Source organism: Pelodiscus sinensis, chromosome 19 (assembly GCF_052426305.1).
Source record: "Pelodiscus sinensis isolate ZL-2025 chromosome 19, ASM5242630v1, whole genome shotgun sequence".
Taxonomy (NCBI): domain Eukaryota; kingdom Metazoa; phylum Chordata; order Testudines; family Trionychidae; genus Pelodiscus; species Pelodiscus sinensis.
The window spans coordinates 4,523,156-4,584,419 of NC_143070.1; the positions used below are offsets into that span (position 1 = coordinate 4,523,156).

General features: G+C 54.4%; 2 protein-coding genes and 1 long non-coding RNA gene across 3 annotated transcripts; 2 read left to right on the forward strand and 1 right to left on the reverse strand.

Annotated features, from left to right (window-relative positions):
• Window positions 1-268: 268 nt before the first annotated feature.
• On the forward strand, window positions 269-6,756 carry LOC102445526 (uncharacterized). The gene is made up of 4 exons (XM_089771465.1): window positions 269-3,977; window positions 4,444-4,593; window positions 5,330-5,415; window positions 6,140-6,756. The coding sequence occupies exons 1-4, from the start codon at window positions 269-271 to the stop codon at window positions 6,224-6,226; spliced, it is 4,032 nt and encodes a 1,343-aa protein (XP_089627591.1). The 3' UTR covers window positions 6,227-6,756.
• A 5,927-nt stretch (window positions 6,757-12,683) lies between these two features.
• On the forward strand, window positions 12,684-24,498 carry LOC106732246 (uncharacterized). Its single transcript, XM_075913475.2, has 5 exons — window positions 12,684-12,840; window positions 17,188-17,436; window positions 19,011-19,262; window positions 22,048-22,157; window positions 23,145-24,498. The coding sequence occupies exons 1-5, from the start codon at window positions 12,801-12,803 to the stop codon at window positions 23,151-23,153; spliced, it is 660 nt and encodes a 219-aa protein (XP_075769590.2). The 5' UTR covers window positions 12,684-12,800; the 3' UTR covers window positions 23,154-24,498.
• Window positions 24,499-32,933: 8,435 nt separating this feature from the next.
• LOC142823128 (uncharacterized) lies at window positions 32,934-39,912 on the reverse strand. The gene is made up of 3 exons (XR_012898450.2): window positions 39,701-39,912; window positions 39,088-39,174; window positions 32,934-34,981 (listed from the first exon to the last, which is right to left on the reverse strand). It is a non-coding gene; the product is annotated as an uncharacterized LOC142823128 (long non-coding RNA).
• Between the last annotated feature and the right edge of the window lie 21,352 nt (window positions 39,913-61,264).

Consider the following 61,264-nt stretch of genomic DNA (forward strand, 5'->3'; position numbering starts at 1 on the left):
CAGGTCTGAAATCACCTCGACCTTCACCTCCACAGGCACCTCCACTCCGCGCTCCACAGACACCACGACCGCCAGCTCCACTGACACCTCGACCCCCAACATGATCTCTAGCTCCTCTGTCACCTCGACTCTCAGCTCCTTTGCCACCTCCACTCCCAACTCTGTCGGCCCCCTAACGTTCACCTCTACTGCCACTCCAACCCCCAATTCTGCTGCGATCATCACTGGCACCTCCCCTCAGAAAACAACCTCAAACTCTGCTGCTACCATGACCCCTAACTCCTCTGATGCCTCGACCCCCAGCTCCACTGACACCTCAACCGCGAGCTCTGAAATCACCTCGACTCCCATCTCCGCGGACACCTCAATCCACACATCTACAGAGACCTCGACCTCCAGCTCCACAGCCACCTTGCGCCCCACCTCTGCATCCACCTCGACCCCCAGCTCCACAGCCATCTCGACCCCTAGCTCCATAACCACCTCCACCTCCAGCTTCACAGACACCTCGGCCTCCAGCTCCACATCCACCCCGAACCTCAGTTCCACTGACACCTCGACCTTCAGCTCCACATCCACCCCGAACCTCAGTTCCACTGAAACCTCAACCCCAAGCTCTACTGACACCTCAATACCCAGCTCCACATTCTCCCCAAACCTCAGTTCCACAGCTACTCCGACCCCAAGCTCCACAGCCATCTCGACCCCCAGCTCCACTGACACCTCGACCCTCAGCTCCACATCGACCCCAAACCTAAGTTCCACTGACACCGCAACACCCAGCTCCAAAGCCACCTCGACCCGAAGCTCCACTGACATCCCGACCCCCAGCTCCACAGCCACCCCAACCGGCAGCTTCACATCTACCCCAATCTCCAGTTCCACAGCCACCTCGATCCCCAGCTCCATAGACACCTTGAGCACTATATCTACAACCTCCTCAACCCCCAGCTTTACAGCCACCTCAACTCCGAACTTTACAACCACCTCCACAGCAACCTCGACATCCATCTCTGCAGGGACCTCGACCTCCAGCTCCACCGCCACTTCGACCTCCAGGTCTGAAATCACCTCGACCTTCACCTCCACAGGCACCTCCACTCCGCGCTCCACAGACACCACGACCGCCAGCTCCACAGCCACATCTGTCGCTAGCTCCACAGCCACCTCAACCGCCAGCTCTGAAATCACCTCGACTCCCATCTCTGCAGACACCTCAATCCACAGCTCTACAGAGACCTCGACCTCCAGCTCCACAGCCACCTCGCGCCCCACCTCTGCATCCACCTCGACCCCCAGCTCCACAGCCATCTCGACCCCCAGCTCCACTGACACCTCGACCCTCAGCTCCACATCGACCCCAAACCTCAGTTCCACTGACACCTCAACACCCAGCTCCAAAGCCACCTCGAACCCCAGGTCAACTGACACCCCGACCCTCAGCTCCACTGACACCCCGACCCCCAGCTCCACAGGTACCAAAACCCGGAGCTCCACCGCCACCTTGACCCCCAGCTCCACCGCCACTTCGACCTCCAGGTCTGAAATCACCTCGACCTTCACCTCCACAGGCACCTCCACTCCGCGCTCCACAGACACCACGACCGCCAGCTCCACTGACACCTCGACCCCCAACATGATCTCCAGCCCCTCTGTCACCTCGACTCTCAGCTCCTTTGCCACCTCCACTCCCAACTCTGTCGGCCCCCTAACGTTCACCTCTACTGCCACTCCAACCCCCAATTCTGCTGCGATCATCACCGGCACCTCCCCTCAGAAAACAACCTCAAACTCTGCTGCTACCATGACCCCTAACTCCTCTGATGCCTCGACCCCCAGCTCCACTGACACCTCAACCGCGAGCTCTGAAATCACCTCGACTCCCATCTCCGCGGACACCTCAATCCACACATCTACAGAGACCTCGACCTCCAGCTCCACAGCCACCTTGCGCCCCACCTCTGCATCCACCTCGACCCCCAGCTCCACAGCCATCTCGACCCCTAGCTCCATAACCACCTCCACCTCCAGCTTCACAGACACCTCGGCCTCCAGCTCCACATCCACCCCGAACCTCAGTTCCACTGACACCTCGACCTTCAGCTCCACATCCACCCCGAACCTCAGTTCCACTGACACCTCGACCTTCAGCTCCACATCCACCCCGAACCTCAGTTCCACTGAAACCTCAACCCCAAGCTCCACTGACACCTCAATACCCAGCTCCACATTCTCCCCAAACCTCAGTTCCACAGCCACTCCGACCCCAAGCTCCACAGCCATCTCGACCCCCAGCTCCACTGACACCTCGACCCTCAGCTCCACATCGACCCCAAACCTGAGTTCCACTGACACCGCAACACCCAGCTCCAAAGCCACCTCGACCCGAAGCTCCACTGACATCCCGACCCCCAGCTCCACAGCCACCCCAACCGGCAGCTTCACATCTACCCCAATCTCCAGTTCCACAGCCACCTCGATCCCCAGCTCCATAGACACCTTGAGCACTATATCTACAACCTCCTCAACCCCCAGCTTTACAGCCACCTCAACTCCGAACTTTACAACCACCTCCACAGCAACCTCGACATCCATCTCTGCAGGGACCTCGACCTCCAGCTCCACCGCCACTTCGACCTCCAGGTCTGAAATCACCTCGACCTTCACCTCCACAGGCACCTCCACTCCGCGCTCCACAGACACCACGACCCCCAACATGATCTCCAGCTCCTCTGTCACCTCGACTCTCAGCTCCTTTGCCACCTCCACTCCCAACTCTGTCGGCACCCTAACGTTCACCTCTACTGCCACTCCAACCCCCAATTCTGCTGCGATCATCACCGGCACCTCCCCTCAGAAAACAACCTCAAACTCTGCTGCTACCATGACCCCTAACTCCTCTGATGCCTCGACCCCCAGCTCCACTGACACCTCAACCGCGAGCTCTGAAATCACCTCGACTCCCATCTCTGCAGACACCTCAATCCACAGCTCTACAGAGACCTCGACCTCCAGCTCCACAGCCACCTTGCGCCCCACCTCTGCATCCACCTCGACCCCCAGCTCCACTGACACCTCAACCACGAGCTCTGAAATCACCTCGACTCCCATCTCCGCGGACACCTCAATCCACACATCTACAGAGACCTCGACCTCCAGCTCCACAGCCACCTCGACCCCTAACTCCATAACCACCTCCACCTCCAGCTTCACTGACACCTCGACCCCCAGCTCCACAGCCACATCTGTCCCTAGCTCCACAGCCACCTCAACCGCCAGCTCTGAAATCACCTCGACTCCCATCTCCGCAGACACCTCAATCCACAGCTCTACAGAGACCTCGACCTCCAGCTCCACAGCCACCTCGCGCCCCACCTCGGCATCCACCTCGACCTCCATCTCCACTGAAACCTCGACCCCTAGCTCCGCAGACACCTCCACCTCCAGTTCCAAAGCCACCTCGGCCTCCAGCTCCACGACCACCCCAGCACTCAGCTCCACATCCACCTCGACCCTCAGTTCCACTGAAACCTCGACCCCAAGCTCCACAGCCATCTCGACCCCTAGCTCCGCAGACACCTCCACCTCCAGTTCCAAAGCCACCTCGGCCTCCAGCTCTGCTGAAACCTTGACTCCCAGCTCCACATCCAGCTTGACCCCCAGCTCTGCAGCGACCTCAAACTCCAGCTCCTTAGCCACCTCGATCGCCAGTTCTACTGAAACCGCAACCTCCGACCCCACAGCCACCTCCGTCACCAGCTCCGCCACCGCCTTGGTGCCCAACTCCACTGAAACCTCAGCCTCCAGCTCCGCTTCCAGGACGACTGGCTCTGCTACGATCTCTCCACCGTCTACCCCAACATCCACTCACTCCGGGGCTGCTTCTTCTTCTGGCTCCCCTGCCGTCACCCCCAGCCCCGGCGGCGTCAGCTCTGTCAGCTCCTCTAGCACCCCCGCCTCCTCTGCTACCACCCTGGGTACGTTTATGTTGCATTTGTGCCTCCGGGTGGCACCCAGAGGCCCCCCTACGCCCGCTGCTGGTGGCACCAACCCCCCACCAAAGCCACCCATAGCACTGCACGCCCGGCCTTCCCCAGCTAACATGCCCCAGGTTTGTAGGTTAGGGGGGCATTGGAGGCCTCCACGGGGACACTGGTGGAGGAGCACAAATGGTGCACAGGAGAGGGCTTGTGGTGAGAGGAAACTTCCCCGGCAGCTGTGCCTAGATAGGCACCGAGCCGCTTTCATGTAAAGTTCTCCTCCATAATCAGACCTTGCTGGGAACAGGCGACAGGGGAAGGGTCACTGGATGTTCCCTGTTCTGTTCCCTCCCTCTGGGGCACCTGGCATTGGACACTGCGGGCCGACAGGACCCTGAGCTAGATGGATCTTTGGTCTGACCCCGCATGTTCTTACCATCTGAGGTCTTCTTTTATCCACTAGTTTCCATCGCGACTCGAGGAGAGACGACGTCTGGCCAGCCTGCGTCTGGACCGGCCACCTCTCCCAGTCCACCTGGATCCACGACGCCTTCGGGGGCCGGTGGGACCGCCTCATCGCGTGGGTCTTCTCCTGTCACCTCCCACACCACCGGTGAGCTGATCGGCTTGCTAAGTAGCAGGACCAGTTAAAGCAGCGGTTCCCAAACATTCTGGCATCACGCCCCCTTTTTTATTTTTGAGACACCCTCACGCTCCTGTGGAACGCCATGCTCCTGCAAAGCTCCTAACTTCCATGGGAGCTGGCGCGTGTCCCTCCCAGCCCCTGACTCTCAAGTCTGAGCAACCTGGCCTCTCAAAGGGCTCTAAAATCTGCCCACCAGCCCCACCGGCTTGAAATATTCTGGGCCTCCCCCAGGACGCATGTGTAACCCACACACCTCGTGTGGGTCACTGTCCCATGCAGTGGCACTTAGACCACGTACAACAAGTGGTACGAATAAGGGAGCTGGACAGCCTAAGCAGCGAGCCAGCTGGCTTTATAACTCACACGGTAGCGGCTCCTCCTCCGAAGTTCCCAGGTTCAAATCCGCCCAGTGGCTGTTACACATAGTCCGAATGTGAGGCCCTTGCCGCAAGGGATCCTGGTCCTAGGGTGTCTGGGAAGTCGCTGTGGCTTATGCAGGCTGGAAAAGGGGGTCTAATGCTGGGATGAGGCGAAGGCCAGTAGTCCCGTAGACAGGGGCCCTGTAGCCTCATATGCGGGCTCCCTCTGCGCCTCCACTGGGGCTGGCTGTGCTCCCACTGCAGGGCAGGACTGTAAAAGTGGTCCCCTGATGCTTTCACCCTGGCTTAACCCTTCCTCCTCTCCCTGATCTTGTCCTCTGCAGCGGCTCTGGAGGGCAGTACCTTCCCCTACTGGGCCATCATCCTCATCTGTCTGGGAGCACTGAGCTTGCTGTCCTTCTCCTGCCTGGTAAGAATCCTGGGGCATAGAGGGGTGGCAGCTGGCTCCTCTCCCCTTAGGTGCTAAAAGGCTGCAGTAGTAGGTTGTTATCCCTCTGTGCAGGCTGCTGCTAGACGGCAATAGGGCACCAGCTTTGGTGGTGTGTGTAAGACATACTACCCTGGGTAGGGGGTCTGACAGCTGCCTAGCTGCATACGCAGTTGCCACCAGACTGCTAGTTTCTCGTCCCAACTCTGGCAGAGGCAGGGGATCTGGGGGTGGGGGGGAGAGAGCAGGACTTCTAGGGTCTATCGGTGGGGGGGAGGGGAGGACGGGGCTCCTGAGTTCTCTGGCCTGTTTCTGGAGGGCTGTGATATTTAGTGGTTAGAGCAGCAAAGGTGGGAAGTCAGGACTCCTGGATCCTTTCCCCAGTTCTGGGAGGAGGAATGGAGTCTAGTGGTTAAAGCAACAGGTACGGGAAGGACTGCTAGGTCTCCTCCCAGAGTGTGTGTGTGGGGGGGGGGGGAGAAATCTAGTGGTTAAAGCAGGGAGAGTTGGCAGCCAGGGCTCTTAGGTTCCCCTGCTGGGAAAGGGAAGTGAGGTCCAGTGGTTAAATCAAGGGGGCTGGGCGTCAGGGCTCCAGGCTTCTCTCCCCATCTCAGAAAGGGGAGTGGGGTTTAGTGGTTAGAGCCACCACACAGCGTGTCTGTATCTCTTTGCCCTGCCGTTCACCCTCTGGCGCTGTCTCCTGCAGCTGGTGTTTTTCCTAAAGTCGCGGCTGGCTAGCGCCACCTCCTACTCGGTCCAGAAGGCTCAGCAGTTCCTCCAGAGCCGGAGCTAACGGGATCGCAGTTGGGAGAAGAACAGACAATCCGGACCTTCCGCCCTCGGCCACCCATAGTGGGGCTGCTGCGACCCAGCAGGTCTGGGCTCACCCAGAGCCCCAACAGTCAGTATTGAGCCGAGAGAGCCAGTATTAACCCTTAGCTGCCAGATGAACACGCACTGCATTCTGGGACGCAGCAGTGGGATGGCGCTTTGGGAACGCAGACTGTCAGAATCCACACCGAGCACCAGGGACAATAGAAAGGTGGATCCCAGCTGGGGCAGGGTCTGTCTCTTGCTGTGTCTGGGCAGCGCCCGGCACAACAGGGCCCTGATCCCAGCTGGGGCAGGGTCTGTCTCTTGCTGTGTCTGTGCAGCGCCCGGCACAACGGAGCCCTGATCTCAGCTGGGGCAGGGTCTGTCTCTTGCTGTGTCTGTGCAGCGCCCGGCACAACGGGGCCCTGATCCCAGCTGGGCAGGGTCTGTCTCTCGCTGTGTCTGTGCAGCGCCCGGCACAACGGGGCCCTGATCCCAGCTGGGGCAGGGTCTGTCTCTCGCTGTGTCTGTACAGCGCCCGGCACAACGGGGCCCTGATCTCAGCTGGGGCAGGGACTGTCTCTAGCTGTGTCCGTGCAGCGCCCGGCACAACAGGGCCCTGATCCCAGCTGGGGCAGAGCCTGTCTCTTGCTGTGTCTGTGCAGCGCCCGGCACAATGGGGCCCTAATTATAGTAATTAGTAGCTGATCTGCTGCCATTCTGATCCTACCAGAATCACTGAGAGTTGAATCAGTACGTGAGGTTTTGTCCCTGGTGGACAAATGTACAATGGCCCGGTGCCACCACGGTAAATGTTGTACCTAAAATTTTATTGCAAAATTGTCTATTTTATTCGTGTTTCAAGTTTGCACATTTGCACTGCGGGGGGTTACTTCTCCCTGCCTTTGTCTATACCTCATGTATTTATCTATGTGTTATTATTCGAATATATCTGTATATTATATATGTGTAAAGATAAAATATTTCATCCCTGCCAGGGATATTAAATTATATTATCTCTTTTCAGAATGTCTCATTATTACTGGCTCACATCGTCCCACCTGATATTCTCACCCCCAATTCCATGCTCGGACCAGTGGGCCCCCACCTCAGCTGGTATCCCCACCCCCGCATGCTGACTATGGTACAGACCAATGTTCCCCCAAGTAGGCTGGTATCCCCACCCCCGCATGCTGACTATGGTTCAGACCAATGTTCCCCCAAGTAGGCTGGTATTCCCCCCCCCATGCTGACTATGGTTCAGACCAATGTTCCCCCATCTATGCTGGTATCTCCACCCCCCCCATGCTGACTATGGTTCAGACCAATAGGCCTCCACCTAGGCTGGTATCTCCACCCCCCATGCTGACTATGGTTCAGACCAATGTTCCCCCATCTAGGCTGGTTTCCCTCCCCCCATGCTGACTATGGTTCAGACCAATGGGCCCCCATCTAGGCTGGTATCCCCCCCCCCATGCTGACTATGGTTCAGACCAAAGTTCCCCCATCTAGGCTGGTATCCCCCCCCATGCTGACTATGGTTCAGACCAATGTTCCCCCATCTAGGCTGGTATCTCCACCCCCCATGCTGACTATGGTTCAGACCAATGTACCCCCATCTAGGCTGGTTTCCCTCCCCCCCCATGCTGACTATGGTTCAGACCAATGTTCCCCCATCTAGGCTGGTATCCCCCCCCCCCCCCCCATGCTGACTATGGTTCAGACCAATGGGCCCCCATCTAGGCTGGTATCCCCACCCCCATGCTGACTATGGTTCAGACCAATGTTCCCCCATCTAGGCTGGTATCCCCCCCCCATGCTGACTATGGTTCAGACCAATGGGCCCCCATCTAGGCTGGTATCCCCACCCCCATGCTGACTATGGTTCAGACCAATGTTCCCCCATCTAGGCTGGTTTCCCTCCCCCCATGCTGACTATGGTTCAGACCAATGTTCCCCCATCTAGGCTGGTTTCCCTCCCCCCATGCTGACTATGGTTCAGACCAATGTTCCCCCATCTAGGCTGGTTTCCCTCCCCCCCCATGCTGACTATAGTTCAGACCAATGTTCCCCCATCTAGGCTGGTTTCCCTCCCCCCATGCTGACTATGGTTCAGACCAATGTTCCCCCATCTAGGCTGGTTTCCCTCCCCCCATGCTGACTATGGTTCAGACCAATGTACCCCCATCTAGGCTGGTTTCCCTCCCCCCATGCTGACTATGGTTCAGACCAATGTTCTCCCATCTAGGCTGGTTTCCCTCCCCCCATGCTGACTATGGTTCAGACCAATGTTCCCCCATCTAGGCTGGTTTCCCTCCCCCCATGCTGACTATAGTTCAGACCAATGGGCCCCCATCTTGCCTGGTTTCCCTCCCCCCATGCTGACTATGGTTCAGACCAATGTTCCCCCATCTAGGCTGGTATCCCCCCCCATGCTGACTATAGTTCAGACCAATGGGCCCCCATCTTGCCTGGTATCCCCACCCCCATGCTGCCACGCCAGACCAGAACAATGGGCCCATCTAGTCGGGGGTGACCTGATGTCCTGATTTTATAGGGACTGTCTTGGGGCTTTTTCTTACGTAGCTGCCTCTCATCCCCACTCTCCGTCCCAATTTTTCACACTTTCTAACCGGGCATCTCCCCTCCCCACACCCAACCTGTGCTACCCCAATGCCTCTGCTCGGCGCTGGGGAGACCACATCCAGAGCGTTGTGTCCAGTTTGGGGTGCCCCCCACTACAGAAAGGACGTGGACAAATTGGAGAGAGTCCAGCAGAGTAGGGCCCAGGACATATGGACTTACAAGGAGCTGGACTTATACTCCAGAAGAGAAGAGCGAGGGGGGATTTTACGGCTTCCTTCAACTCCCTGAAGGGGAGGGTCCCAAAGGGGATGGAGATAGGCTGTTCTCAGTGGTGGCAGATGGCAGAACGAGGAGCAATGGGCTCAAGTTGCAGCGGGGGAGGTCTAGGTTGGATATGAGGAAAAACTATTTCACGACGAGGGTGGTGAACCACTGGAATGGGTTCCCTATGTGGAATCTCCCATCGGTTTTCCCTGTAAGCTGAATGATTCGGTGGCCTCCCAAGAGAGATTCAAATGCTGCCCAGCTGATTAGCAGAGTGCCCATGTGTGTCTATGGGTGGTGCACAGCCACACATGTTTTGGTGCATGCACCAAAATTTATTCCACACACAAATGGAAAAAAATTAGAGGGAACATTGAGCTCCGTCCTTAAAGGTGTTTAAAGCGGGACATGAGAAAGCCCTGGCTGGGATGATTGAGTTGGGGTTGGATCTGCTTTGAGCAGGGGGTTGGACTCAGTGACCTGAGGTCTCTTCCAGCCTTCATCTTCCATGGCCATGTCTCCCGTCGCCACACCGGAGATCGATCTTCTGGCATTTGATTTAGCAGGTCTAGCAAAGACCTGCTCAATCGAACATGGAGGGTGCCTCCAGGCGGCCCCTCAATTCGCAAGGAGTAAGAGAAGCCGACGGGAGCGTTCGTGCCTGTTGGCCTCCCGCCACAAAGGTATGTCAATTCCAGCTACATTATTTAGGTCGCTGGAGTTGGGTGCCGTAAGCCGGCCTCCCGGGTCTCATATAGACCTGGCCCTATGAGCCAATGATCAACGCTGGATTCCACATGCTGCAACACCACCGGTGGCCAGCAGGTGTCAGCCTTGCCTCGGTGCCCAGAGCCTTGCTCTGGTCTTAAGCCCCAGGAAGGGGAGGATGAGAGTTTGGGGGGGTCCAGGGGAGCACAATTTCGGGGGGGCCCCTCTCACCAGGTGTCTCCTCTCTCACCTGTGTTGCACTCGGCACATGCGCTCCTCCACCGTGCAGCATGCGGTGCCGGGGAATCTAAAGTGCTGTATCCCTCCGCCCCTGAGCGCGGGGCCCGGGACAGCCTCCCCGCTCACCCTGCCCTATATCCGCCGCTGGCCCCAGGAGTGGGATAACGGGGCAGGCAGGCTTGCAGGGCCGTTCCTGCAGATCGCTGGCTGACCCAGGAGAAGGACCCAGGCCCCCGCTCAGCCCTCCAGCCCTGGGGTTGGGGGGGACGGCCGGAGGATTGGCTGCATTTAAAATAACCCTGGTCTCCTGGCCCTTTAAATCTCCACCGGCGCCCTCGGTGGGGCTGAAAAGGCTGGTTGGGGGAGGCAAGCCCAAGCTCCGCCCCTTCTGCCTGAGCTCCGCCCCTTCCACGTGAGGCCCCGCCCCTCCCCCAGGCACGGAATCGACCCCACCCGGCAATTCTGTCAGCACAACAGCCTGTTCCCCCGACTTTTATCACGCTTGAATCAGCTCCACCTACCCCACCCCTCCGGATGTTTTATTTTAAGGCTAATCTCGGTGGGAGGGGCCTTTGCTAGGGCGGCTGGGTTCCGCTTCCCGAGGGGGGGAGTCGTGTTTTCTGCCTTCACATCACCAGGGTGGGGGCCAGAGGGCTGCCCCCTCTCCGCTCCCGTGACTCCAGGAGTTAGGACTTCTGGCCGGGCCGGGGGCGTGGGTGAGCGGGGAGAAGCCAGGAGCAAGTTTTCTTCGCTGGGGCCGAGCCTGGACCATGGAGGCCTAAGACAGAAACGGACGAGATGATTGGGGCAGCAGGGACCAGGCACGATACCGGGCTAGATGGGCCCATGGATCTCATCCAAGTTTAACAGCTGATGCATCGGGGAGCACTCACGCTGGGTGGGACTGGCTGTTGATCCCAGGGGAAATACGCAATTAGGGCCAATTGCCAAGACACCTCCGGGACTGGCTCATCCGGTGCATAAAGATTTGGGGACCCAGCCCTTCCCCGGTGCTACTGCAAGGCCCCTTCGCCCAGCTGGAAAGACGGGACGGTAGCCTGAGTCACCAGCCTGGCACACTCCCTGATCAATACTTCACGCCGGCTCTGAGCCAAACCAGTGCGTGGGAACAGGCCACCGAAAGATCCCGTGGCTGCTGCTCCTTCAGTAGCCTCCCCAGGAATTTAAATTGGGGGGGGGTTCGAATTTCTGGGGGGGTGTCAGGGCCAATGAGGGGTGAGACCGTGACGGTGAACGTGGGCTGTAGAGCACCATCATTCACAAAACTGGGGGGGGGGCGGGTTGGGGAAATTCAGGGGGTATACACCCCCATGGGGGGGGGGTGCAGGGAAATCCCTGTGCCTCTTAATCCTACCCCACTGGGGTAAAACAATTTAAGTTTCTTACAGGTACTGTCCTATCACACACATACATACGGGAGGCCTCAGGACAGGGGTGTGTGTGTGTGGGGGGGGGGGGGGGGGTGATAGGACAGCACGTGTAAGAAATGTAAGTGTGGGGTGGGGGGTGGGGGGACTCAGGACAGGGGATCTGGGGGGTGTGGTGCAGGAGTCACGGTTGGGGTGTGTGAGGAGGGGCTCAGGAGTCAGGACAGAGAGCTGAGGTGTGGGGGGATCAGAGGAGGGGGCTGGGAGTGAGGGGGGCTGAGAGCAGGGAGGCTGTGGGGGGGCAGGAGTCGGGGGGCTGGGAGTGAGGGGCTGAGAGCAGGGAGGATGTGGGGGGGCAGGAGTCGGGGCGGGGGGCTGGGAGCAAGGGGATCAGAGCAGGGAGGCTGTGGGGGGGTGGAGGGATCAGGACAGGGGGCTGAGAGTGGGGAGGGTGTGGGGGAGGAGGGATCAGGGCAGGGGGCTGAGAGTGGGGAGGGTGTGGGGGAGGAGGGATTAGGGCAGGGGGCTGAGGGTAGGGAGGGTTCAGGGCAGAGGGCTGGGAGTGAGGAGCTCAGAGGAGGGAGGCTGTGGGGGGGCAGGAGTCGGGGCAGGGGGCTGGGAGCAAGGGGATCAGAGCAGGGAGGCTGTGCGGGGGTGGAGGGATCAGGACAGGGGGCTGAGAGTGGGGAGGATGTAGGGGAGTGGGAAAAATGCCGGGTGGTTCCTTCGTACCGGAGCGGCACACCCAGGGCTTACGGCCTTACCTGCACCCCTGTGTACCTGCTACTCCTACTCGGTGCCCCTTGATCCCGTCCCACTGCTATTCCACACCCCCCACCACCACCCTCGCATGGGTGCCCCTCAATCCCTGGCCATTCCAGCCCATGTCACCCTATCGCCCTCTAGTGGCTGCCCCGGGAGAGTGGATAAAAGACATTCTATAGCCGTGCAGCTAGATTTCCAGGCCAACAGAGCCCCCCCACACACACACACCCCGGTGCAGCGTTGCTGCTGTACTGGTTCCCCACACACACACACCGCCACACCCCAGAGTCAGCTGCATTTCAGCCCCAGCTGAAGCAATCGCAGGATGTTATCCTCCCGGAGTTAATCCAGGTATGAGGAAACGGAGATGACACATTCTGATAGGAGAGGGTTTGGGCCCTTTCCTCCTCCTTCCAGTGCATGTGGAATATCGGGAAAAACACGCCTACGAGAAGACACCCGGAGAGGGAATGTAGGCAGGGCATCCCAGGGATACACCATCAGCCCAGCGCCCTTACAAATACAGCCGGGATCCCCGCCTGCCGGGACAGAATCCCGGGATACAGAGCATCTTGAGGAAGTCAATTTCGACCTCTTGGAACAATGTTTCTCGGCGTCTTCCTTTTGGTGCTGCACTTAGCAGGTAGGTGTCTTAGACACCAGGCTGGGGCCAGGCGGGGCAAGGTGGCCTATTTGGGGGGAGGGAGGGAGGAATTGTGAATTGCATCCTGCTTTGGATATCCTGCTGTCAGGAATGTTCTGAAGGTGGGGACCCGCAGGCACGGAGAGGCAGCAAAAAGCGCCCTGACTTGCATTCCCTGTAAGCCGTGTGCTTGTGCAGCCACTCAGGAAAGATACCGATGCCGCCCAGCTGATGAGCAGAGCGCTCACAGCGAGGTTTGTGTTTCCACGGGTGGTGCACATCTGCTTCTGCCTTGGCGCACATAGAAAAAAAATTATTCCGCGGGTGGATGAAAAAGCTTAGAGGGGACATTGGTCCTGATGGCTCACAGCCCTTTGCTAGGAACTGATCCTAGAAGTCCTCATTCCTAGTCCCCCTGTGTCCCTGCTTCTGCGCTCACTTGCCAGAATTACGCTTCCTTTCCCAGAGAGGGGAATAAGACACAGGAGTCCACCGCAGCATTCCCTCATATAGCCCCTGTGCCCCACTTCCTTCCCAGAGCAGATCCCAGCCTTGCCCATACTCTGACACCCTAGACTCCACTCCTCTCCCACCACTTGGGACAGAACCCAGGTGTCCTGGCTCCGATCCCGCCGTGCTCTAACTCCTACACCCCACTGCCCTCTCAGAGCTAGAAACAGAGGCCAAGCCTCCTAGACTCAATGCCCTTCCTCTCCTCTAGCTCACCCCCCAGCCTGGAGACTAGACTCCAGGGCTGTGTCTACACTGGCCAGTTATTCTGGAAAATCAGCCGCTTTTCCGGAATAACTTGCCAGCTGTCTACACTGGCCGCTTGAATTTCCGGAAAAGCACTGACGATCTCCTGTAAAATCATCAGTGCTTTTCCGGAAATACTATGCTGCTCCCGTTCGGGCAAAAGTCTTTTTCCGGAAAACTGTTCCGGAAAAGGGCCAGTGTAGACAGCAGAGATTTCTTTTCCGCAAAAAAGCCCCGATCGCGAAAATGGCGATCGGGGCTTTTTTGCGGAAAAGCGCGTCTAGATTGGCCACGGACACTTTTCCACAAAAAGTGCTTTTGCGGAAAAGCATCCTGCCAATCTAGACGCGCTTTTTCCAAAAATGCTTTTAATGGAAAACTTTTCTGTTAAAAGCATTTCCGGAAAATCGTGCCAGTGTAGACGTAGCCCAGGAGTCCGGGGGATCTAAACGCTCTTGAAGCAATGGAATGAAATTGACCAAAAAAAAAGGGGGTACGTTTCCCAGCTGGATCAGACTTTTCCCTGGGGGGCGTGAGGTTCGTTAGCATGTGAGTTTTTCCCTAGCAGTGGGAACCCTCGAGAACAGGCTGAACAGGCCAGGGCCTGGGTGAAACGATGACCTAACCGAGAACCAGTCACTGGTTTCTCTGTGTCACCGCTGGGCGTGAGGGGAGGGAGGGGCAGGAATATTCTGACCAGGCCCTGCATCCAGAATCTCACCTTCGAATGGCTGATCTTGGAGGCCTCTTGCCTCTGGAGGAAGTCTGAGGTATGACAAATTAGGGAAGGATGGGCGTGACCAATTACAGCCTTGATCGAAGCGACGCTGGGTGAATTCCTGCCTCTCTCGTCTCATGAGCCTGGAGAGATCCTTAGAAATGAGCAAGAGGAAAAGGAGCTGAATTTACACAAATGCTAAGTAAGCTACAGCCGTTTAGAGCTTCAGATCACAAGGGGCCTCTAAATGAAAACCAAAATGATTAGTTTTTAGTTGTATCTTCACCTATGTACCAGTCTAGATGCAAAGATAAAGCTTTCTTATTTCTATTTTCATTTTCCTTTCTGTTCGAATAACACACATTTTGGGGGCAATGTGATGGGGCCTATTAAACCTGACATAGGGTTTTAGCATGTCTTAATCCAGCCCCAAACCATACGGCGACCTATTTGAGAGCATCAGAATTACTATGAGCCAAGAATGTCTCTCATCTGAGAGGGATTTTGTCACACGTGGACTTTGATGGAAAAAAGAGTCACCTGAGAATTTTTTTCCTCCACTGTTTGGGAAAATTCCCCGAGAAACAAAACAGAGGAAAGTGTTTCAATTCCAGATGAATTTTTTTAGTTTGCTTCCCGCTTTCGGGGTGACAGACAAGATGAAGATGATGAAAGTAAACCAAACCAAAACAAAAACAAAAACAAAAAAATGAGGATTTCCATTCTCAATTCCAAAACCGAAAGTCAAACCCAAAACCGAAGTGGCCAGTTGCAATATGAAAGGGGCAGGGAGGAAGATGTTTTACATTGATACAAAAGATTCAGTTTTGATTTTTCAAAACTTTTAATTTTTCAATGATAGAAAATGCTCCCAAAACAGACTTAAAAATATTTGCATTCTAAAAAGTCACGGCAGAGTCTCGTGGAAGTATTAATTTCGATACCTCACAATCCTAACCTCCTCTACAGACTGAGCTCTCCAGAGGGACTTCATCTCCCATGATGCACCACAGCCATGATGGGACACTTTGGGGGCTGATGGGAGTTGTAGTCCCCACCGGGGAACCCACCATATAGAGGAAAATGGAGGCATAGAACAGCTGAACTACAGCTCCTATGAGGCATCACGGTGTCATTTCAGAATGAAAATATTTCAGGTTATTCGAGCAAAAAAAGTCAAAATCATCCTTCTAACAGCTCCTGTTTTCCCAGCCAGCTCGAGACCCCCAGCCCCAGCTCTGTGGGTCAGTAGTCCCTTCCCAATGGGATGTCTCTCCCTTTTCAGCTGGCTGCATTGTGCCAGTCAAACAGACTACAGCACTGTCAATAGCCACAGGTAGCCCCATTGCAACCATCTTGGCTACCAGCAGCACCACCCAGCCGGCACCACCAACACCCCTGCACCGATAGCGTGTAATCCAGTGTTTCTTAAACTTTTTAAGACTGAGGAACACCAAACAATAATTTTTTTATGGTGAACACCAAGGATTTCTTTTTTTGAGAAAAAAAAAAGCCTCCAGGGAAAAGTTGTTGAAAAAAAAAAAAAAGGAGGCTTGTCTCTTTAAGGACAGCTGTTTTGAATTGTGTTCTTTCCGTGGCACACCTCCAACTGCCTTGCAGTTCCGAAGAAACACTTGAAGAAACACTGGTGTAATGTCACCGTGCCGCCACCAGCCATGCAGCCACCTCTGCACTGACCAACACCAGCTTCTTCTCGGGAGCAGAAAATGCCACCACCATTTTGACATTTGGGAACAGGCACCACTGCACTTGGTAGTGAGAAGAAACCCCTCTTGTTTGTCACCAGCCCTGGCTGCAATCGGAAACCATAAGGTTCCCCTGACAGATCACTTGGTGAGACCCCCCATGGGGTCCCCTCAGTTCTAGTCCTGTCCTCAGAGGATGCAAAGCTCATTAAGGGTGCCTATAATTGGCTCCCCTTAGCACACTATCAGAGAGTCTCACAACCTCTAATTAATTTCCCTGTGAGGCGGAGCTGGGCTATTCTCCCTGTTTTACAGTCAGGGAAACAGAGGCAGAGATGCAGTGACGTGCCCAAGGTCACAGAGAGAGGCTGTGGCGGAGCAAGGCATGGCCCTGGGGTTGCACACAGCTTAAGCCGGTGTTCTAACCACTGGACCGAGAGCCAAGACAACAGACATTGATCTGTTAAATGAAGACTTTGAGCATTACCAACATTTTTTCACCTCCCCATGAGCACTAAGGAAAAACGACAACGATTATTTTGTCAGCTGCTTCCTCTTTCAGGGTATTCAGGGAATCAGGAAAGATCTGCCTTAGAAAAGCCCCATCGGGCTTGTGGTGAATGAAGATGGGGGCATCTCAGTGTGGCTCCCAGCCTCCCGGGACGGTGCTCATAGACACAGGCAGGCCAGTATCTGCTCCCTGGAACAGTTGCTTTTCTGCTTCTTAGTAACACTAAGCAGTACTAGGAGAGTCACCCGATGAAATAAATAGGCAGCAGGTTTAAAACAAACACAAGGAACTTTTTCTTCACGCAGCGCACTGTCAACCTGCGGAACTCCTTGCCAGAGGATGTTGTGAAAACCAGGACTCTAACAGGGTTCAAAAAAGAACTAGATACATGTATGGAGGTTAGGTCCATCAATACTCATTAGCCAGGCTGGGTAGGAATGGTGTCCCTAATGTCTGTTTGCCAGAAGCTGGGAATGGCTGACAGGGGAGGGATCACTTAATGATTCCTTGTTCTGTTAATTCCCTCTGGGGCACCTGGCATTAGCCACTGTCGGCAGACAGGACACTGGGCTAGATGGACCTTTGGTCTGACCCAGTCTGGCTGTTCTTACGTTCTTAAGAAACACCTATCCAATGGGACATGCCTCTCTTTTTAGCCACCAGCTTTGCAGCACCGGCTGTTGATGTCTTAGGACAACCCATCGAAGAGCTCATAGATGTTAACAGCTGGCTGGACGACGGTTCTGGGTCCCCAACTGTCACCACAGACACTCCTATACAGGATACACCTGCCGTCACTGGATCCCCACCAGAGGTCACCTCTGCTCTGTCCAACACCAGCCCGTTATCAGGAACAGATGGTGCCACCACCGAAGCCGCAATGGAAACAGGCACTACTGCACCAGGTAGTGAGAAGAAATGTGTCACCCAACCTGCATCCAATCAGAGACCCTAAGATTCCCCCGACAGATCGTTTGGTGAGGTCCCCGTGGGGTCCTCCAGTTCTAACCCCATTCTTACAGGGTGCAAAGCTGTTACAGCCCCAGCCAGGAAAATCTTAGACCCAAAACTGCATTAAGTGTCAGTGGAAACCCTTAGGGAGTTTCACAACCTCTAACCTCCAAGGCGGAGCTAGGCTATTCTACCTGTTTTACAGTTGGGGAAACAGAGGCAGAGACGCAGTGACTTGCCCAAGGTCAAACAGGCAGGCTGTGGCGGAGCAGGGCATGGCCCTGGGGTTGGGCACAGCCTAAGGTGGTGTTCTAACCACTGGACCAAGAGCCAAGACGACTATCGGTTAAATGAGGGTATTGAGCGTTGCCCACGTTTTTTCACAGCCCCCTGAGAGCGAAGGGAAAACGACAAAAGTTTGAAAGTCCCCACAGCTGTGAGCTTTCTACCGGCACCTTCCCCTGCTGCCCCACCCCAGAGCTGGCTGCATTTCAGCTCCAGCTGAAGCAATCGCTGTGTTTACCAGTTTGGGGATCCTCGCCTGCGTCAATCCAACTTCCTATGTGGAAATTGGCCACGTGGGGATGACACATTCTAACGCTCTCTTATTTTGGCAGCTTCCTCCTCTTTTGGGATATTTGGGGAGTTGGGGAAGACACAGCTTAAAGAAAACCCATAGGGACGGTGGGAAATGGAGATGGGGAATCTCAGGGACACAAACTCAGGGAAACTCAGCCCGCCTACACTGCATTCCTCTTGCGCCAAAGCCTATGCAAATGAAGTGCAGATTAACATATTGCCGTGCTTCGTTTGCATCATTAATTAGGGGCCGTTTTTGCACAAAAAGGAGCCGTCTACACAGCTCCTCTTTGCGCAAAACCTTCTTGCGCAAAAATGGCCCCCAATTCATTATGCAAATGAAGCGTGACAATATGCTAATCCATGCTTTGTTTGCATTGGCTTTTCCGCAAGAGGGATACAGTGTAGACGTGGCATACCAGTCTCAACAGTGGGTCTCCCGGTCTCCCGGGACAGAGCTCACAGGCTCCTGGCGGGCCGATCTCTGCTGTTTGGAACAGAACCTTTTCTGCTTCCCAATAACACTAAGAAGAATAAGGAGCCACCCAACGAAAGGAATAGGTAGCACAATTAAAACAAACACAAGGACATTTTTCTTCACACAGCGCACTGTCAACCTGCGGAACTCCTTGCCAGAGGATGTGGCGAAAACCAGGACTTTAACAGCGGTTTAAAAAAGAACTAGATACATTCATGGGGGTTAGGTCCATCAATGGCTATTAGCCAGGCTGGGCAGGGATGGTGCCCCCAGCCTCTGTTTGTCAGAGTTTGGGAATGGGCGACAGGGGAAGGATCGCTTGATGATTCTCTGTTCTGTTGGCTCCCTCTGGGACGCCTGGCCTTGGTCCCTGCTGGCAGACAGGACACTGGGCGAGATGCATTGTTGGTCTGACCCAGTCTGGCTGTTCTTACGTAACCCTTTCTCAATGGGACATCTCTCTCTTTTTAGCTATCAACGCCAACACCACCACACCGCTGCCCGTCGTACCTGATGGCTCCACCACAACTGCTCAGGTTGTGGAAAGTACCACCATACAGGCTGAGGTCAACGGCACCACCCCTATGCCATCTAATGTCACTGAGTCCACAACACCGGTCAACAGCCAAGAGAACACCACTGCCCTGACCAACACCACCCTCATCCCAACAACGGACAGCAACACCACCGAATCGACAACGGAAACAGTCACCACTACACCAGGTATTGGGAAGAAAACCCCTCTTGTTTGTCCTAGAACCATAGAACCCTAGAACACTAGAACGGGAAGGGGCCTCGAGAGGTCATCAAGGCCTGCTCCCTGCCCCCACGGTGGCACCAAGCCCCATCTAGATTACCCCTGACAGGTGTCTGTCCAACCTGCTCGTAAATATCTCCAGGGATGGAGATTCCACCACTTCCCTAGGCCGCTCATTCCAGTGCTTAGCCACCCTGCTAGGTAGGAAGTTTTTCCTAATGTCACCAGCCAGGATGCATATGGAGACGGTAAAGTTTCCCTGACAGATCGTTCTGTGGCTCTCTCAGGAGACCCGCCAGTTCTGTGTCCTATCCTCAGGAAGCTGTAATGCTGTTCTAGCCCCGACTAGGAAAATTCTTAGGCCAAAAACCTTATGATTTTAGCCCTACCAAATCCAGGGTCCGTGTTGGCCCATTTCACAGGTATAGGATTTCAGAAAGAGTCAATGTCATGATTTCAGCTATTTAAGCCTGAAGTTTCATGAAGTTGTTATTGTAGGGTTCTGTCCCCAAAGAGGTGCTGACCTATTCACGCCCCTTCCCATCGGTCTACCTGCCCATTGGCATACTATCTCTGTGCCTCACAAACTTTTAATGCAGTGGTTCCCCACCTTTTGGGGCTGCCGGGTGCCCAGGGGTAGGGATGCTCACGCACTGCGCATCCGGGGGCGGGGCTGCACACACGCCCCACGCCCGGGGGCAGCACTGCACATGCGCCACGCATGCGCCGCACACCTGGGGCCCAGGGCGCAAGAATGGCTTGGGCCAGCCCTGGTCACACGGCAGGCACACATAAATGCCCTGACGGGCGCCATGGTGCCCACAGGCACCGCGTTGGGAACCACAGTTTTAATGTCTTTCCCTGGGAGGTGGAGCTGCTCAATTATCCCTATTTTGCAGAAGGGGAAACTGAGGCACAGACCAAGTGACTTGCTCAAGGCCACAGAGGAAGGCTGTGTCAGAGCAAGGGATTGCACTAGGATTTCACACCACTGGATGCAGCATTCACGAGATAGACATTGATCTGTTAAATAAGAGCATGGAGGTTTACCGACGGATTTTGAGAGTCTAGTTAGTGTGAGGTTAGAGGATAAAGGTTTGAAAGTCCTATTCATTGCAGGATTTCTAAAAACAGCCTTAACTCTGACCCTAAAACCCTACAATACTTCTTGCCTTGCTAAAATGCTAGGTTCCTCTCGGGGGGGTTACCAAAGATATATCATATTTCAATCAACCCCAAACTTTCCGGCTGTGTCTAGACTGGCCACTTATTCCGGAAAATCAGTCGCTTTTCAGGAATAACTTGCCAGCTGTCTACACTGGCCGCTTGAATTTCCGGAAAAGCACTGACGATCTCATGTAAAATCATCAGTGCTTTTCCGGAAAAAACTATGCTGCTCCCATTTGGGCAAAAGTCCTTTTCTGGAAAACTGTTCCGGAAAAGGGCCAGTGTAGACGGCAAAGATTTCTTTTCCGAAAAAAAGTCCCGATCGCAAAAATGACGATCGGGGCTTTTTTGCGGAAAAGCGCGTCTAGATTGGCCACGGACGCTTTTCCACAAAAAGTGCTTTTCCAGAAAAGCGTCCTGCCAATCTAGACGTGCTTTTTCCAAAAATGTTTTTAACGGAAAACTTTTCCGTTATAAGCATTTCCGGAAAATCATGCCAGCGATTTTAAGAGGAATAAGGGATTTTTCGGAAAAGGCTTTATTTTCCGAAAGATCCCCGTCTAGACTGGCGCTTTCTTCCGGCAAAGCCCCGAGCCGGAAAAAAGCGGCAGCCATGTTTATACAAATGAAGCGGGGAAAATTTAAATCCCCGCTGTATTTGCAATTCCGACTTGTCTCATCTGCATCCCTTTTCCGGAAAAGGGGTCCAGTGTAGACACAGCCCAGATGTGGCCCGTTGACTGAATGTGACCCACGGACCATTAGTTTGCGGCCCCCAATGCAGTTTGGATTTTCGTGGGGCTCAACACACGGCCCACGGGTGGGAGCCAAAACAAAAAACAGAGTCACTAGAATGGTTTTCTGTTGAGATGCGTTTTAGGAGTGAAATTCTTGGACTGTCATTGCTCAGTAAAAATTCTGTCCTGTGGGTGGAAATGGGGTCACTGTTGCATTTTATTAATAGCTGCAGAACCGACTGAAACGGGGCCTGCGTGCTGTGTAGTCTTGCCTTAATCTTTGTAGTCATGCCTGCCCGTGTGGAAGAAGCTATTTGCATATCATTGCATATAGATTTGCATGTATCTGCAACCCACCCTCGGCATGTGCTGTGAGTATCATTGTGACCCCCAGGGCTTCCGAAGTTTAGTAGCCCGGAGCTAGCCCATCCCTGACGGATGCTTTTCTAACCTGCTCTGAAATACTTCCAATGAGGGTGTCTCCATGGCTATGTCTAGACTGCAAGCCTCTTTCGAAAGAGAGCGTCTAGACTGCACGCGGAACTTTCGAAAAAGCGGCTTGCTTTTTCGAAAGAAAGCACCCAGTGAGTCTGGATGCTCTCTTTCGAAGAAGCCCTATTTACATTCAAGAACGCCTGCTTTCGAAAGAGGCGCTTTCGAAAGAAGGCGTTCTTCCTCGTGCAATGAGGTTGACCGCCGTCGAAAGAAAAGCCGCGTTCTTTCGATTGAATTTCGAAAGACCGCGGCTGCAGTCTAGACGCAGGTGACGTTTTTTCGAAAAAAGGCTACTTTTCCCAAAAAAACCCCTGAGTCTGGACACAGCCTATAAGGGTCCTTTTCTCTGTAGGGCCGGTTCCAGCACCGCCAGCGCTGCCGATCTGGGCGATTCTTGTGATCATTCTGTCGGTGGCTGCCATCATCGTTGCGGGCGTCATCGGATGCGTCGTCTGCTGCAGGGTAAAGCCTATGGGGAAGGGGAAGAGGCGTTGGCTGAGTTGGGGGCACCCCTCCTGGCTCCCCAGCTACCCCCGGGCGCTCAGCTGATGATCACTGGTCTTCCAGTGAAACCCCAAGTGTCACCATGCCATCCGCTGAGGAGCTGGGATGACCTGGCCGCCTCCGAAAGGGAGGGAGGGGAAGAACGGAGGAGCGCTCGTTAAAGGGGCGCAGTGCCATTCAGCTACCCCCAAAGCCCCTTACTCCATAAAGTTGACCTCTCAGGCAAGTCCACTACCTCCTAGAGAGGTAGCTCTGGTTTATATTGCCTCCGTAGGCTCCGCCCCTTCCCAGAAGCCTTTGTGAAGATTGGTTCATTGCTTGGGTTTGGGGTTCTTTTTTCCCCTCCCCCGTTGTCTCCTCCCCACCGTCCAATTGCCCTGAGATGGCAGGCGCTCCGCCCGCCGATTGCCCTGGAGCAAAACGGAATCTTTTCCGCGTGTGGCTATTTTGCCACTGGTGTGCGGAATAATGTGCTGTGCGCCGAGGTATGAGGGAATGTGCACCCCCAGCTGAAATATAAAACCTAGCCGCGGCAGGGGGGTGCGCTGCAAATCCGCAAAGCGGCGTTACGCTCTCCCACGCGGCCGCACCGCTGTCCCAGGCACCCCCGGTCTGGCGTTTCCAGGAATGAACGCTGTCATTAAAGTCTCAGCCCTATGATGAAACCCCCAGGGACATGTCCCGCCAAAATAGGCGGGACTCAGCTGAGCAGGCCGTTGAGGGCCCATGGCTGGATTGGCGGCTGAGCCAGATCCAGGGCTGGAGATGCTAGCCTGCTGGAGGGAGGGTGGGGATTCGATCCGGCATCAGATGGGAGTCGAGAAGATGCCACGATGCACCTACAGATTTGATCAGATGCAGTGGGGGGGGGGGGACGATGCCAAGCCAGAGGGGTGGGAGGTGCCCACCTAAACGAATGGTGACAATTCATTCTCCCCCTTCCAGAACTACTAAGCCCAGCTGACCGCAGTCCCAACCTGTGTCCAGCAACCCGGCCCACCTCCATTCAAGACAGCCTCGCAAGAAGGAACGCCATGAAGTAACAGGCCCCCCAAGGACGTCTCCTAAGGGGTTGGGTCACTCCTCACGCTGCATCCAGGGAGGACCAGACGTGTCCTCCCGGGAAACAGACCTGTGATTTTTCCTGGAAGCCAAATGAAATGCACAGCCGCAGGCTCTAAGCCAGCTCATCCCAGGAGTCCTGGCTTCCAGCCTCCCCCCGCCACACACACTAACCCTTGGACTTCACTTCCTCTCCCCCAGACAAGGAAGGAACCCAGGAGTCCTGACTTCCAGCCTCCCCCCTCCACACACACTAACCCCTAGACTCCACTTCCCCTCCCCCTGCACTCTAACCCTTAGACCTCACTTCCCTTCCCCCAAACAAGGAAGGAACCCAGGAGTGCTGACACTAGACAGGCCCCCACACCTCACCTGCTCCCTGTTCCTGGCCCAGAGCCAGGCCTCCTAGTTCTGAGCCCATGCACCCCAGCACTAACCCCAGAGCCAGGGCCAGCTCTCAGTCTAGCTCCCCTACTAATGCACTAAATTCCAGTCCCCTTCCCTAATGGGATAGAACCCAGAAATGTTGACTCCCACGCCCTCTAACCACTAGTCCTCCCTCCCTCCCTGAGCCAGGGGGAGAATCCAGGATCCCAACAGGAAGGAGAGCCAGAGAAATGGGGTGATCAGCTCTTCCCAGAATCCCCCTCTGGGCTCCATCACACGGAGACGCTCCCTTGGCTTTACCCCGTCCCAGAAGCCTTTGAGAGGACTGGTTCATTAGAACCAGCTGCTTGGGTTTGGGGTTCTTTTCCCCCTCTCCCATCGTCTCCTTCCCACAGTCCAATTGCCCGGAAGATCCTGCCACACGCAAGCCGGAGGAGGAAGCTCAGGCGGCCGACTGCCCTGGAGCAAAATTTCCTTCTTAGCTTTTCCATCCTTGTGTGCATTTGTTTCCGGCCAAGTGCAGAATCAATGTTTACGCGCGCGCTGAGGCACGGGCGGACGTGCACCACCAGCCGAAACAAACCATCTAGCTGTAGGCGCTCTGCTAATCAGCTGGACCTACCTGCCGTAAGAGCAGGCGTGGGCGAAATGCACTTTGTGGGGAGCAGGATTGGGTGAGGGGAAGGAAAACACCCAATCTCTCGTCAGTTTCCCAAGAGGAGCGAAGACCTCTCCTGGGGTAATAAAAGGGGCCTGAAATTAATATTTAATCCATTATTTAATTAACAATTGTCTGAATTCCTGCAATTGTCTGAATTCCACTTATGAATATATATGATCTACAAGCCGACCTTTTTTGTTTGTTTTGGTATCCTGGGGGGGGGGGGGGGGGGTGGATCTGTCTCTCTCCTGAAGGACTGACGGGAAGGAGCTAAGGTTTTGCGTGTGGCAGTGGTGATAGTGGGTCTTGCAGGACAGGAGCCAGAAGACCCACGCAGGGGGGAGGGGGGCTGTAGGATTTATGGGGCCCTACCCGGTACGATTACACTGGTACCCCTAGGCCGGAGGGCAGACCCGGGGAAGGGGGGAGAAGATGATGACGTTTTAGAGCTGTGATTCCATAGTCTTCACCAGCGCACTGAAGAAATATTTTCAAAACCAATTTTAAACTAAGGTCCCGTCGACGAACACAGAACATTCCGAAAGTGACAGGATAGACCTGGGCTTGGCAAAGGCCTGTTAAATGTTTTCATGGCCCCTTGAGTGGCTTTTTCACTGGGGTGGAACACACCCATGCTGTACAGGGATCTTTCGCCCCGTGCTAATGTAAGCGGGGGAATGATCCCGCTCTTGTGGGGAACTTTCCTGGCTTCTATACACCCCGGTGAAATGAACCAGCGAAAGGATCTGAGTCCCCGCTCCCGCTTCCTTTACCCCACGGCTTCCCTGATCCTGAGGGCTCCCCCTCCACTCTCCTGAGTAGCAGAGCCCTCGAAACCCCAACAAGGCTGGGCCCAGGTTTCCTGGGGCTTAATCCCCGACCTTGTAGTCACTAGGGGCAGGAGTTAGGGTGTCCCCACTCCGAGGTGCTCTCTTCACACTGCAGGCCTTCTTGGCCCAGTGATCACTTCATAAGGTTCAAAGCAAATACAATTTATTAAACAACAACTGATTAAAGAGAAAAGAATAAGACAAAATGAGACTGGTTAAATGAGAACACACAGCCCTGCTCTGCAGCACAGGGACATCAACACAGCAGCCTGCAGAGTATAAGGACAGTTCACAGTCTCTTCCTTACAGGCCCCTTAGAGGCCCTGGATATGCTGCAGGGGGGCTGCAGGCTGGACACGCTTGCTCTGGCAGTGACCACACAGCCTCAAGCTCGAAGTGGCCAGACCCCTCTCCCAGTCCAGAGCCTCTCCCCACACTTTGCAGTTCCCAGCTGCTCACCACATCCAGCTGCAGGCTGTGCTGCTTGGCCAGTTCCAGCTCCTTGTGTTGCTTCTCTGTTCCTTTTGGCTCTCTGAGCACTGCCAGTCTGCTGCTCAACACAGGGTATGTGCTCTTGAGCTGTGTGTGTCAGGCTCAGCTGCTGCAAAAACTGCCCCTCAGCACACAGCTTGCTTTGCTAGTCTCTCAGCTCCCTGTTTTTGCAGGACTTCTTCATACAGCTTGCACTGCTCTTTTCAGCTCTCTGTCTTTGCAGGACCTCTTCTGCACACAACTTGTTTGTTCAGAGACAGAGAGAGAGCCAGAACAATCCCAGCTCACAGGGAGGACGGGGCCTGGCCTCTCCCCTTCCTCACTGGCCTGTCCAACCTGTCAATCAGGCCGAGCTGGAGTGTTGGCTGCTTTCCATTGTCTCTGGGGTCAGTCAGTCTCATGAACTCTTCCCCTTCAGATACTGGGAGCTGGCAAACCAAAAACTCCCACAGAGTTTTAGTAAGGGGTAACAGTCCCCTTACACTAACATGCAGCTGATTCTGGGGTGGAACACAACAGCAGTATAACAGACACACAGCCAAGCTGTACAGGAATCTTTCGCCTAGTGCTGACTCTGGGGTGGAACACAACAGCAGTATAACAGACACACAACAATGCTGTACAGAGATCTTTCACCTGTTGCTAATATGCGGCTGACTCTGGGGTGGAACACAACAGCAGTATAACAGACACACAGCAATGCTGTACAGGGATCTTTCACCTGTTGCTAATATGCGGCTGACTCTGGGATGGAACACAACAGCAGTATAACAGACACACAGTCAAGCTGTAAAGGAATCTTTCGCCTAGTGCTGACTCTGGGGTGGAACACAACAGCAGTATAACAGACACACAGTCAAGCTGTAAAGGAATCTTTCGCCTAGTGCTGACTCTGGGGTGGAACACAACAGCAGTATAACAGACACACAGTCAAGCTGTAAAGGAATCTTTCGCCTAGTGCTGACTCTGGGGTGGAACACAACAGCAGTATAACAGACACACAGTCAAGCTATACAGGAATCTTTCGCCTAGTGCTGACTCTGGGGTGGAACACAACAGCAGTATAACAGACACACAACAATGCTGCACAGGGATCTTTCACCTGTTGCTAATATGCGGCTGACTCTGGGGTGGAACACAACAGCAGTATAACAGACACACAGCAATGCTGTACAGGGATCTTTCACCTGTTGCTAATATGCGGCTGACTCTGGAGTGGAACACAACAGCAGTATAACAGACACACAACAATGCTGCACAGGGATCTTTCACCTGTTGCTAATATGCGGCTGACTCTGGGGTGGAACACAACAGCAGTATAACAGACACACAACAATGCTGCACAGGGATCTTTCACCTGTTGCTAATATGCGGCTGACTCTGGGGTGGAACACAACAGCAGTATAACAGACACACAACAATGCTGCACAGGGATCTTTCACCTGTTGCTAATATGCGGCTGACTCTGGGGTGGAACACAACAGCAGTATAACAGACACACAGCAATGCTGTACAGAGATCTTTCACCTGTTGCTAATATGCGGCTGACTCTGGGGTGGAACACAACAGCAGTATAACAGACACACAGTCAAGCTGTAAAGGAATCTTTCGCCTAGTGCTGACTCTGGGGTGGAACACAACAGCAGTATAACAGACACACAGTCAAGCTATACAGGAATCTTTCGCCTAGTGCTGACTCTGGGGTGGAACACAACAGCAGTATAACAGACACACAGCCAAACTGTACAGGAATCTTTTGCCTAGTGCAAACATGCAGCTGACTCTGGAGTGGAATGCAACAGCAGTATAACAGCCACACAGAAACGCTAGACAGGGATCTTTCGCCCTGTGCTAACATGCAGCTGACTCTGGGGTGGAACGCAACAGCAGTATAACAGACACAGAGCAACGTTGTACAGGAATCTTTCACATCGTGGTATTATGCGGCTGATTCTGGGGTAGAACATAACAGCGCTATGTCTACACTGCAGGCTTCTTGCACAAGGGTGTGTCCACACTGCCACGTGCTTTTGCGCGAGAGTATCCATGGCAACGTGGACGCTCTCTTGCGCAAAAAAGCTCTGATGGCCATTTTAGCCATAGGGGTTTCTTACGCAAGAAACCTTTGTTGCCTGTCCACACTGCCTTCTTGTGCAAGAGCTCTTGTGCAAGAGGGCTTATTCCTTGGGGGGAGAGAAATAACTCTTGTGCAAGAAGCCCACTATTCCGATGCTTTACTGTAAACTTACTTGTGCAAGAATGCACATGCGATGTAGACGCTCCGCACGCTTTTGTGCAAGAACGTCCACTCTTGCACAAGAAGCCCGCAGTGTAGACATAGCCCGGCAGTATAACAGACACTCAGCAATACTGCACAGGGATCTTTCAGATGCTCACATGCATCTGACTCTGGGGTGGAACACAGCAGCCGTATCACAGCTGCAAAGCTGTGTTGCACCCAGCTCTTCCCCAGCACTTGAATCATTGCCAACGCTGGGGTGGAGCACCAGTTGAACATTGCATAGGAACGCGACTAATGAGATAATGAAGTGATAAGACGTTCATTTAAGTGGCGGAACAACTTGTTTAATAATCAATGACCCAGATAAACAACACATTACAATTCTAGACAGGAAATGCAGAACAACACCTTGCCCCTGCCTAGGGTTTAACCAGGACACAAAAGGTTCACGCCCCAGCTCGAATGAAAAATGCCGGGCGAATGTTTAAGAGTCAGAATTGATCAAGAATTCGGCACAGACTTCAAGGGGGAGCACTCCCTATAGAGATCCCCATTTCGATCTTTGGCACTAAGCCAGCTCAGTGACATCTGACCCCAATGCAGCACAAACTGGCCTAGAGCAGTTTTTCTCAACCTCTTTTTCATTAAGTACCCCCTTTAAAAAAAAATATTAGAAGTACCCCCAGTACCTACAGTTTTCAGACACACAACTTTTTTTCTACCGTTGCAACACATTTGTTTAAACAACTTAATCGTAGCTGGGCGGGCGATGACATTTTTGGGTGTAAAAAGTACAAAAATAATAAAGCACTGTAAAAATTAATACAAAATTCAGTTTTCTCCAAGTTTCAGTGTTGTTGACGTACCCCCCGGACTTCTCTTGAGTATCCCTAAGGATACTCGTACCACTGGTTGAGAAACACTGGCTTAGAGGCATCTGCTCCTGGCTCGGTCAGGGATGTTTCCATAAGCAGACTTTTATGTAAAAGCCTGAAGCTGTCACCTCTAAATCCATGAGGGCGGGGGAGGGGGCTGGATTATATTCAATTTCACCCCCGGAGGTCTAAACGTTGTAATAAATTCATCAGTGTTACACTCCGCCACAAAGTTCCTTTTGCCATGCAGAATAATTTTTGTTACGTGCACCAAATGATGTGCACCACCTGCAGAAATCAGCAGGGTGGCATCTGAATTTCTCCCAGAGGAAACACTGCCCCACCGGCATATGGAAAGAACGCTACCCTAATAGCACGAAGGGGAAACGGGTGCTTATAAGAGCAGCCAGACTAGCTCCTGTCTCTGGACAGTGGCCAGTGCCCGGTGCCCCAGAGGGAGGGAACAGAACAGGGAATCCTCTTGTGATCCCTCCCTTGTTGCCCATTCCCAGTCTCTGGCAAATAGAGGTTAGGGACACCCTCCCTGCCCAGACCTCACCTGCCTGAATTTCTACACAGGCTGAATGGCAGATTAGAACCCCAGAGTCCTGGCTATCAGCCCCCCAGCTTCTAACCACTAGACACCACTTTCCTTCTAGAGCTGGGGACAGAACCCAAGAGCCCTGACTCCCAGCTCCCTCTCCCCACGACGGTGTGTCTACACTACCGTGTTGTTTCGCAATAGCTTATTTCGAAATAACGTGTCTAGACACAAAATGCATTTCGAAATAGCGTTTTGCAATTTCAGAATAGCGCGTCCACACTGATAGGCCGCTGAATCGCATTTAAGACCATCCGGAACCGGTTCTGGCAGGGCATCAGGTCAGGAGTTACCTTGTGTGGCTGCTGCCTGAGGCTATCTGAGACCTTTGCTTAAAAGGACACCCCCCGCCCCGGACAGCCGGCTCTAAGGTTTCTCTGCTTGCTTGCCTACCTCGCTGAGGGACAGCAAAGCATTTTTTTCTCTGCGTGCTCTGGTTGCCTTCACTCGGGACACCATAGCACTCTGCAGCATGGAACCGGAGCCACCCTTGGGCACTCTGGTACTTCTCCTGGACGTGTTGCTGCGAGCCTGGCAGCACGTTCTGCAGGCAGTAACAGTCTCCCTGGTGTGCCCCGCTGGGGGCTTGTGCCTCATTCCTCCCTCACGTCCTTCTACTTACCCCTCCTTAACCCCCTTTGCTGCTGTACAATAAAAGACACACGTGTTCATTACTACAAAGCCTCTTTAGGAACAAAACTGGAGTGTGGGGAAACGAAACTGAGGTGAGACTGGGGAAAGAAGGTGGGAGAGGGGAGGAGGGAGGGTGGGAAAGGGGAGGGGGAAACCTGGGAGGAGGGAGCTGCCAGGGGGAGGAAAGGGGAGGAAGGGGACGAGAAGCTCAGAGCTCAGGGTTGGGGGTCTCACCGGCCCTACTGTGTCCCAACACCACAGGTGCGGGGGCCTCGGTGTCCCTGGGGGTGTGGGGAGGAAGAAGCGGGATGGGGAGGAGTGGGAGGAGGAGCAGTAGCTGGGGATGCAGCAGGGGTGGAGCAGCAGGAGACAGCAAGCTCTGCCCCAAGGTTGATGACCACCTAGGGGGCACAGACCGTCCTGACCCCCAGGATGTGGTCCACGGCATCAAAATAGGGGCAGGGGTCTGGGTCTGCCCCTAGTTGGTATTAAGCTTAATACCAATGTGGACACAAGAACAAATGGATATAAGCTGGCTAGTAGGAAGTTTAGACTTGAGATTAGACGAAGGTTTCTAACCATTAGAGCAGTGAGGTTCCCTAAGGGAAGTAGTGGGGGCAAAAGATGTATCTGGCTTCAAGATTAAACTAGATGGCTACGTCTACACTGGCCCCTTTTCCGGAAGGGGCAGGTTAATTTCAGCTATCGTAGTAGGGAAATCCGCGGGGGATTTAAATATCCCCGCGGCATTTAAATAAAAATGTCCGCCGCTTTTTTCCGGCTTTTAAAAAAGCCGGAAAAGAGCGTCTACACTGGCCCCGATCCTCCGGAAAACTTCAAACTTCAAACTTCAAAGTAGGAATAAGATCCTCCGGAAAAGGGCTTTTTTTCCGGAGGATCGGGGCCAGTGTAGACGCTCTTTTCCGGCTTTTTTAAAAGCCGGAAAAAAGCGGCGGACATTTTTATTTAAATGCCGCGGGGGATATTTAAATCCCCCGCGGATTTCCCTACTACGATAGCTGAAATTAACATGCCCCTTCCGGAAAAGGGGCCAGTGTAGACGTAGCCGATGGGTTTATGAAGGGGATGGTTTGATGAGATAACAGGATCTTGGTAACTAATTGACCATTCATTATCAGTGGGAAATAGGTCAATGGAGGGATGATAGGAGTTACTATAGAGAATTTCTGGGTGTCTGGCTGGTGAGTCTTGCCCACATGCTCAGGGTTTAGCTGATCGCCATATTTGGGGTCAGGAAGGAATTTTCCTCCGGGGTAGATTGGCAGAGGCCCTGGAGGTTTTTCGCCTTCCTCTGTAGCATGGGGCACAGATCACAGCTGGAGGATTCTCTGCATCTTGGGGCCTTCAAAGTATTTGAAGGCTTCAATATCTGAGCTATAGGTGAGAGGGTTATTCCAGGAGGGGTGGGTGAGATTCTGTGGCCTGCACTGTGCAGGGGGTCAGACTAGATGATCATAATGGTCCCTTCTGACCTTTGAGTCGATGAGTCTATGAGTTGGGAGCTTCCCCCATGTGGTCCAGGCATACACTTGCCGCAGCTTCTTTATTTTCATGCAAACCTGCTCCTGGGTTTGCATGTGGCCTTTGGTGGCCAGGCTGGCAGCCGTCTGCCTGTAGACGGTTGCATCTGTTTAGTGCGGAGATCATGGACGTTGGAGGCATGATTTAGATCCCTGATCTCCACATTGGACTAGGCAGATGCCTGCCTTTTCCGGCCCCTGGCAGGCTTCTGGGAGCTGGCAGACTCGTCCTGGGGGCAATGGAGGGCTGGCTGGCACTGGCTGCCTGGCTCATGCTGGGGTCACTGGATCGGGGCAGCGACTGCTGGCTCTGGGCTGGCAGGCTTGGAGCCGGCACAAGCACTGTGGTCAGTCTACCCCTTTAAGGGCTCCAGGGAGGGTGGGAGGGAGAGGAGTTTTCTTGGTTGTGCCCAGAGTGGCCACCAGGGCACGCTGGGAAGGGCTGGAAGCCCCCTATTTCGAAATAAGCGTTTACACAGCGCTTATTTCGAAATAGCAATCCTCGTGGAATGGGGTTTACCGATTTCGAAATGAAGCCCCCCGCTATTTCGATTTAATTTCGAAATAGCAGCTTGGCTGTGTAGACGCTGGTAAAGTTATTTCGAAATAATGGCTGCTATTTCGAAATAACTTTGCTACGTAGACATACCCTAAGGCTACGTCTACACTGGCCACTTCTTGCGCAAAAACTCTTCCACAAGAGCACGTCTACACTGGCATGTGCTTTTGCACAAGAGCATCCGTGCCAGTGTGGACGCTCTCTTGCACAAGAAAGCTCTGATGGCCATTTTAACCATCGGGCTTTCTTGCGCAAGAAATTCATGTTGCCCGTCTACACTGGCCTCTTCTGGAAGAGCTCTTGTGCAAGAGGGCTTCTTCCTGAGTGGGAGCATCAGAGTTCTTGCACGAGAAGCCCTGATTTTATACATTAAAACGTCAGTTTACTTGTGCAAGAACACGCGGCCAGTGTAGACCGGCAGCAAGTTTTTGCACAAGAGCGGCTGCTTTGGCGCAAGATCCCGCCAGTGTAGACACAGCCGTGGTGTTTTCCCAGTTTAATGCTGATGTCAGTTACCTCATGTTATTAAAGATTTGCTGCTATACCGAGGCTCTGTGCTTGCGAGAGGGGAAGAATTGCCTCTTTGAGGCACCCAGGGGTGTGTGTAAGATTTCCCAGGTCACTGGGTGGGGGCTCGAGCCGGTGTTGCATTACGTTGTTGAGAGGGGACCCCTAGGTACTGAACCCGGCCCTTGCTGCTATTAATTCAGCCTAGCAGAAGGGTTACTTACACACACACACACACACACACACACACACACACCACACACACACACACACACACAATGCCTTCTCAAAGATAGTTAGGACTCAGTAACGCTGGATCCCAGCCTGCTCTAACCACTAGGCACCACTTGCCTCCCAGCCAACATGCCGGCCCCACCATGCTCCTCTTTCCGGTGCCGGAATTACACGGACCAGGTAGCGCAATTCTCAGGCAAACACTTTAATGAGAGTTTATTTCAAACACCACAAGGGAAACTGGGCCCCCCCGGTCATGAGACAGCTTTGCTCTCTGGCGGCGGGCGGCTCACCCCAGTGAGCACGACTGTGATGCCCCACGGTCACATGGGCCCCATATCTGGAGGGGTGAGGCAAGGGTGTGGAAGATACAGGGGAGAGGAAGGAACAAACACCAGTCCCGGTGAGGTGAGGGCAGATGCACTGACGGGGGAGATTAGACAGACAGACAGACAGACAGACAGACAGAGGGGGTGGATGGGGATAAGTAAAGAAGACAGACAAAGGGGGTAGATGGGGATGGATAGACAGAGGGGGTGGATGGGGATAAATAGACAGACATACAGAGGGGGTGGATGGGGACAGACAGACAGACAGAGGGGGTGGATGGGGACAGACAGACAAACAGAGGGGGTGGATGGGGATAAATAGACAGACATACAGAGGGGGTGGATGGGGACAGACAGACAGACCGAGGGGGTGGATGGGGATAAATAGACATATACAGAGGGAGTGGATGGGGACGGACAGACAGACATACAGAGGGGGTGGATGGGGACAGACAGACAGACCAAGGGGGTGGATGGGGATAAATAGACAGACATACAGAGGGGGTGGGGATGGGGACAGACAGACATACAGAGGGGGTGGATAGGGACAGACAGACAGACCGAGGGGGTGGATGGGGATAAATAGACAGACATACAAAGGGGGTGGGGATGGGGACAGACAGACATACAGAGGGGGTGGATAGGGACAGACAGACAGACCGAGGGGGTGGATGGGGATAAATAGACAGACATACAGAGGGGGTGGATGGGGACAGACAGACAGACCGAGGGGGTGGATGGGGATAAATAGACAGACATACAGAGGGGGTGGATGGGGACAGACAGACAGACAGAGGGAGTGGATGGGGACAGACAGACAGACAGAGGGGGTGGATGGGGATAAATAGACAGACATACAGAGGGGGTGGATGGGGACAGACAGACAGACAGAGGGAGTGGATGGGGACAGACAGACAGACAGAGGGGGTGGATGGGGACAGACAGATATACAGAGGGTGTGGATGGGGACAGACAGACAGACAGGCAGAGGGGGTGGATGGGGACAGACAGACAGACAGAGGGGGTGGATGGGGACAGACAGACAGACAGGCAGAGGGGGTGGATGTGGGATAGCTAGATAGGAAAGACAGTATCTATGGAGACAGAGGGACAGACAGACAAGTCCATGGGGGGCAAGGGAGACGGACGAACACTTCACCAGAGCACTGGAGGTCACCTCAGTTCTGGCCCATCGCCTCCAAAACTCGAGCTTCACCCAGGCCCCTCCCTGGGGCACCCAGCCTCTTCGGACCCCCCGGGGGCCCTGCTGGGCTTGCAGAGACCGGGCGCAGAGGGACGGGGCTGCCGTGTGGGGCGAGGCCTGGCAGGAGGGCGGCTGTGGGCTGGGAAGGGACGAGGCCCCCCGGAAGCGCGCGAGGGGTCTGGGCAGAAGGGGACGCTAATCAGCCTTTGGGGGTTGCTGGGGGGGCTTCTCTGAATCGTCCCACTCAGGCAGCGGGGGCCAGGGGGCGAGGGGCAGGCCAGGCCCAGGCGGGTACGGGTCATCGGGCAGCGGCGGCTTGGGCGGCTTCGGCTGCATGGGCAGCGGCCAAGGATCCTCAGGTCGCGGAGGCTGCGACGGGCCGGCCGGAGACCCGGGCTGAGGTGGCACCGCCGGCCCTGCCGGCCAGGGCTTCCCCGGCACGAGCGGCCCCCGCGGCAGAGGGTGGGGAGGCTGGGGGGGTCCTTCCGGCCAAGGCTGGGGCGGCACCGGGGTCAGCGGGTCGTCGGGCCTCGGTATCCGGGGGACCCCGGGCGCAGGCTTCTCCGGAGGGTCAGGGCGCGGGCGGGGGCTGGACATGCTGCGGCCTCACTGTGGGGCACGGTGCCTGGAGAGGTAAGAAGGGGAGAACGTTACCAGCGGGGACCTCGCCTGCCCTTCTGGGTGGAGACAGCACCACGGCCAGGAACCCCATAACAGCCAATCCACCTCCCCTGGCACCAGCTATCCACCGTCCTAGCCAGCCACCCTGCCCTACCCCCCTCTCCCCAGCTAACCTCCCCTAGCTCCATGTATCTACTCACCCTGCCCTACCCCCATCTCCCCATCTCACCTCCCCTAGCTCCATGTATCTACTCACCCTGCCCTACCCCCATCTCCCCATCTCACCTCCCCTAGCTCCATGTATCTACTCACCCTGCCCTACCCCCATCTCCCCATCTCACCTCCCCTAGCTCCATGTATCTACCCACCCTGCCCTACCCCCATCTCCCCATCTCACCTCCCCTAGCTCCATGTATCTACTCACCCTGCCCTACCCCCATCTCCCCAGCTAACCTCCCCTAGCTCCATGTATCTACCCACCCTGCCCTACCCCCATCTCCCCAGCTAGCCTCCCCTAGCTCCATGTATCTACCCACCCTGCCCTACCCCCATCTCCCCAGCTAACCTCCCCTAGCTCCATGTATCTACCCACCCTGCCCTACCCCCATCTCCCCAGCTAACCTCCCCTAGCTCCATGTATCTACCCACCCTGCCCTACCCCCATCTCCCCATCTCACCTCCCCTAGCTCCATGTATCTACTCACCCTGCCCTACCCCCATCTCCCCGTCTAACCTCCCCTAGCTCCATGTATCTACCCACCCTGCCCTACCCCCATCTCCCCAGCTAACCTCCCCTAGCTCCATGTATCTACTCACCCTGCCCTACCCCCATCTCCCCAGCTAACCTCCCCTAGCTCCATGTATCTACCCACCCTGCCCTACCCCCATCTCCCCAGCTAACCTCCCCTAGCTCCATGTATCTACCCACCCTGCCCTACCCCCATCTCCCCAGCTAACCTCCCCTAGCTCCATGTATCTACTCACCCTGCCCTACCCCCGTCTCCCCATCTCACCTCCCCTAGCTCCATGTATCTACTCACCCTGCCCTACCCCCATCTCCCCAGCTAACCTCCCCTAGCTCCATGTATCTACCCACCCTGCCCTACCCCCATCTCCCCAGCTAACCTCCCCTAGCTCCATGTATCTACTCACCCTGCCCTACCCCCATCTCCCCAGCTAGCCTCCCCTAGCTCCATGTATCTACTCACCCTGCCCTACCCCCGTCTCCCCATCTCACCTCCCCTAGCTCCATGTATCTACTCACCCTGCCCTACCCCCATCTCCCCAGCTAACCTCCCCTAGCTCCATGTATCTACCCACCCTGCCCTACCCCCATCTCCCCATCTAACCTCCCCAAGCTCCATGTATCTACCCACCCTGCCCTACCCCCATCTCCCCAGCTAACCTCCCCTAGCTCCATGTATCTACCCACCCTGCCCTACCCCCATCTCCCCATCTAACCTCCCCTAGCTCCATGTATCTACTCACCCTGCCCTACCCCCATCTCCCCAGCTAACCTCCCCTAGCTCCATGTATCTACCCACCCTGCCCTACCCCCATCTCCCCATCTCACCTCCCCTAGCTCCATGTATCTACCCACCCTGCCCTACCCCCATCTCCCCAGCTAACCTCCCCTAGCTCCATGTATCTACTCACCCTGCCCTACCCCCGTCTCCCCATCTCACCTCCCCTAGCTCCATGTATCTACTCACCCTGCCCTACCCCCATCTCCCCAGCTAACCTCCCCTAGCTCCATGTATCTACCCACCCTGCCCTACCCCCATCTCCCCAGCTAACCTCCCCTAGCTCCATGTATCTACTCACCCTGCCCTACCCCCATCTCCCCAGCTAGCCTCCCCTAGCTCCATGTATCTACTCACCCTGCCCTACCCCCGTCTCCCCATCTCACCTCCCCTAGCTCCATGTATCTACTCACCCTGCCCTACCCCCATCTCCCCAGCTAACCTCCCCTAGCTCCATGTATCTACCCACCCTGCCCTACCCCCATCTCCCCATCTAACCTCCCCTAGCTCCATGTATCTACTCACCCTGCCCTACCCCCATCTCCCCAGCTAACCTCCCCTAGCTCCATGTATCTACCCACCCTGCCCTACCCCCATCTCCCCAGCTAACCTCCCCTAGCTCCATGTATCTACCCACCCTGCCCTACCCCCATCTCCCCAGCTCACCTCCCCTAGCTCCATGTATCTACTCACCCTGCCCTACCCCCATCTCCCCAGCTAACCTCCCCTAGCTCCATGTATCTACCCACCCTGCCCTACCCCCATCTCCCCAGCTAACCTCCCCTAGCTCCATGTATCTACCCACCCTGCCCTACCCCCATCTCCCCACCTAACCTCTCCTAGCTCCATGTATCTACCCACCCTGCCCTACCCCCATCTCCCCAGCTAACCTCCCCTAGCTCCATGTATCTACTCACCCTGCCCTACCCCCATCTCCCCAGCTAGCCTCCCCTAGCTCCATGTATCTACTCACCCTGCCCTACCCCCGTCTCCCCATCTAACCTCCCCTAGCTCCATGTATCTACCCACCCTGCCCTACCCCCATCTCCCCAGCTAACCTCCCCTAGCTCCATGTATCTACTCACCCTGCCCTACCCCCATCTCCCCAGCTAGCCTCCCCTAGCTCCATGTATCTACTCACCCTGCCCTACCCCCGTCTCCCCATCTCACCTCCCCTAGCTCCATGTATCTACTCACCCTGCCCTACCCCCGTCTCCCCAGCTAACCTCCCCTAGCTCCATGTATCTACCCACCCTGCCCTACCCCCATCTCCCCACCTAACCTCCCCTAGCTCCATGTGTCTACTCACCCTGCCCTACCCCCATCTCCCCACCTAACCTCTCCTAGCTCCATGTATCTACTCACCCTGCCCTACCCCCATCTCCCCAGCTAACCTCCCCTAGCTCCATGTATCTACCCACCCTGCCCTACCCCCATCTCCCCAGCTAACCTCCCCTAGCTCCATGTATCTACTCACCCTGCCCTACCCCCATCTCCCCAGCTAACCTCCCCTAGCTCCATGTATCTACTCACCCTGCCCTACCCCCATCTGCCCACCTAACCTCTCCTAGCTCCATGTATCTACTCACCCTGCCCTACCCCCATCTCCCCATCTAACCTCCCCTAGCTCCATGTATCTACCCACCCTGCCCTACCCCCATCTCCCCAGCTAACCTCCCCTAGCTCCATGTATCTACCCACCCTGCCCTACCCCCATCTCCCCAGCTAACCTCCCCTAGCTCCATGTATCTACTCACCCTGCCCTACCCCCATCTCCCCGTCTAACCTCCCCTAGCTCCATGTATCTACCCGCCCTGCCCTACCCCCATCTCCCCGTCTAACCTCCCCTAGCTCCATGTATCTACCCGCCCTGCCCTACCCCCATCTCCCCGTCTAACCTCCCCTAGCTCCATGTATCTACCCGCCCTGCCCTACCCCCATCTCCTCATCTAACCTGCCCTAGCTTCATGTATCTGAGCCACCCTGCCCTACACCCATCTTTCTTTGTAACCTCCCCTAGCTCCATCTGCCCATCCACACTGCCTTACACCTAGGTAGCCATCCTCCCTTTCTTAGACCCATCTGGCTAGCCCCCCACCCCACCCCTCATTCCATACATCCATCACCAATCTATCCACCCTCTTCCCTTCAATCCTGCTGTCCTTCCGTCCAGCCACACCCAGATCTATTTGATGTGTCTGTCTAGCCTCCCTTCTCTCTCTCTATTTCCGGTCGACGTGACGGGAGCAGGGACAGACAGCTGTCTGTGCATCAATCTCCGTCCATCTCAGCTCGGATCAAGCTGTCCTTCAATCTCTGTTCACTTTTTTGATCACCCTACACTCTGCTGAATCCGTGCCCAGCTGTGTTCATCTCGCCTCCTCTCTACCCAACTGGGCGTCCATCTGCCGGCCGTTCCAGCCGTCCATCCATGTGGGCTCCACCTCTCGCTAACACTGCTCCTATTCCTCGTCCCTTCCGGCTACCTCTGCCGGGCCAGCTCCGACTGTACGTCTCCCCTCCGCGCTCCCCACCCACCTCGTCCTTTGTCCACGGGGCAGATAAAGCCCCTAATTGCTTGGCGCACCTGCTGATTAGCTGTCGTGGCCAGGTGCACCGCTCAGCGGCAGCTTTGTGCAGGGAGATGCCGGCAAATCCGTTCCTCCGGGTGACGCTGCAAAGGAGAGCGGGGGTGATGGCAGCTTGCGGGGGGCAGAAACAGCCCCCCACAAGCTACAAACTAGCTGGGACAGCTACCAGGAGCGCTGGTCGGGCAAGGCCGTGAAGAACCCCGAAGCCCATGTCGGCACAGGGGGCCTTAGCCATGCGGCTAGATCAAAGCCAAGAGGCAAATCTACTCCTAGGAGCCCTGGCTGTGAGCCCCACCCCGTGGTTCTACCCACTAGACCCCACTCCCTGCCCAGAGAGCCCAGGAATCCTGACTCTACTCACTAGACCCCACTCCCTGCCCAGAGAGCCCAGGAATCCTGACTCTACTCACTAGTCCCCACTACCTGCTCAGAGCTGGGACTAGAACCCAGGAGTCTTGACTCCCTGCCCCTGCTCTACCCAGTGGTCCTGGCTCCTTTCCCAGAGCTGTGGACAGACCCCAGGAGTCGAGGCTCCCAACCCCACACCCCTCCCAGAGGCCCCCCTCCCCCCTACCACCCCATTCCCCACTAGGGGTCAGGTCGATGTACCTGACAGAAGGACCCAACGGGGCAGGCGCTGTGCTGTCTCCAAGGCACGCAGGGGCCTGGCAGGCAGCAGAAGCTGGCTGGGAGCCGCCAACGTTTATAGCAGCCCGCGGAGCAGAAGAACCGGACCGGCGGGTGCTCCCCAAACGGCTGCCCTGGCACGATGGTGCCTCTTGCTAGGGAAGTCAGGAGGAAAAGCTCCCCCCCTCCCTCCGCTTACAACATCTCTGAGTCAGGGAAGCGAGCCGGGCGCAGGGCAGGGGAGGTCATCGAACCTTCCCCATGTATCTAGGAGGGGGAAGGAGGCACCGGGAGGGCAGTAGGACCTAGTGGTTGGGGCGGGCGTTTGCATTCCTGGCTTCCATCCCCAGGTCTGGGAGGGGGATCAAAGGATAGAGCAGGCAGCCAGGCCTCCTGGGTCCTATCCCCAGCTCTGGGAAGGCTGTGGGGTCTAGTGGTTAGAGCCCCCAGGGGGAAAGATCAGGACTCAGGCCTATTCTTAGCTCCGGGAAGGGGAGGGTGTGCAGTGGATTTCAGCAGAGCACACGGAGTCAGCACTTCTGGGTTTGATTGCGCAGCACGAGGGCTGGTCGCAGGACAGAAACCAGGAACTCGACTCTCCTGGTTCGTGACATGCCCCTGACTCAGCAAGGGGACGGGAGCCTGTGAATTGGGCAGAGGGCTTTTGAGGACACCTCCCTGGTGCCAGGAAGTCTGGCAACCCACTTCCCCCCACCCCTGCTTTAACCCACCAGACCCAGCTCCCCTCCCAGAGCTATGGAGAGATCCCAGGGTCTCTGACACCCCATCTCTCTAACCACTAGGCCCCGCTCTCCTCCCAGAGCTAGGGAGAGATCCCAGGGTTTCTGACACCCCATCTCTCTAACCACTAGGCCCCGCTCTCCTCCCAGAGCTAGGGAGAGATCCCAGGATCCCTGACACACCATTCCTCTAACCACTACATGCCCCTCCGCTCCCTGGGCCTAGAATCCAAGGACCCTGACACCCCATCATTCTAACCACTAGGCCACGCTGCCCTCCCAGAGCTGGGCCTAGAATCCAGGGTGCCTAACATCCTATCCCCATCACTCTAACCACTAGACCCCGCTGCCCTCCCAGAAACCATCCCTTCAGCCTTCCCTTTCCATAATGGAGACGCTTTTATTCTGTCACCGCGTTGTGCTCCATGGGGGTGGAGCAAGGGGAAAAAGACTGGGAACAAGGGAAGGGGGAGCAGATACAGTGGCGGGGGGATGGGACCGTGTGGGATTTCTGGGTTCCGCATTTCTTTGAGGGAGAACTTCTCAAACGCAAGCTGTCTCACCCCAGGAAGCCCCCTTCCTCCAGAGCTGACCTCCCCGCAGCTGTCTCAAGCAGCGGGTCAAGCCAATACTTGCCAGACTTATAGCCCCAGTGATGTCCAGTTCCACCCACAATCGGTTTATCCAGAATCTCCCCCGGAGTGGGGACAGTCAATGCAAAAGCCACAGTCACAATTGCTGTTCCCTGTGAGCTGAGCACATGGGCAGCCACCCAGGAGAGATTTGAATGCCGCCTAGCTGATTAGCAGAGCACTGTCAGCCAGCAACATATGTTTTGTCTGGTGGTGCACACCTGCACATGCATTGGTGCATGTAACAAAATTTATTCCACACACGGATAGAAAAATAGCGGGACCATTGGTCGCAAAGTCTCCTCCTATAGCTAGAGGGCAACACAGCCCTCCCTACCCTCTCTCAGCATCACAGGGGCATGGAAGGAACAGGGGCTGCAAAGTGCAGCGCTTCCCTGGGCCGCGAGGAATTAGGTGAGGGAGAACATGCCGTATCCCTCACTCCCTTTAAGACAGCTCATTCTATCAAATCATAGAATCATAGCACTGGAAGAGAGCTCACGAGGTCCTCACGTCCAGGCCCCTGCCCAAGGCAGGAGCAAAGACTCTAATGACTCCTTTATCTGTGTATGGAGCCCAATATCATGTGCATGTCTTTGGGTCTCCCATCTGTACATTTCTACCTGCCAAGCAGGCCTCTGGCACCTCGTACCTGTTCGAATCTGAGTATATTTCTTAAGGCACCAGCGACTGGAATCAGGCTGAAAAAACCTGAGCGTCTCCGCCGTTACTTTTGAAAGACGTAAGTCGTTAGCCCTCCTGGTTCCAGGGAAACGCCTGCAAACAGAAGGGAAGGCCAGCTTGTAGGCAAAACCCCCCACAATGTTTATTATTAATTTCAGGATTTTTTTCAGTCCATCTCACAATTTTTGTGTGTGTGTGGGGGGGGGGGCAGGTTCATGATTTTTAAATGCTTGAATATGGCAACAGTGTCAGCAAATTTGGCTAAGGTGTCAAGCCTAACGGGGTTGGGGGGGGGTGTCTCTGTCTGGCTGTCATGGAACAGCTATCCCACCGCTGCCACCAGTGTAATTATTACAGCTGCTCAGGGAAGCAGAACACCACATCTCTGAAGCATGAGTAGGCTCGTCTGCCACTGGGCTTTGGCCCTAGAGGTTCTAGTCCCCATGGGCAGCAGGGCCAACAAGAGCAAGACGGGAGGGCCCTGGTCTAGGCCCTGGAATGGGTGGGGCCTGGGTCAGAAGGGGCAGGGCTGGAGCTAGGAAGCCCTCAACACCAGCCTGAGCAAGCGGGTAAGAGGAAAGAGGGTAAGAGGCCATGGCTTTCCCATGATCCTGGCCCCCTGTCCTATCCCTGATGCTTTGCTTCTGGGCTAGAAGCTGGGTGTGGGCTGCTTTGGGGAACCCGTGGATCCTCCATCTGCCCCTGGTGGGGAACACGGGGGATGGGGACAGGAGCTGGGGGCTGCTCTCAGGCCTGGCTTCAGGCAAGTGGATGTGTCCGAGCTCCCCGACCCAGCTCCAGCTTCTAGCTTGGTTTGGGATGGGGGTTCAGCACCTCAGGAGAAAGGGGAGGGGCAGAGGTGGTCGGCACACAAAAGGGCGGGGCCACAAAGTGGGAGTGGCCACATAGGGGCGGAGTCACCTAGGGGGCGGGGCCTCGTGCCCCTCCCTCCCACCATGCTTTCAAGAAGAATCCATCTCTCCTGGCCCAGAACAAAAGGATATTTTGACTTGGGGGGGGGGGGGGGGAGGAAGCTGGTAACTAGCTTCCCGGAGCCAGCCGAGGGCTGAGCAGGGGGAATTCTCTGGTCTGTCTCCAGGGGAGGCCAGGACCTCACCGCCCCTTCTGGCCTTAAACACCATGAATCTAGGAACCAGGGAGAGCGGTTCCTGCCCACGCAATTCATGGCTCCTATTAGAGGCCGGCAGCAGCATGCCCGGTTCAGCGCACGGCCCGTGTCCCCCGGCCTGGTCTCTGCCACTCCCCCACCGGCCCTGCTGCCCTGCAGACCTGGCCCCGCCGAGGACGTCCACCGGCCAAGCCCCTTTCCGACGCCCGCAGCTGCTCAGCAGATAGTTCGACGCTCAGCGGCCGAGTTGCTCCTTCTTCGCCATGTGCCCAAGTCGGGGCGGGGCGAGGCAGTGACTTCCTGGGGCCAGCAGGGGGCAGACCACTCTGGGGCTCCCCCTTGGCTCTGGGATCTCTGGGTGTTGTTCCCAGAGCAGCCCAGACTAGACAGGGTCTGTGGGGAGTAGGCCAACCCAGCGAATCCGTTTCTCCATCCTCTCCCCCGCCCCCCACCCACTCACCCTTATGGCTGCTAAAACATTGGGGGAAGGAGAGGTAGCATGGACTGCCAGGATACGTCTAGACTACAGACTTTTGTTGACAGAGACTTTGTCGACAGATACTGCCGACAAAGCTTCTGTCGACGAAGAGCGTCTAGACGACGTCCAGTTCTAAGCCGCTTTGTCGACATGACAGTGTAGATGCAATAACGCCTTCTCTCGACAGAACTCTGACACAAACGGCGTTATTCCTCGCAAAATGAGGTTTACCGCCGTCGACAGAACTCAGCGGTAGCGTAGACGTAGGTATAGTTTTGTCGACAAAAGTCGACTTTTGTCGACAAAACCCTGTCGTCTAGACACACCCTCGCTGTGGATCGCTCTCGGAAAACATCCACTTTGTGTGCAGCGGCAGCCAAACAGCAAATAGACGGTTAGGAGTCAGTAAAAAGGGAATCGAGAATAAGATAGAGACTATCTTATTGCCTCTATATAAAACCATGGGACGCCCACATCTTGAATACTGCATACAAATGTGGTTGCCTCATCTCCAAAAAGATCTCTTGGCATTGGAAAAGGTTCAGGAAAGGGCAACAAAAATGATGAGGGGTTTGGAACGGGTCCCCTATGAAGAGAGAGTAAAAAGACTTGGACTTTTCAGCTTAAAAAAGAGGAGGCCACGAGGGGAGGGGGATAGGATAGAGGTCTATAAAATCATGACAGGTGTGGAAGAAGTGAACGAGAAAAAGTTTTATTTACTTGTTCTCACAACATAAGAACTAGGGGTCACCAAATGGAATTAATAAGGTAGGAATAGTCTAAAACAAAGAAAAGAAGTTTTTCTTCATGCAGCGCACCGTTAACCAGTGGAACTCCTTGCCAGAGGATGTTGTAAATACCAGGATTTTAACAGGGTTCAAAAAAGAACCAGATACATGCACAGAGGTTAGGTCTGTCAATACTTATTAGCCAGGATGAGTACGGGTGGTGTCCCTAGCCTCTGTTTGTCAGAAACTGGAAATGGGGGACAGGGGAGGAATGGCTTGATGATTTTCTGGGGCGCCTGGCATTGGCCTCTGTTGGCAGACAGGACACTGGGCTAGATGAATTTGGTCTGACCTAGTCTGGCCGTTCTCATGCCGGCCCCACTGTTCTGACACTCTTCACCTGCCCTCCTTCTTCTGCAGCATCCTGGGCCGCATTGGTCGTATCTCCAGCTGAATCAGGACCTGGGTAGGGTGTTAGCCTCTTCTGGGGGAGGGTGAAATTATTCCCCACCCCCTCAGGACAGGGTCTAGTTTGAAGAGCCTTCCGCCACCTCCTTGGACACCATAGTCTGGTTGCCCACTTAACGCTCAAACTCCTTTTTCCACCTGTGATCCCTGGCCCCTAGCTCCCCCGACGGGTATCCCCAGGGGGTTGGCTTTCCATCACTTCTTCTTGCCCACGACTGTCGTTTGTTGTTCATTGACTGCCTGATATCACAGCCCATGAACAGCTAACCATCTCCCACTCCGTGCGTGCTTTACCTACGACGTTGTGCCTTCAATTCCCTTTCAGGAAAACAAACACCGACAATTTTTTCACCTCCGCGTTGCCCTGCCGGTGTGATGTTTCCCCGCCCGCCGACTGTGGCACACCCTCCGTGGAGATACCATCCTGCGCTCTACAAACCGCCCGAGTGGGCTCTCAAAGTTTCACACAGCAGATCTGAGTGGCACCCTCCTATGCACAGAAAAAAAACAATATTTTTTTTAACTTAACACTGTTATAAATGCTGGCAGCCCAGCAGGGTTTGGAGGGTAGACCCTGACAGCTCATGACCGTGCCCCCCATGTAATAACCTTGCAACCCCCAGTGGGGTCATGACCCCTGCCCCTCTCCTGCCCCAGATCTATTTCTAGTTGAGACTTATTTTCACAGGATATGGGCAAAAAGCATCTGGGGTGGTGGAAGGTACCTGAAAGTGGGGGGGGGGGGGCTCATCGGTACCTGAATCATGGTCCCCACCCTCCACTTCTCTTCTTCTTCCTGAGGCAGGCCTGCTGACAAGATCAGAGGGGGCAAAAGGAGCAGATGCCCCAGGGGAAGAAGCCAGACACCTGGGCCCTTTAAATCACTTCCAGAGCCCTGCGCAATATGGTCTGTGTGGTGCTGAAGGGCGGGTGGGCTGGCTGGCTGAGGGGGGGTTCACCCCAGCCACGCCCCTTCTGCCTGAGGCCACGCCCCTTCTGCCTGAGACCACGCCCATTCCGCCTGAGGCCACGCCCCTTCCGCCTGAGGCCACGCCCCTTCTGGTCCTCTGACTAGCTACTTAGACCTCGGTGATTCAGGAGCCAAATTTGGGATCAACATTACCAAAAAGAGACACAGTCATGTGAATTTCCCCTCAGCGAAGAGGGAAAACACCAGAACATGTGGAAGTGGCAGAGGTGCTTAATGACTTCTTTGTTCCGGTTTTCGCCAAGAAGGTTGGTGGTGCTTGGATGCCTAACACAGGGTACGTCTAGACTGCAAGGCTATTTCAGAATACCAGAGGTATCCCGAAATATCTACCCCGCATTCAAGGAATGTGTTCGCTATTTCAAAATAATTTTCAAAATAACAGACGCGCTATTTCGGCATCCCTGTAAACTTTGTTCCACAAGGAATAAGGGAGGTCTCGAAATAGCACTTTATTTCAAAGTTTAGCGCTGTGGTCACCAACCAGTAGATCGCGATCTATCGGTAGACCTCAGGGGCTCCAAGAGTAGCTCTTGAGCCCTCTCTGAACTGCGCATCTGCGCAATGCATTTACATTAGATTTCCACATGTAATGTAGGCGGGGCTTCAAGGAAGGGGCGGGGCAGTAGATCTTCGCCTGTTCTGAGACTTAAAAAGTGATCTTGGGTGTAAAAAGGTTGGAGACCACTGGTTTAGCGCCATGTAAACGTGCCAAATCTTGAAATAGCCTATTTCAAAATAAGATACGCAATTAGCGTAGCGCAAATTGCGTATCTTATTTTGATTTTAAAGTACAGTCTAGAAGTACCCATAGTGAATGCCAGGGGAAATGAGAAGCTAAAATAGGAAAAGAAAATGTTAAAAACCTCTTAGATGTCTTCCAGTCACCAGGGCCTGATGAAATATATCCTAGAATACTCACGGCTTCAACTGGAGTATTGTGTCCTGTTCTGAGCATCACGTTTCAAAAAAGATGTAGAGAAACTGGAGACGGTCCAAAGAAGAGCAATAAAAATTATGAACAGTCTAGAACACATGAGCTATGAGACTGAAAGATTTGGGCTTGTGTAGTTTGGAAAGGAGAAGACTGAGAGGGGACATGAGAGCAGCTTTCAAGTACCTAAAAGGGGGGTTACAAGGAGGAGGGAGTAAAATTATTCTCTTTAACCTCTGATGATAGGACAAGAAGCAATGGGTTTATGGTACGTCTACACAGCAACATTTCAAAATAACTAGTGTTACCTAGGGAAGTTTTGGAATCTTCATCACTGGAGATTTTGAAGAGCAGGTTGGACAGACATCTATTGGGGTACATCTATTGGGGTATTCTCGACGGTGGTTGGTCCTGCTGTGAGCGCAGGGGACTGGACTTTATGACCTCACAAGGTTCCTTCCAGTTCTATGAATTCATCGTTTCAATTCCTATATACAGATGACATTTGAGACAAGACAAACAGCACTCACAGGCTACGTCTAGAATGGCATGATTTTCCGCAAATGCTTTTAACGGAAAAGTTTTTCCATTAAAAGCATTAGCGGAAAAGAGCGTCTAGATTGGCATGGACGCTTTTCCGCAAAAAGTGCTTTTGCGGAAAAGCGTCCGTGCCAATCGAGACGTGGTTTTGCGCAAGAAAGCCCCAATCGCCATCGGGGCTTTTTTGCACAAAACAATACCGCGTTGTCTACACTGGCCCTCTTGCACAAAAGCATTTGTGCAAGAGGGCTTTTGCCCGAACAGGAGCAGCATAGCATTTCCACAAGAACACTGACAATCTTACATGAGATCGTCAGTGTTCTTGCGGAAATTCAAGCGGCCAGTGTAGACAGCTGGCAAGATTTTCCAGAAAAGCGGCAGATTTTCCGGAAAAACTGGCCAGTCTAGACACAACCAGTCATTGAGAAAATATCAATGAGACAATAGAACTGCCCGGTATTTTCTAACTTTTGCAGAAAAACTTGCCAGTCTAGATGCAGCCACAATGTTTAGAAATGGACGGCAGGTTTCGACATCCGATGTCAGAGTTCGACTTTGCGTTTCTTGATCTGTAATGGAGCGGATTCCGGTTCCAACGTCTGTTTTCACTCAAGATGCAGTTTTCAAGAACCAGTTGTGCTGAACGTTCAAGGAAATGGGTAAATCTATATCGTTCTTGCAGCAAAATGACTGACCGAGTGTTATTACTGTATCAACCACAGGAGTAGCAACTGAAATCTTATCGTTTCAGAGGGGTAGCCGAGTTAGTTTATAACAGGAAAAAAATTAAAAAGCAACAAATAGTCTGGTAGCACTTTAAAGACTAACAAACCATGGAGATGGGATCATGAGCTTTCGTGGGCAAAGCCAACTTCTTCAGAGTCCTTTAAGCCACACGCCTTCAGAATTGCGCGTTATCCAAACGTCATGTGGGTCTTTGCCCGTGCGACCGACAGTGAAATAGGTGGGACTTTTCTGAAGCAAACGCTGTGAGGCTAGACTCTGCTGGAGTCAGCAATTCGCAGGCATTCTTTCAGAGATTGTTTAATTGGTTAATAACATGGTGTACGGGAGCATGGATAGCTTTGCCTCGACAATAACATCTGCCTCAAGTACAGTGCAGACCCCTGAATGCAAAACCCCAGGCCTGGTTCAAGCCCAGTGCACTGAAAGCATGTGGGCAAGGCTTGGGTTAATAGGGGAGCTGTGAGAGTCAGGAACTGTTTTGCATAACAAGGCAGATTTAGCCTGGTACAGCAACACCATGGCACAAACACAAAGGACAAGCAGCCTGGTATTGGTACTTTTGTACCGATAAGCAAAAAGTACCAAGTACAGCCACAAAACTGTTCATTGCGCATATAGTTTTTGCAATATTCTGCGTGGCAAAATGTACTCCAAATATGAGCATAAAAGGTGCCTTTATACAATACGACTGTGTCTACACTGGCAAGTTATTCCGGAAAATCAGCCGCTTTTCCGGAAAAACGTGCCAGCTGTCTACACTGGCCGCCTGAATTTCCGGAAAAGCACTGATGATCTCATGTAAAATCATCAGTGCTTTTCCGGAAAACTATGCTGCTCCTGTTCGAGCAAAAGTCTTTTTTGGGAAAACTGTTCCGGAGAAGGGCCAGTGTAGACAGCACAGTAGTGTTTTCCGCAAAAAAGCCCCGATCGCGAAAATGACGATCGGGGCTTTTTTGCGGAAAAGCGCGTCTAGATTGGCCACGGACGCTTTTCCGGAAAAAGTGCTTTTCCGGAAAAGCATCCTGCCAATCTAGACGTGCTTTTCCGAAAATGCTTTTGATGGAAAACTTTTCCGTTAAAAGCATTTCCGGAAAATCATGCCAATGTAGACGTAGCCTGTGTAATTACCAATACGTAACCGATTGGTAGAGATGATTAGAACGACCAAGTCATGTATAAATATAGGTATCGAACACACAATCGGTGGAAGGGATGTGGTAAGAGGTTGGTGCCTGTTCCTACCAGCAAATGCATTGTGGACGCCTCTATGCGTAGGGAAAGAAAGGGTTCATCTAGACTACAGGGAACAGTAGAAAGAAGATATACAAATCTTTTTCCAATCACACTTTCAAATGCAGAGCTTTCAAAAGTGAAAGTAATTAAGACGTGGCTTTTTCGGCGAACCACCCCCCCCCCCCCCCCCCGGTTGAAAAGCCGCATAAACCTCCTTTTTTGAGGAAAAGCGGCTTTTCCACGAAGGGGGGCAGCTTGCCGAAAATGCCACATCTTAATTACTTTCACTTTTGAAAGCTCCACTTTCGAAAGTTCAATCGTAAGAAAATATGAAAATTCCTGCTGAATTTGCATATCCTCTTTCAACCATTCCTCATAGTCTAGATATGCCCAAAGAGGCCACGAACTTCCATCTGACAAATGTAAGTTGCTAATGGTGGAACTGTGTGTGATTTATCGCAATAAGTACATGTCTGTTCATATCTGTGAAGTTAAATATCTTGTGTACTGTCGTAGGTGTAGGTGTTATATTGTCTGTGCTAGCTATGCCATTCATTGGAATGGATTTATGTAACTCTCCATTTCTTTTCTTTACTTTTCTATGTGTAATAAAAGTTAGGGTATGTCTACACTACCCCGCTAGTTCGAACTAGTGGGGTAATGTAGGCATACCACACTTGCAAATGAAGCCCGGGATTTGAATTTCCCGGGCTTCATTTGCATAAGCGGGGAGCCGCCATTTTTAAAACCCCGCTGGTTCGAACCCCGTGCAGCGCGGCTACACGGGGCTCGAACTAGGTAGTTCCACGAGGTGTACTGGTAGTTCGGAATAGGAATCCTAGTCCGAACTACCTGGTTCGAGCCCCGTGTAGCCGCGCGGCACGGGGTTCGAATCAGCGGGGTTTTAAAAATGGCGGCTCCCCGCTTATGCAAATGAAGCCCGGGAAATTCAAATCCCGGGCTTCATTTGCAAGTGCGGTATGCCTACATTACCCCGCTAGTTCGAACTAGCGGGGTAGTGTAGACATACCCTTAGAGATCTAGTTTATTTTTGGTGTTTGCTGGCTCCTCTTGTATCTAATATCCCAAACACATGACACATGGTAAAATTATCCTGATGGGATAATAACTGAGATTGGTTAATATTTGCATCACACAGTGGTTTCATATCTTGTGCTGCAAATAGAAGTGCTAGAACGGGGGTGGGGGTGGGGGGCAAAAAACGGCTGAAAGGACGACAGAAGGAGGGGGCAGAGAGAAGCCAGCAGGGGTGGAGTCTGGGGAGGAAGACACAGGGCGGGGCTTCAGGAAAGGGCGGGGCCTCAGTGAAATAGGGGTGGAGCCTCGGGGAAAGGGATGGTGCAGTGGTGGGATCATATCTTTGGCACCACTGTCCTCCCACCACACACACACACACACACACACACTTCTAGGGAGCTTTTACTACCCTGGCTGCAAAGATCCACAAGAGAGGCACTACAAAAAATCTCCCCTCGCAGCTTCCAATAGCTGTGACGGCTTCTCCTGACTCATGTGCCAACCTCAGATGCATCCACGGCTGCCTGCCCACGTGTCTCCGGCATATCCACGGTCTAGGACTCTGTCCCACGGCTTCTCCTAAGGGCCCACACACAAAAGACAATTCCATGCATGTCTGCCGCACCATTCAACCTCCAACGGCTCCGCCTATCGCTGGCTCTCCTGGCACAAGCCCAAACGAGTTGTCATAGCTCGCTTGCTGCTCTCTTTCCTCTAAGTCTTTTCTTTCCCCAGGCATTCTCTCTCAGCGTCTCGTGACAAGCGTGACTCTTTCAGGTGATGGGTCGGTAATGACTTGCCCCTCTTGCACATCCCCTCTAAGCCCCATGACGGAGTGTCCTTCCTCCAGTCCCTGGGCGTTCCTCCAGTGCGGAGGATTAAGTGACGGGCGTTCTCATCATCCAAACCACTCCCTGGTGGCCTCATGCTTGAAATGTCTCACCTGGGACACCAGCCGGCCCCACTGCACCCTCACATCCCATCTGTCAGAGAATCGCAGCACCCTAGAACTCTAGAACGGGAACAGGCCTCGAGAGGTCATCGAATCCAGTCCCCTGCCCCCATGGCAGGACCCAGCACTGTCTCGATCATCCCTGACAGGTGTCTGTCCAACCTGCTCTTAACTATCTCCAATGATGGAGATTCCACAACCCCCCTAGGCAATTTAATCCTGCATTTCATCACCCTGACAGGAAGTTTTTCTTAATGTCCAACTTAAACCTCCCTTGGTGCAGTTTAAGCCCCTTGCTTCTTGTCCTGTCCTCAGAGGCCAAGGAGAACAATTTTTCTCCCTCCCCCTTGTGACACCCTTTGAGATACCTGAAAACTGCTCTCCTGGCCTCTCTCAGTCTTCTCTTTTCCAGACTAAACCAGCCCAGTTCTTTCAGTCTTCTTTTGTAAGTGCCACTTAGTCTCCATCACGGCAGGGTTCTTTCTCGGGCTTGCGCCTCTCAACCTGAGGAGGGCTGGGACCTGTGGGGTGGGCTGCAATAGGCGGGGGTAGTGAAGGCATCCCCAGAGTTTCCACCTGGCTTCCCCGTGCCCAGGGACCAGCTCCGCTGCTGATTCCACCACCCACAGGGTTCCAGCATCCAGGGCTCTTCCAACTTGGGTACCACCACCCACCATCCCTCACAGTCCAGGCTACCGACCACTTGGGGTCCTGCCACCGGCCCACAGGCAACTCTCCCAGACGGGATGGACTGGTCCGGGAGAGTCGGCAGCCCTAGGTGTGACCCCAGCAAGGGGCGCACACAGGTGTAGGGGCACAGCTCAGTACCCCCACCCTTAAAAAAGTTCCAGCCCTACAGGGCAGAGGTGCATCCTTTCCCCCAAACCCACGGGGTTCAGGAGGGACAGCAGGTGCATAGGGACCGTGCCCTCCCCTACGCAGCAATTAAGAGCTCATGGGATTGGCTAAACCCCTCCTGCACCACAGAGCGACTTTGCTAATTCAGGGTTCTGATGCAAGGAGCTGTTGGTCTGGTTTTCCCAACTAAAGCAGGTGTGCGTATTTCTCCTCCCCGCAAATCCCTGGGTGCTTGGCCGTCGGCTCACCAGGACTTGTGTAAGTGCTGAGCTTTGCGATGTGGCAAGGGAAGGCACGTTCTCCCAGCTGATTCAAGTCAGTCCTTGATGTGTCTCCCTGTGTTAGAAATGCAGCCGTGTTAGTCTGGGGGAGCTGAAACAAAAAACAGGACGATGTAGCCCTTTAAAGACTAACAAGATGGTTTCTTAGGTGATGCACTTTCGTGGCCAGACCCACTTCCTCAGATCAAATAGTGGAAGAAAATAGTCACAACCATAGATACCAAAGGATACAATTTAAAAAAAATGAACACATATGAAAAGGACAAATCACATTTCAGAACAGAAGGAGGACGGGGGGGGGGGGGGAGGAGGTAAATGTCTGTGAGCTAATGATATTAGAGGTGATAATTGGGGAAGCTATCTTTGTAATGAGTAAGATAATTAATGTCTTTGTCTCAACCTGCATCCTGCTTCAAAGACCTTCAAAGACCACACTTGAAAGAGAATCCTCTGAACTGTCATTCATGCTTAAATTCGACACTTTACGCCTAAGTTTAAACAAAGACATTAATTATCTTACCCATTACAAAGATAGCTACCCCAATTATCACCTCTAATACCATTAGCTCACAGACATTTACTTTCTCACCCCATCCCCCTTCTGTTCTGAAATTTGATTTGTCCTTTTCATATGTGTTCATTTTTTTTTAATTGTATCCTTTGGTATATATGGTTGTGACTATTTTCTTCCACTATTTGATCTGAGGAAGTGGGTCTGGCCCACAAAAGCTCATCACCTAATAAACCATCTTGTTAGTCTTTAAAGTGCTACATAGTCCAGTTTTTTGTGTTAGAAAAGAGAGTTTCCCTGAATGATGCACTGGGGCCTTCTAGTGGCCAGCAATAGTCCCTCTAGTCTTTCCCATCCATATGTGGAATTTTTCCACACATGTGCAGAATTTTTTTTTCTGTGCACCAAGGCATGTGCACCACTCACAGAAACTAACATCCCAGCTGTGGGCTCTCTGCTAATCAGCTGAGTGACATTTGACTCTCCTTTGAGTGGCCACACAAGTGCCCAGCTTAGAGGGAACACGGAGTTGCAATTCCCACTCCCTTCCCTGTACCGGGCATCCATGCCGAGGAAGGGGTTACGTTATAAGCATGAACAGAGTCCGTTTTATGAATTTGCTGCAGTGTCAGCTCAATTTTAAAGCTGTGCTTGAACAGACTGGATTGGCCATTTCTGTCACAGGTGGCTACGTCTAGACTGGCATGATCTTCCGAAAATGCTTTTAACAGAAAAGTTTTCCGTTAAAAGCATTTTCGGAAAAGCGCGTCTAGATTGGCAGGATGCTTTTCCGCAAAAGCACTTTTCTGCAAAAAAGCCCCGATCGCCATTTTCGCGATCGGGGCTTTTTTGCGGAAAACAGTACTATGCTGTCTACACTGGCCTTTTTGCGCAAAAGTCTTTCGGAAAAAGACTTTTGCCCGAACGGGAGCAGCATAGTATTTCCGGAAAATCACTGATGATTTTACATGAGATTGTCAGTGCTTTTCCGGAAATTCAAGCGGCCAGTGTAGACAGCTGGCAAGTTTTTCCGGAAAATCAGATGATTTTGCGGAAAAACTTGCCAGTCTAGACACAGCCGTTGTGTATTAGCAGGAGTGTGGTGAGCAAGACACGAGAAGTCAATCTTTCGCTCTACTCTGTGCTGATTACGCCTCAGTTGGAGTATTGTGTCCAGTTCTGGGCACCACATTTCGAGAAAGATGTGGAGAAACTGGAAAAGGTCCAGAGAAGAGCAACAAGAATGATTAGAGGTCTAGAGAATATGACCTATGAAGGAAGGCTGAAAGAAATGGTCCCAGTGCCTCACCTCCCCAGGTGTGTGGGTTACATATTTTCCCTAGGGTACGTCTAGACTGCAGGCATCTTTCGAAAGCAGCTTTTTTGGAAGAGATCTTCTGGAAATACTTCTTCCGAAAGAGAGCATCCACACTGCTCAAGCGCATCAAAAAAGCCATCTGCTTTTTCAAAAGAGTGTCCACACGCATTGGACCCTCTCTCACATATAAGCTAGGATTACTATAGATGGAGTGGCCACCAGGGCACCTGTGCTTTCTCCTCTTCTTTCAAAAAAAAAAACTTCCTCTTCTGCGTCCACACACACCTTTTCCCAAAAGAGCTCTTTCGGAAAAGGCATTCTTCCTCGTAGAAAGAGGTTTACCAATGTCAGAAAAATCCCTCTGTTCTCTCGATTGTCTTTCGAAAGAACACAATAGCAGTGTGGATGCAAGTGACTTTTTTCAGAAAAATGGCTGTTTTTCCCCAAAAAAACCTCTGCACTCTAGTCATTCCTTAGTTGAGAAGGAAACACATCCCGAGCTCCAGAGACCCAGCTGAAATCCCAGACAAGCCCCTCTACTTATACCCAGATTTGAACCTGGGACCTCAGTGTAGGTACCTCTGCTAGCTGGCTCGCAGCTTAGGGTATAGAGCTCCCTCCTTTTTAGCACTCACTATAAGTGGCCTCAGTGCTACTACTTGGGATAGTGACCCACACACTGGGTTACACACTTGCGTACTTAGAATTTGCAGGAGGCGCCGACGGAACCCTAGCAGCGCTGTGATTGGCTGCAGAGGGAGCGCCCAGTTCCCATAGTCAGTGTTGTGGGCAATCCGCACACCCCTCACTTCAGGTGTCCTGCCTGTGTGTGTGTGTGTGTGTGTGTGTAAAAACCAGCATACCCCTTCATGCCCTGGCTCTGTGTGTGTGTGTGTGTGTGTGTGTAAACCAGTGCTCTGGCTGTGTGTGTGTGTGTGTGTGTGTGTAAACCAGTGCTCTGGCTGTGTGTGTGTGTGTGTGTGTGTGTGTGTGTGTGTGTGTGTGTGTGTGTGTGTAAAAACCAGCATACCCCTTCATGCCCTGGCTCTGTGTGTGTGTGTAAACCAGTGCCCAGGCTGTGTGTGTGTGTGTGTGTGTGTGTGTAAAAACCAGCGTACCCCTTCATGCCCTGGCACTGTGTGTGTGTGTGTGTGTAAACGTGTGTGTGGGGGTGTGTGTGTGTGTAAAAACCAGCATACCCCTTCATGCCCTGGCTCTGTGTGTGTGTGTAAACCAGTGCCCAGGCTGTGTGTGTGTGTGTGTGTAAACCAGTGCTCTGGCTGTGTGTGTGTGTGTGTGTGTGTATGTGTGTGTAAACCAGTGCTCTGGCTGTGTGTGTGTGTGTGTGTGTGTGTGTGTGTGTGTGTGTGTGTGTGTGTGTGTGTGTGTAAACCAGTGCTCTGGCTATGTGTGTGTGTGTGTGTGTGTGTGTGTGTAAACCAGCATAACCCTTCATTGTGTGTGTGTGTGTGTGCGTGTGTGTAAACCAGCATACCCCTTCATGTGCCCTGGCTCGGTGTGTGTGTAAACCAGTGCCCAGGCTGTGTGTGTGTGTGTGTGTGTGTGTGTGTGTGTAAACCAGCATACCCCTTCATTGTGTGTGTGTGTGTGTGTGTGTGTGTGTGTGTGTGTGTAAACCAGCATACCCCTTCATATGCCCTGGCTCTGTGTGTGTGTGTGTGTGTGTGTGTGTGTGTGTGTGTATATAAAAACCAGCGGAAGTTGGCATCCCCGCTCATGGGCAACGATATACAAAAATGTCTCACGGGCCACACACAGAACCCCTATGGGCCACAGCAGGCTGAGCCAAACCCTCGGACCCAAAGCAGCAAAAGCAGCTGTTGTACACCGGCGCCATCTCCTGGCTGGGGGCAGGAGCACCCGAAAAAAAAAAAGTGAACTCAAGCATCCGTACGCGCCAGGGTCCTTAGGCTTTGCAGAACCCCGAAGGCCCAGAGTTACGGCGCGGGGCGAGTGGAGGGGTTTCCACGTGCAGACGTGTGACCGGACGCCGTTTGCTGGACCGGCCCCTCCACCAGGGCGACGTGGCTAGAAGACGAGGCTGGGCTCCGTTAGACAAGGCTCCAGCGCGTCAGACTGTGCAAGTCTCATTTCAGAGGCCGGAGTCTCTGTTCTTGAATCCAAGTCACTAGAACGCTTACCTGGTCTTGCCTGGGTCCTTCGGGGCTGCAGGAGTCAAGACAAGGCCTTGGAGTTGGGGGGGGACTCAGGGCAGGGGGTGTCTCACGAGGGGGCAAGCCCTCTCCCTCCCCCAGAGGCAGGGCGCAGAGTCTAGAGCCCATCTGGGTTGCTCCACCCCGTACTCGTTTCCGTCCTCAGGGCCAAGTCAGCAGTCCAGGTGTAGTGTCCTCCTAGGGGGCTAACAGGTGGGGTAGGGGGACCCAGGCCCTCCCTCTCCACCAGGTCCTAGCCCAGGGCCCTGTCAGTGGGGGACACGTCCCACCACTAGCTCAGCAGGGAATCCTCCCGAAATACACCGCCCAGCTCCCCGCCCCGGGCTACTCCCTACCCTGTCCAGGATCGCCGGCATCTGGCCCAGCAGTGTCCTCCGAGCTGGGCCCTTCCCCAGCCACATCCACTTGCTGCTCCACCTCCAGTGCTCTGGGAGCAGCACCTACCCCTGCAGTGGTCAGCCCTGACCACCCAGCTCCCCTGGCTTTTATACTGGTCCTGCAGTGGGAGCCCGCCCAACAGGACTGTGGGGGCGGGGCTCTCAGGGCCTGGTTAACCCTTACCAGCCCAGTGGGAGGAGTCAAGGGGGAGGGCGGGCTTTGAGGGGAGACTCGGGGCAGGGAGCTGGGGATGTGGGTGTAGGAGTCAAGATGGGGGGCTGAGGGGCTCGGGTGATGAGTGGGGGTGTATGAGTCAGGGTGGGGGGTGAGGAGGGGCTCAGGGCTGGGGTGATGTGTGGGGGGTGTAGGAGTCAGGGTGGGGGGTGAGGAGGGGCTCGGGGCTGGGGTGATGTGTGGGGGGTGTAGGAGTCAGGGTGGGGGGTGAGGGGGGCCTCACAGCAGGGGCTGGAGGAGGTGGGGGGATGTAGGAGTTGAGGAGGGGCTCAGGAGCGGGGTGTGTGTGTGTGTGGGGGGGGAAGTGTAGAAGTCAGGGTGGAGGGGTTGAGGAAGACCTCAATGCAGGAGGACATGGGGGGGGTAAAGGAGTCTGGATGGGGGATAGGGGGCTGGAGAGATGTGGGGGTGTAGGAGGCAGAGTGGGGGTGCAGGACTCAGGAGACTAGGAGGGAGGGGAGCTCGAGGGAGGGGCGCAGGGCAGCTGAGGCGGGTCGCCCCCGGCAAGGTGGCTGAAGAGAGGTTTAACACAGCAGCTTTAATCCACTGCTTTTGCCACTTCACACCCCCCCCAGCTGGGCTCACGCGCCCGAACCCGCACCCAGCGCAGGGCCTCTCGCCTTACTCCGGAGACTGACCCTGGCAGGACGAGATGAACGTGAACGGTGGAACCTGCGGGTTACAAGCCCCAGCGGGACGCCCGCTCCCGTCCGCCCCGCGCTTGGGATCGGACGTACCAGTCAGGCAGCAGCAGAGACCAAAACCCAGCCACAACAAACAGCCCCCCCCCCCCTCACTCCTTTCCCTCCTCCCTGCAGCAAACACAGCACAGGCCTGCCTGAAATGGAAACTACAACACCCAAAACGAAAGCAAACGCAGCACCTTGGGCGGCGCTGCAAAGCTTCGAAGCTCAGTTAAATTTGGGGGAGGGAGGCAAGCGGGGGGGGGCCCCCCCACCGGCCATGTGACACCCCCCCTTGTGTGATTTTACTGCATCACCCCTAACCTGTGTGAGGCCCATCTCTTCCTGCCCCATCCCCAGTCAGCCCGTCCCCCAAACGCCCCACCACACACACTCCTTCTCATCTCCCCAGTCCTGTCCTCCAAGTAGCGTGGCCTCTGCAACTAGCTACCAGCAGCAGGGGATGGGGCTCTCCCAATTCCTCAGCAGCCCCCAGCCTGCTCCACTCCCCACTAGTCCCCCCCCTCCCAGCTGCTTTGGGCCCCATGGGGGCTCACAGGGCCCACCAGGGGGTCCCTTTGTGGCTAAAGGCACAGCCACAACTCCTGCACCCCAACTGGCTCTGGGAGTGGACATCACCCAGATGACTTTTCTGGTCCATCACCTGGGACCAGGTTTCTTCTAACCCCCCTCTTCATAGCTGCTGGGGGTTGGGGGAAATCCAGACCCACCCACCCACTCCTCTGGGTCCCAGCCCAGGGACTCTGTAAGCAGCAATTGCCATCTCGTCCGCTGCTACCGCGCCCCCGGGGCCACTTTCCCACGGCGGGTCCTCAGCTGCCAGGCCTGGGTTTCAGACAGCTCTGATGTCCAGCTCACACTCAGCGCTGTCCAGACCAGCCTTCCCAGTCAATCCCAGCTCTGTCTGGGTCAAGCTCCAGTGAGGAACTGCCAGGGCTTGGGGCAGCAGCTTCTTTTATACCAGCTTGCTGGGCCCTGATTGGCTGTCGCAGAAGCCGCCACTCTAGCTTGCCTGGAGGACCTCTCTTCTGCTCTTCTCCCTGGAACCAGGTGCGGCCAGGCCTCCAGCAGGGGGCTTTGGGATTAGTCCACCCCATCACAGCTCCTCAAAGAGTGGGGGCCAGAGCTGTTGCTTGGCTGCTGGCTCCTTGCCTCTCCCCCCACGGCACATGACCCTTCATGCCCTCCGCTCCATGCGTTACCCTGCCAAGGAGAAGGATACAATACTGCAGCCAACCCCGGCAAAAGGAAGCACACAGCATGGCTGCGTCTAGACTGGTAAGTTTTTCCGCAAAAGCAGCTGCTTTTGCAGAAAAACTTGCCAGCTGTCTACACTGGCCTCTTGAATTTCCACAAGAACACTGACGAGCTCATGTAAGATTGTCAGTGTTCTTGCGCAAATACTATGCTGCTCCCGTTCGGGCAAAAGTCCTTTTGCGCACAGCTTTTGTGCAAAAGGGCCAGTGTAGACAGCTCAGATTTGTTTTGCACAAAAAAGCCCCGATGGCGAAAATGGCGATCGGGGCTTTTTTGCGCAAAAGCATCCGTGCCAATCTAGACGCTCTTTTCCGCAAATGCTTTTAACAGAAAAACTTTTCCGTTAAAAGCGTTTGTGGAAAATCATGCCAGTCGAGACGTAGCCCGGGTGTGTTTAATGTGGGGGAACCCGATGCACAGCTTAGTAAGCACCCAGCAAGGGGAGCTCTGTGACAGCTTGCCTCTGAGTGCCGGTACACCTGCTGTCCTACCCGACATCCCAGAAATCTGGTCTATGCCAGCACTGAGCAGCTATAATAACTTCACTGGTGTGAGCGGTGGGATGACTCATCGCACTGAAGCTGGGATGAGACCCTGATTGGAGAATCTGCCCCTAAGACGTTATGCTGTAGGTGCTGTCATTACAACCAGCTTCAGGCGTTCAAAACTCATAGAATAATAAGAACGGGAAGGGACCTCGAGACATCATCGAGTCTAGTCCCCTGCCCTCACTGTAGGACCAAGTACCGTCTAGATCAAGGCTACTCAACTTTGGACAGTCCAGAGGCCACAATGATACTCACAGCACATGCCAATGGCCACAACTTAAGTGTGGTTGCATAGACATGCAAATATACAGTGCTTTTTTCGTGCCCGGAACAGTATACCGTCACCTATTTTCCCATCACACAGAAAAGGAATGGCATTTCCCCCGTGCGTACCAGTGTCTGCCTCCTGCTGCGAGGTGGGTTTTTTCCGGCTCCCAGTGCAGCCTTTCCGCTCTTAAAGGGGACCATGGTTTTTTTTTTTTTTTTTGCTCAACAAATTTTCCTTCCCCCCTTTGGAGTACTGACACCTTTCTTCTTACAAAAAAGCACTGCAAATATATATGCAAATAGCATCTTTCATACAATGTCCTCACACTCCCGACACCTGCTCCCCGGAGGCTAGAAACGCCAACAGCCTGTATCTGTCTGTTCTAGCCAGCCCATCTGCGTGTGTCTTTCAATGCTCGTCCTGCTTGGGAGACGCCTCACCGCTGTGGTGCATGTGCCCAGTGGAGGCCATGTTCAAAGGATCCCACCCACGGGCTGTGTGTTGAGCCCAGCGTAAACCCAAATTGCACAAACAAATGGGCTGCAGGCTGCATGTTGAGTAGCCCCGGTCTAGCTCATCCCTGGCAGGCGTCTGTCCAACCGGCTCTTCAATATCTCCAGTGATGGAGATTCCACAACCTCCCTGGGCAATTTATTGCAGTGTTTATCCACCCTGACAGGCAGGAAGTTTTTCCTAATGTCCAACCAACACCTCCCTTGCTGCTGTTTCAGCCCATTGTTTCTTGTCCTGTCCTCAGAGAACAATTTTCCTCCCTCCTCCTTGTGACACCCTTTTAGATACTTGAAAACCGCTCTCCACGCCGGAGCACAAGATCCAGGCTGTTGACAGGGCTGCCCTCCACTGCCCACCACCCGCATTTTCTCTCTCCTCCCCAGCCCCACTCCACACGGAGGTGAGGAAGGGCTGACACTGTGGGAAAAGGAGTTGCCAGCTCTCCCGGACTGGACGCGGTTTTACTGCACTGGGGTCTGGAGAGCTGGCGATGCAGGAGCAGGGCCGGGAGGGAGGCGCAGGGAGGGTTGCCAGGTGTCCGGTTTTCTACCGGATCGTCCAGTATTTCCACCGTCTGTCCGGTAGAAACATTCGGAAAATACTGGACATGTGCAATGTCGGGTATTTTCTGAATTCCCGGCGGGGCACCGGACGGAAGCCTGGGGGGGCGGGGGAGTGACTGGGAGGCGGGGCCGCGATTGGCACTGGGAGCCCTGTGGTCACGTGCAAAAGGGGGCAGGGCGGGGCAGGGTGGAGGCCGGGACTCCCAGCCTCTCCCCTCCGCCTCCCAGCCTCTGGTCGCGTGCAGAAGCCGGACGGGGGGAGCGGCTCCCAGCCCCACCCCCTCCCAGCTTCTGCTCGCAATTAAAGGGGGGCACGGCCTGAAGGACTCCAGCAGTGGCCAATGGCTGCACCCCCCCGCCAGTTCTGTTTCCCGCCCCCCTTCCTCCAGGCCCCCTCTCCTCGCTGACCCCCCCCAGCTCTGCTTCTCAGCCCCCCTTCCTCCCGGACAGTCCCGTGGCCCCCAGACACCCCCCCCCACCAGCTCTGCTTCCTGCCCCCCTTCCTCCAGGCCCCCCTCTCCTCCTGTCTAACCCCCGGGCCCCCCCAGCTCTGCTTCCCAGCCCCCCCTTCCTCCCAGCCAGCCCTGCAGCCCCCAGACAACCTCCCCACCAGCTCTGCTTCCCGCC

Coding starts and splice junctions, on each gene's coding strand:
- LOC102445526 (XM_089771465.1), top strand. CDS start 269: ATGACCCCTAACTCCTCTGATGCCTCGACCCCCAGCTCCACTGACACC. Junction 3,978..4,443: donor CTCCTCTGCTACCACCCTGG/GTACGTTTATGT, acceptor TTTATCCACTAG/TTTCCATCGCGACTCGAGGA. Junction 5,416..6,139: donor TGCTGTCCTTCTCCTGCCTG/GTAAGAATCCTG, acceptor TGTCTCCTGCAG/CTGGTGTTTTTCCTAAAGTC.
- LOC106732246 (XM_075913475.2), top strand. CDS start 12,801: ATGTTTCTCGGCGTCTTCCTTTTGGTGCTGCACTTAGCAG. Junction 17,437..19,010: donor AACAGGCACTACTGCACCAG/GTAGTGAGAAGA, acceptor CTCTCTTTTTAG/CTATCAACGCCAACACCACC. Junction 19,263..22,047: donor AACAGTCACCACTACACCAG/GTATTGGGAAGA, acceptor TTTTCTCTGTAG/GGCCGGTTCCAGCACCGCCA.